Source organism: Salmo salar, chromosome 09 (genome assembly GCF_965601325.2).
Source record: "Salmo salar chromosome 09, fSalSal1, whole genome shotgun sequence".
NCBI classification, from domain to species: Eukaryota; Metazoa; Chordata; class Actinopteri; order Salmoniformes; family Salmonidae; genus Salmo; species Salmo salar.
In genome coordinates this window covers 113,852,806-113,916,891 of record NC_138299.1, presented here as the reverse complement: position 1 = coordinate 113,916,891, position 64,086 = coordinate 113,852,806, and the positions used below count along the sequence as shown (strand labels likewise).

The 64,086-nt window shown below is 41.8% G+C and overlaps 1 protein-coding gene across 1 annotated transcript; it reads right to left on the bottom strand.

Annotated features, from left to right (window-relative positions):
- Nucleotides 1-28,818: 28,818 nt before the first annotated feature.
- On the bottom strand, nucleotides 28,819-63,054 carry il1rap (interleukin 1 receptor accessory protein). The gene is given in 12 exon segments (NM_001123552.1): nucleotides 28,819-29,473; nucleotides 29,939-30,082; nucleotides 30,286-30,429; nucleotides 32,615-32,763; nucleotides 32,949-33,075; nucleotides 41,103-41,174; nucleotides 41,391-41,559; nucleotides 43,298-43,493; nucleotides 43,726-44,014; nucleotides 60,166-60,260; nucleotides 62,377-62,488; nucleotides 62,711-63,054. Coding segments are annotated over 11 exon segments (1,707 nt in total). The 5' UTR covers nucleotides 62,379-62,488; nucleotides 62,711-63,054; the 3' UTR covers nucleotides 28,819-29,153.
- Between the last annotated feature and the right edge of the window lie 1,032 nt (nucleotides 63,055-64,086).

The window sequence follows — 64,086 nt, the reverse complement described above, 5'->3', positions numbered from 1 at the left end:
TGTCAAAATAGCTAGCTGTGATGGCCGAGCTATGTACTCAGAATATTGCAAAATGTGCTTTCGCCGAAAAGCTATTTTAAAATCGGACATAGCCAGACTGCATAAAGGAGTTCTGCATCTATAATTCATAATTTAATTGTTATGCATTTTGTCAACGTTTATCAGTTAATTCACCGGAAGTTTTTGGTGGGTATGTTAGTTCTGAACAACACATGCTAATGTGAAAAGCTGGTTTTTGATATAAATATGTACTTGATTGAACAAAACATGCATGTATTGTATAACATAATGTCCTAGGAGTGTCATCTGATGAAGATCAAAGGTAAATGCTGCATTTAGATGTGGTTTTGGTTTATGTGACATATGCTTGCTTGGAAAATGGCTGTGTGATTATTTGTGTCCATGTACTCTCCTAACATAATCTAATGTTTTGCTTATGCTGTAAAGCCTTTTTGAAATCCGACAATGTAGTTAGATTAACGAGAGTCTTGTCTTTAAAATAGTTGATTGTTTGAGAAAATTGAACTGTAGTGTTTTAGTTGGTTTTGTATTTCGCGCCGTGCGATGCCATTGGCTAGGGGTTCCGCTGGCAGAACGGGGTTCCGCTGGCAGAACGTCTGTCCTCAACGGTTAATAAAAGACTGCACTATGCAAGTAACCATTTTGGGTACGTTCGTAAATTCAGTCTGGCCATCTAATACGATTTCAGAGTAGAGGGGACGGCAGCAGTGGGGTAGTCTATGGCGATACGGATATCACTGATATCTACATAGCACATTGATGTGAATCACACTGCTGCTCTCTCATTTAGCAATTTGCGCCTTACAGATTGTGGTTGTTGTGGATGGCTGTTCACAAATCTAAATGTGTATTTGAACCCAATGATGGTTGAATCCAAGAAAATTAAGCTGCCTATCAATCATTGTTTTCGAAACCAGTGGACAGCCAGTATAAAAAAATTAAAAAAATAAAAATAAAGCGCTCTTGCAACAGCTGCATAGTGCAGATCCCAGCCTATGGAATAAAAGTGGGGCTTTTATTGCTCATGACGCCTGCTGACTGAAGTGTTGTGGAATATAACTAAAAGCACGTTTTTAGTCAACATTTGGTTAGCTAGCTTCTTTGGGATAGGGGGCAGCATTGGGAAGTTGATGAAAAGCGTGCCCAGAGTAAACTGCCCGTTTCTCAGGCCCAGAAGAATATGCATATAATTCATAGATTTGGATAGAAAACTAAAGTTTCCAAAACTGTTAAAATAATGTCTGAGTATAACAGAACTCATATGGCAGGCAAAAACCTGAGAGAAATCTAGCCAGGAAGTGGGAAATCTGAGGTTTGTAGTTTTTTTAAGTGATCGTCTATCCAACATCCTGTGTCTATGGGGTCAGATTGCACTTCCTAAGGCTTCCACTAGATGTCAACAGTCTTCAGAAAGTTGTTTCAGGCTTCTATTGTGAAAGGGGAGAGAATAAGACCACTGACAGTAGGTGGCTCAGCTGAAAGCCTTTAGTTGTTTATCGCGGGCGAGCTCCGTTCCCTTGCTAATGACAATGGAATTGTCCGGTTGGAATATTTATGATAAAAACTTTAAAATGGTGTATAATACTTGTATGTGAGGAATTTTAATTATGAGATTTCTGTTTGAGTTTGGCGCCCTGCAATTTCACTGGCTGTTGGCGAGGTGGGACGCTAGCATCCCGAACGATCTCAGAGAGGCTAGCTAACCATGTCAGGGTCTGTAACTACCTTAGCTAGCCTAGTCTGACACTTCTTCTGGACTGTCTTGTACAATGTTTCACTTGTTATCTAACGTTAGGTAAGTTAGCCAGCTAAGTTACCATAACTAGATTTCACTTGTCCATCTGGGTTCATTTAAGCAAGCTATTTAGCTAGCGTTACTGTACTGGTTTGCAATGGTTTCTGACAGTGGCAGATTCAGTCGGACTTGTGAAGTTTAGGAGGATGAATGAAAATTTGCTTGCTATCGTTAGAGTTTCTTAAATTTGATGTAGCCAAGTTAGTTTAGCTAGCTAGCTATGTTTCTAACATGTCTTTACTTAAATGCAGAGGTCAATTAATACACAGCTTTGTAAAGATATGCTGAATGACTAGAACCTGGCCTCTGATTCCAAAGTTTGAATGTAAGTTAAACTGAGAAATTCCTTCTGACAGTGGGGACAGAGCTTTGGGGGAAAAAAGATTTGACCCCGTGTAAAACAGCATCTACATCTTCCACATTTTCATCAATAACCAATAGTACAACCTTAATGGAAACTTGAAAGACAGCTTCACCAGAGCCTCTTAGAACCATGCAGCCACTTTGGGACTAGATACATTACATGCACAGCCACCATAGATAGGCCTTAATTTTACCTTACATGTTGACCACACCGCTCGCTTTACGTGCTCGAGTGTTGCAAAATAAATGTACGTGTTATTCAATCATTTCATTGAAACTGCTCTCACGCGTCTGTGTAGCCAAATGCTAAAATAGAACTTGGTTATATTTGACGCTTGATGCATTACAAGGCTCTCTCATTTCCTCCGTGGTTTTTAGGAGCATAAAACAATGTGGGTGATTGAAAGACACCTTACAGTTGGTTGAGATATAAAGTCCACAGAAGAACTGCTACTGGAGGAGAGATTACTAGAAACTATTCATTTTCGCTTTTATCTGTGGATTAAATATCAGAGTAGAGAACACACGATTGTGTGTGACTCAAAATGGTTCAAAATTATACAAAGATCAATAAAAAAGGGCCTTGTGCATTTCAGGTAAAATAACAACCCAATGTTTATCTCCCAGGACAAATTATTTAGCAACAGCAAACTAGCTAGCTAAATGTCCATGAATCTTTCATGTGTTTCGATCTGTCCCCAAATTAATATAGTTGGTTCAGAGTTTGTTTTGATATTTCAACCTGCATGTCTGGATCGCATCTGATGTGGATGTACAAAATCAACATGCACACAATGGCGCACTTGTGTGCCCAGTCTTGACAGCATGTTACTTGCTTTATTGGTCATTTGCACAGATATTCTGTCACGGTGACCAACCTGACACACATCACAGGCCGGGAGCAGTTCATGGGCACTCAGGGGTAAAGTGCTTTGCTCAAGGGCACAGCAGCAGTAGGTAGTATACAGAGATATTGTAGCTGGTAACGGATCACTCCCTCTTCTGGCTGACGGATCACTCCCTGCAGATTTCCCCGGAGGCAGCTTGGGGTTCAAATATCGGCCTGCCTTTCTAACCTTGAAGCCACTGCCGCCCCCATTCATTTCTCTTTCCTCACTCCCTTGCCTTTGTTCAACCATTTGGCTGAGCGTTACAACCCTTCCCTCAAAGTATTTAATTTAGAAATGTGGGTGAAACTATCCCTTAAATCTCCCCCCTACCGTTTAGGCCTAGCGGTTAAGAGCGTTGGGCCAGTAACTGATAGGTCGCTTGTTTGAATCCCCGATCCGGCAAGGCGAGAAGAAAAAAACAAACAAAAAAAAAACACGTTCTGCCCTTGAGCAAAGCAGTTGACCCAACAACAACTGCTCCCCAGGTGCTGAAGATGTCGATAAGACAGCCCCCCACACATCTGATTCAGAGCAGTTGGGTTAAATTCAGAAGACACATTTCAGTTTAATGCATTCAGTTGTGCATCTGATTAGGTACCCCCTTTCCTTTTAACCCTCTTTTGCAGTGGAAGAGATGGACCAGGAAACGCTCTTGCTTTTGGTCGACTCGAATAAAGCCTGAAGTTAAACATAAAAGCCTTACGAGCAGAAGTGTTTTCTGTAAACGGCACCTTTTTTTTTTATACATGAGGGGAGGTCCTCATGTCCAATCAAATCATGATTGGACATGATTTGGAAAGGCACACACCTGGCTACAGTATATAAGGTCCCACAGTTGGCAGAGCAAAAACCAAACCATGAAGTCGAAGGATTTGTCTGTAGAGCTCCGAGACATGATTGTGTCGAGGCACATATCTGGGGAAAGGTACAACATTTCTGCAGATTGAAGGTCCCCAAGAACACGGTGGCCTCCATCATTCTTAAATGGAAGAAGTTTGGAACCACCAAGACTCTACCTAGAGCTGGCCGCCCGGCCAAACTGAGCAGTCGGGGAGAAGGGACTTGGTCAGGGACTTGGTCAGGGAGGTGACCAAGAACCCAGTGGTCACTCAGAGAGCTCCAAAATTCCTCTGTGGAAATGGGAGAACCTTCCAGAAGAACAACCGTCTCTGCCACTCCTCAGTAAAAGGCACATGACAGCCCGCTTGGAGTTTGCGAAAGGGCACCTTAAGACTCTCAAACCATGACAAACAAGATTCTCTGGTCTGATGAAACCAAAATTGAACTCTGGCCTAAATGCCAAGCGTCACATCCGGAGGAAACCTGGCACCATGCCTACGGTGAAGCATTGGGCTCCCGAGTGGCCCAGCGGTCTAGGGCATCACTATAGACCCTGGTTCGATTCCAGGCTGTGATTGGGAGTCCCATAGGGCAGCGCACAAATGTCCCAGCGTCGTCCAGGTTTGGCCAGTGTAGGCTATCATTGTAAATAAGAATGTGTTCTTAACGGACTTGCCTCGTTAAAAGGTTAAATAAAAATTAGAAATAAATGGTGGTGGCAGCATCATGCTGTGGGGATGTTTTTCTGCGACAGAGACTGGGAGACTAGTCAGGATGAGGCAAAGTACAGAAAAGATACTTGATAAAAACCCTGCTCCCAAGCACTCATGACCTCAGACTGGGACAAAGGTTCACCTTCCAACAGGACAACAACCCTAAGCACACAGCCAAGACAACACAGGAGTGGCTTCAGAACAAGTCTCGGAATGTCCTTGAGTGGCCCAGCAAGAGCCCGGACTTGAACCCAATCGAACATCTCTGGAGAGACCTGAAATTGTGTTCTGTTTTTTATTTGTAATACATTTAAATTGATTAACAGTTTTTGCTTTGTCATTGTGGGGTATTGTGTGTAGATTGAGGGGGGAAAAACAATTTAATGTTATAATATGGCTAACAAAATGTGGAAAAAGTCAAGGGGTCTGAATACTTTCCAAAGGCACTGTATACTTAAATGTTTCATGAGCTGAAATAAAAGATCCTAGAAATAGTACATATTTCTCAAGCTAATTTCTCAAATTTTGTAAACAAATTCGTTTACATCCCTGTTAGTGAGCAGTTCTCCTTTGCCAAAATAATCCATCCACCTGACAGGTGTGGCATATCAAGAAGCTGATTAAACAGCATGATCATTACACAGGTGCACATTGAAATGTCACTCTACAAGGTGCAGTTGTCACAAAAAACAATTCCACAGATATCTCAAGTTGAGAGAGCATGTAGTTGGCATGCTGACTGCAGGAATGTCCACCAGAACTGTTTCCAGAGAATTTAATGTGACTGACAAGGGCCCTAAAACATTATTGGATCATTAGGTACATTTTTTTTAAATATTACATTATTAACTCATTAATATAATATTTCATTCACAATGTACTAATAAAACCAACATTGCTTTTTCTTTTGTTTTTGACCAAAAGTTAAAATCCATTGAGCCTCTGTATTGCTAGTGTCACGGATGTCGTAGGAAGGAGCGGACCAAAGTGCAGCGTGTGTCGTTTCACATTTTATTTACACTGTGAAACTATGCAATACATAAATAAACTGAATGACAAACAAACCGTGACGCAGATGTGAAACATACACTGACTCAAAGATAATCTCCCACAAACCCAGGTGGGACAAACACCAACTTAAATATGACCTCCAATTAGAGACAATGACCAGCTGCCTCTAATTGGAGATCTCAAACAAAGCCCAACAGAAATACAAAAACTAGAACCCAACATAGAAATACAAAACTAAAATACAACATAGAAAAACGAAACTAGAAAACCACCGTCACACCCTGACCTACTCCACCATAGAAAACAACAACTTACTATGGTCAGGACGTGACAGCTAGCAGTGAATTGCGAGTGAGGAGTGCCGGTGGAGCATCATGTCTCAGCTTCCTAAAGAAAAACCTGGCTTCCAAAAATGTAAAGAAAGAAAAGAAAGACAGGAGAGAGAAAAGGGCGACAGTTATGTCACAATTTTTCACAAAGGAAGGTGGGTGTAGTCCGTGAGTGGTGGAAATTAACCTGTTAGCTTAGTCCACAGTGAAATAGGCTACTTTTGCTCCCCTAACATTAGTGACTGAATATCTTCAGAAAATTCAGAGTGTTTACATTTCACTCTTTTAGCCGACATTTAATCAATGCAGGCAAACGTTTATCAAGCTTTTCATACTAAATCAGTTGTCCCTGCCTGGTGCCAGGCCCAACAGATGCAGCTTCAGGATAAAGTCCCTTCTGTGTGCCGACCACTGATCATGAAGTATTCCAGAGATCATACACCTGAGTTTCAAAATGAAGACACCTGAACTGACACCTATGCTGCCCCCCTAACTTGTCCTCCTGAATGCAATTTGTAAGATGCAGCATTTCTTTACGTGTATTTTGCACACTGCCTGGGACTGTTGCCGGTGGCAAGAGAACTTTCAGTAAGCTAAAACTGATAACGATTTGAGGTCCACTATGTCCCAAGACAGGCTTTGCGGTCTTGCCATGCTGTCCATTGAAAGTCAGTTGGCTAGAAAGCTGGACTTAAGACTTGATCAGTGACTTTGCTAGCAAGAAGGCTCGGCGCTGGGCTCTGAGTAAGGCTGAGCAAGTGCCATAACTGTTAAATGGCATGGCTATTGGATCACTACACACATAATGCCCACAGGCTGAGAACAAGATATATCTCAAAGTAATGGCTGGATTGCCATACAATGTGCACAATCAAGACCAAGTGGAAGTGACCACTTGACCTTTCATCTAGCGCCACCATCATGCCTTTTCATATCCATTTTGTTTTCCATTTCCACTTTTACAGCTGCTAATTTTCTAGTTGGTATGTATACTTCGTTCAAAACTCTGCTGATTTTATTATTTTGTTTGTTATATTATTCTATAGTTGATCATGTTAATTTATTTTATTTGAAGAGGTTAATGTATATTTAGTTTTAAGTTTGTCACAGGCCGGCTCATAGCCTGTGGCAAAAATGAGGGGACATCAGCAACAGGTATAGGCCAATTCAAAAGGTTCTTTATTGTAAAACAAAACTATTAACTCTAAACAAAGAAAAAGGAATGAGGTGTGGAAATGTCATAATGTAAGGTGCATGTAAGGTGCATGGATAGATGCATGTGTGTGAACATGACTGAGTGGAAACTAAACCTACAAAGGAACAAACAAAACAGGATCATACCTGGAGAAAGAGGTTAGTGGAGCAGTTTTATACCCTGAGCCCAGGTGGCGCCAATCACTAATGACCCTCCTCTGCCTGCAGGAGGAACCGCCCCTGCACTGCAGAGCAGCCGTGACACCCCCTCCTTAAAATGAGGGTCCCACCCTCAATCCAAATTACGACCCAACACTCAAAACAATCCAAAACTCCCAAAAAAGAACAAAAAAAACAGATACCAGTCCCGGCTCCTAGTAGTAGCACCGTGTCCCCTAGCTGACTGTCCGTCCTCAAACTCAGCAGCCCTGGTACCTGGGGAGCAATTTAAGAGGAAATTGGTGCAGACAGCACGCAGGGGTCAGCAGAGAGAAAATACAAACTAGGCTAACGGAGCACGGGACAGAGCATCAGCAATAATATTATCCTTACCCCTAATGTGTCTAATATCAAGGTTGAATGGTTGCAAGAACAAAACCCAACGCATCAGGCGCTGGTTGGGATTTTGCAGGGACTTCAGAAAAGTGGGTTGTGGTCAGTGAACACAGTTAAACGGGTTAAACCAGAACCAACATAGACCTCGAAGTGCTGTAAAGCCCAAATGAGACCTAAAGCCTCCTTTTCAATTACAGAATAGTTCTGCTGACACTTATTACATTTCCAGGAAAAGAAACTGACTGGACACTCATTATCATTTTCCTGGAGAAACACAGCCCCAGCACCGATTTGACTGGCATCTACCTGCAATTTGAAAGGCTTCCCAAAATTTGGTGCTACCAACACAGGTGCCAAACACAAAAGAGCCTTAACTGCATCAAATGCCTCTTGACACTGGGTGGACCAAAAATTCAGCCTTGGCATTCAGATTGTCAGGGGGGACAGTACTACAGAAAAGTTTACAAAAAGCACGGTAGTACCCCGCCATTCCCAGGAAGCGCACCAGTTCTTTCTTTGTGGAGGGCTGTGGGAACTGCTTCACAGCCTGAACCTTGGCTTCCACAGGACAGACAACACCCTGACCAACAACCTTGCCTAGGTATGTGACTGTAGCTTTGGCAAACTCACACTTGGCCAAATTGATAATCAACCTGGCCCACACAAGTCTTTCGAACAGGGCTTGCACTCTACATACATGCTCCTCCCAAGAGTCTGAGTAGACGACCACATCGTCCAAGTACACGGCACACCCTTCCAGACCTGAGACCACCCGATTCATCAGCCTCTGGAAAGTGGCTGGAGCATTCCGCAACCCGAGAGGCATCACTCTATAAGAGAACAAACCAGGGAGAGTTAAAGGCAGCAATCTCACAAGCTCTTTTGGTAAGGGATACTTGCCAATATCCCTTTAAAAGATCAAATTTTCTAACATACTTTGCTGACCCAACTTGATCAATACAGTCCTCCATCCTAGGAAGAGGGTAAAGGTCTGCTTTAGTAACATTGTTCACTGATTATAGAAAAGTTCAAGGTCTGAAAGTGGAATCAGAATTTGACCAGAAGACAGGGTGAAGCCCAATTTGAATAACATGGCTCCGCAATACCATTGTCCAACATATGCTGCACCTCTGTTTCCAATTGCACTCTACTCCTGAGAAACGATAAAATCTGTTTAATAGGCTTAGCATCTCCGATGTCTATGTCATGCTCAATTAAATGGGTTTTCAATAGAGTGTCAGAAAACAGGGTAGCTTCTAATAAGAGCTACCAATTCATCACGTTTGTCAGAGTCGAAATGATCTACCAAAACCAAGGTTTTGCAAAGTCTGGGAGTTTTTCAACCAACCTTGTAAGACCTCATCCGAAACTCTAACTACCTCCTCTCCCCCCCTCCACAAAAGATACCCTTGCTGGGGGCACTGAAGGTTGCTTCGTAAAGATGTTTAGTTTTCCATCTGCCCACACCGTATTACCTGCCAAGTCATTGCCCAAAATCATGTGGACTCCCTCTACTGGCAACTGGGGTCTAACCCCAACATCTACATCACCCTCTACCAGACCACATTTTAGGGTAACTTCATGTAAAGGAGAAGAGAATGGAACTAAACCCATACCACGTACCATTACACATCTGCCAGTATCAGACTCCTTAGAGAACGGCAAAACAGATTCCAGCATAAAAGAATCTAGTGTCTCTTAAGATCTTGATCGAAACATTTTGGTTGCCATCTTTCAGGGACACTAAACCATCTGAAATAAAGGCTGAAAAAAAAAAAAACAGTGGGAAGACTGAGAATCAAACTCAACTAGTGGCTGAAAACTCACCCTGGTGGTCAGAGGCTGTAACAGAAGCTGCCATAACTGCAGATTTAACTTGACCTGACTTTTTTTATTTAAGTAGAATAAACAATCTTTCTTCCAATGTCCTTCAACTAAACAGTAGCGACAGGTATTAGCATTAACCGGTGCTTTAAGTCCTCCAGACCCAAACTTCTGCTGAGGCCTCGGGAAAGAAGCACCAGAAAATGTTGACCTACTATTCCTAGAAGTAAAGTTATTTTTATGGTACATGTCACCATTTGACTCAAAATGGCTTTTATGTGTTAGCCTGTACTCATCTGCAAGGACTGCTGCATCACTTGGAAACTTACCTTTACGTTCATTCATGTATGTAGCAACCTGGTTAGACAGAATTTTTGAACTGTTCTAACAATCAAATTAGACAGATCCTCAAAAGTACTAACTTCTGAAGCTGTACACCAACGATTAAATGCAGAAGTGAAATCATGAACAAACTCAGAATAGGTTTGTGAATCTAGCTTTTTCCTGTAACGAAAACGTTGACGATATGCCTCTGGCACAAGTTCGTAAACCTTCAGAACTGCTGATTTAACTTTAGAATACACTTTACTGTCAGCTACACTCAGTGCTACAAAAGCCTCACGTGCTTTACCTGTAAATACACATTGCAACAACATAGTCATGTCCAAATCTGACCAAGCTCTAGCTTCCGCAATACGCTCAAACAAAACAAAGTATGTGTCTGGATCTGACTCTTCAAATTTAGGAAACAAACAAAGATTGTGAAACAAACTGGTAATTCTTTTGGTCTATTAGAGCGATTGAGAAATGCTATCTCCAACTGCATTTGCAACAGCTCCCGCTGCTGCTCAAAAGTTAAATGAAGGACTAGACTGAACTTGTACCCTCACTACTAGCAGACTGACCCGAAAAAAACACCTATTTCCTTAAGACCCTGCTTTAATTTAGTTTTAACAGTCAATATTTTTTATCAACATCAATCTGATAATGTTCAGCAATTTCAATTAAATGCTCCTTAGTACACAACTCTAAGGCTACCTCTGAAGGAGCTTGAACAAGTCTTCCATTCTGAGTAGTTATTTTCCTCAACCAATACAACTATTATACAATGCAACTAAATGATAAAAAAAAAAAAAACACAACTCACCTGCAGTCCGTCTGGGTTCAAGGACAGGAGCGACACCCCACTATCCTCCAAAAACAACTAACTAACTAACTGGCCCTGGTCTTCGTGCAGTCACATGTGGTGGGGTTTTATGCACACAAAACCAGTGGAGTGGAAAAGACAACCAGAAACTGGCGGCCCCCCCATAACCACAGAGATGCTCCCGAGCCGATGTAGGGTAAAAGGGAAGCTCAACCCACGTTCACTGCCACCTAAAAAAAAACAAAAAACACCACGAGCCTCGTACTGACACTCGCTGATAAGCCTGAACAGGAGAGGACTCCCACTTGAACAAAAACCCAGAGTGAATTGTTAACCAAATTTAGCTACCAAGCTAACTGAACCAAAAGAACACATGACTCTCAATGCTCTCGCCAACAATATTGGCCCAACCAAAACATCCCCTCAAAAAAAAAAAAGTGGCAATAAAACAAGTCAAATAAGCCAAAATACAAATAAACAAAACGTATCAATAATAAAGCAAAGACAATGGACAAAACCTTAACCAACTATGACAAAATGTTAACTAAAATACTAAAGTACAATTAACTTTAACTTATGGATGAGCCCCCACTTGTCACAGGCAGGCTCATAGTCTGTGGCAAAAATGAGGGGACATCAACAACAGGTATAGGCCAATTCAAAAGGTTCTTTATTGTAAAACAAAACTAACTCTAAACAAAGAAAAAGGAATGAGGTGTGGAAATGTCATAATGTAAGGTGTATGGATGCGTGAATATGTGTGTGTGAACATGACTGAGTGGAAACTAAATAAACCTACAAAGGAACAAACAAAACAGGATCATACCTGGAGGAGCAGGGAGAGAGAAAGAGAGAGGTTAGTGGAGCAGTTTTATACCCTGAGCCCAGGTGGCTCCAATCACGCCAGCTCCAATCACTAATGACCCTCCTCTGCCTGCAGGAGGAACCGCCCCTGCACTGCAGAGGAGGAGCCGTGACAAGTTATTCATTAAGAGAATTAAGAGAATTTTCCATTCAAGGATTATACCATTAAACTTACATTTAGACTGTAAAAGATGGCCTTTAGCACTTTTCTTATAGAGGGTATCAGTCTTCCATCAAATAGTGAATTCCTCTGTATGCAGAATGTTGCATGCATGTCTGCACAGTGTTATATTTTCACAGCTCACTGTCAGTAAATATCGTACAGTGAATATTTGACGACAAGAGAGTTGCAAGCCTGCAAAGGTAGAGTTATTTAAACCTTTGATTGGGTTCTGGAGGTGTGTGGTTACAGTAATTGCGCAGGGTTGGTGTGGCCTGTGGTGGTGGGGCCCAATGTGATATCTTTTCATGGGGCCCAAAATCTCTGTCGGTGCCCCTACACAGACCAGATGTAACCACACCCACCCAGGACCTCCACATCTGGCTTCTTCACCTGCAGGATCATCTGAGACCAGCCACCAGGACAGCTGATGAAACTGAGGATTATTTCTGTCTGTATTATAGCCATTTTGTGGGGAAAAACGAATTCTGATTGGCTGGGCCTGGCTTCCCAGTGGCTGTGCCCATCCCCAGTCATGTGAATTCCATAGATTAGGGCCTAATGATTTATATGAACTGTAACTCAGTAAAATCAATGAAATTGTTGCATGTTGCGTTTATATTTTTGTTAAATATACATTGAGATTATTACAGATAAGAGTGATATTATTTGTATTTGTCAAACAGCAGCCAAGCATCAATCATCATGCCACCAGAATAAAACCATCAATATTTATTGGAATGGAGCAGCAAGCTCGTCACCTTGCACATTCACCATCCAGTGAAGTTCATCATAATTTATTACATATGTAGCCTAATAAACTGCATGCTTTCCCGAGTCGTTGAGGGACGACCACACAACATATCAATGCATGATTACAAGTTTACTTCAATATGATGGTTATTATATCAATATTTGTACATAAAGGAGTTTCCACTGCCATTTATCGCATAATACATATCCCACCATGTCGAACTAACAAATTGTCTGTATGCATTTATAAAATTGTACCGGCATTTCATGTTTCCACCAACCCGGTCGTGACTTTTTTCATGCGTCAGTTAATTAATCCGCATGAAATGGTTGGCTGAAAATGTGGCTAGTGTTGTGTAAATGAACCTATGAGCCCAAGCCCCAAATGAATGGAAGATCTTGGCATCAAACAGGGATTGGGTGTTGATTGATGTAAATGGATATATAATATAAAAAATGTATTGTGTGTGATTGCATTGTCAGTGTGCCTCCATGCTTTCATGCTTTTTTAATTTTATGCTCAATTATGGTTGAGTTCCTGCACCAGGCGGAGGTGACCGGACCCTGCCCACTTGTGTTTGCTCACAGGTGTTTAGAGTCATTAGTGGACCGGCATTGGAGCAAGGTATACTGCTTGATGCACAGGATGTCCTATTATGTGTTTATCAACTTTCCCACTGTGCCCCAGCATGGGAATTCCGTCAGACCACGGTGTATCATCTGCCAGGAACAGAATTTCCAGCAGTAAGACTGTTGCGAGCATGTCTTTTTTCCACTAACAATAGTGGTTAAATATCTGCTCTTGTTTGTAGTGTGTGAAGTGGCAGAAGGAAGCACAAGCCTCCGGCTGATGTGTTCCTGTGAATTAATAGATCAATGGATGGATGAGTCATGAGTGTCTCATTCCAATGCTAATATGCTCTTAAGGCACTATTTACAGCTCTGTTAAATTTACTTTTAGTTTGTTTTTTAATGCATTTGTGCCTGCTTTTTGCCTTTAGTTCAACTACTAGTTCAATTTATTTGAAATACAAATGTTACATTTTGGGGATTGTGAAAAGTACTTTATGAATGAAATACAGTAAGTAATGAGCATTAGTCCATGTCCTTTGGAGTGAACTTCAAATGTAATATTTTACACTTATTCTGTTTAACAATGTTTTAACTCGACCCAAATGTAGACCCTTATTGTATGGCAATAAGGCATGGTGTGTGTGTGTTTGTGCTGTCACCTAAGATTTCCCGAATTATGTAACTGAATGTGAATATCTATTGATTAGTTGTGGCACTGTGATAGACAGATCTGTGTTAATACCACAGACAGTGTCACATGCATGCATGTTTTGTTTTTCTCAGATTGTAATCTGGGTTGTTTTAACCCAGCAATATAGTCTAATTTACTCAACAGTTGGGCCAAGTACTCAAGCCAAGGTGCTAGGTTAGAAGCACAGCCCAAACCCGCTGTGTTGAATTAACCCAATGCTGTGTTTGTTTAATATTGACCCAGCTCTGTGTTGTAAAAATTACACAAATTGGGGTATTTTTAATAACAAAGCATTTTTGAAGAGAAAAAATTATGATTTTTGGAAAAATAATGATATTCAATATGTGACCCGATTCAGGAAACAAGGCATATGTCGCAAGTCACAACTTCACAGGAGATCTTTTTGAACATAAAAAAAGGTTTTGGGCAGAAATACCTTATCGAACATGAACTTTCATTTGCCTTAATATCAAATTTGAATGCTATCTGTAAATACAAATAAAATTGTTATATTACGAGCCTAGTTGGTTTAGCCACAGAAAAAGTCAGCAACCTTCCCACTAGCCATGATTGGCTGAGATAATGAGTGAGCTGGACATGCCGAGAGATGAGTTTGGATTGGGCTACCATACTGCACGCGTCTATCTATTGAAGCTGGTCAGTATGTTTAGGTAATCGTGTCGAATGTGTACAGTCGTGGTCAAAAGTTTTGAGAGTGACACAAATATTAATTTCCACAAAGTTTGCTGCTTCAGTGTCTTTAGATATTTTTGTCAGATGTTACTATGGAATACTGAAGTATAATTACAAGCATTTCATAAGTGTCAAAGGCTTTTATTGACAATTACATGAAGTTGATGCAAACAGTCAATATTTGCAGTGTTGACCCTTCTTTTTCAAGACCTCAGCAATCCGCCCTGGCATGCTGTCAATTAACTTCTGGGCCACATCCTGACTGATGGCAGCCCATTCTTGCATAATCAATGCTTGGAGTTTGTCAGAATTTGTGGGGTTTTGTTTGTCCACCATCCTCTTGAGGATTGACCACAAGTTCTCAATAGGATTAAGGTCTGGGGAGTTTCCTGGCAATGGACCCAAAATATCGATGTTCTGTTCCCCGACCCACTTAGTTATCACTTTTGCCTTATGGCAAGGTGCTCCATCATGCTGGAAAAGGCATTGTTCGTCACCAAACTGTTCCTGGATAGTTGGGAGAAGTTGCTCTCGGAGGATGTGTTGGTACCATTCTTTATTCATGGCTGTGTTCTTAAGCAAAATTGTGAGTGAGCCCACTCCCTTGGCTGAGAAGCAACCCTACCCAATAATGGTCTCAGGATGCTTTACTGTTGGCATGACACATGACTGATGGTAGCGCTCACCTTGTCTTCTCCGGATAAGCTTTTTTCCGGATGCCCCAAACAATCGGAAAGGGGATTCATCAGAGAAAATGACTTTACCTCAGTCCTCAGCAGTCCAATCCCTGTACCTTTTGCAGAATATCAGTCTATCCCTGATGTTTTTCCTGGAGAGAAGTGGCTTCTTTGCTGCCCTTCTTGACACCAGGCCATCCTCCAAAAGTCTTCGCCTCACTGTGCGTGCAGATGCACTCACACCTGCCTGCTGCCATTCCTGAGCAAGCTCTGTACTGGTGGTGTCCCGATCCTGCAGCTGAATCAACTTTAGGAGATGGTCCTGGCGCTTTCTGGACTTTCTTGGGCACCCTGAAGCCTTCTTCACAACAATTGAATCGCTCTCCTTGAAGTTCTTGATGATCCGATAAATGGTTGATTTAGGCGCAATCTTACTGGCAGCAATATCCTTGCCTGTGAAGCCCTTTTTGTGCAAAGCAATGATGACGGCACGTGTTTCCTTGCAGGTAACCATAGTTGACAGAGGAAGAACAATGATTCCAAGCAACATCCTCCTTTCGAAGCTTCCAGTCTGTTATTCAAACTCAATCAGCATGACAGAGTGATCTCCAGCCTTGTCCTCGCCAACACTCACACCTGTGTTAATGATAGAATCACTGACATGATGTCAGCTGGTCCTTTTGTGACAGGGCTGAAATGCAGTGGAAATGGTTTTTGGGGATTCAGTTCATTTGCATGGCAAAGAGGGACTTTGCGAATTAATTGCAATTCATCTGACCACTCTTCATAACATTCTGGAGTATATGCAAATTGCCATCATACAAACTGAGGCAGCAGACTTTGTGAAAATTAATATTTGTGTCATTCTCAAAACTTTTGGTCACGACTGTATACTTCTAAACCAATTTACTCCCACTCAATCTGAGTAGTGATTATGTAAATGTCTGCCTTGCTCATGCTCTAATTGGATCTAAGGTTGATCAAATCAATTTCCAGGTTTCTTGAAAAATGATAATTTTTCTCAACGAGACTTACCTGTTTAAATAATATGTGTAGTGACTAAAGAGGTACTGTCTCCTGCACTATTCAGGTGCAAGCTTAAACTATTCCCTTCAATGTGTGTGTAATTTGCCTCAATGGAAGGAAATTAGCACCTTCACAGAAAGCAGCCATTGAGAAAACAGACCCTCCTACCCAGCACGATATTCTCTCTCTCGCCCTCCCTTGCTCTACTCTCTTTTTCTGCACTTCAGCATTGTGAATGTGTTTCATAGCACTGTACAGTATGTCGTCATTGAACTTGCCTTAATCTGTGTTCCATATGGAAAAAGGGTACAGCTTTTGATAATAGAACCCTCATTCAATACAACACATTAATTTCATAAGGAAATACACTATAATGACATTGTGACAAGGTTATGGTTCCTGTAGAATTAATTCTATTGAGTTCTATTGAATTGCATATTCATTGAGACGGGAAATTGTTGTATGGCACATCCGAACACAGTCTTAAAAAACTTGCATTGATTAAGTTGTATGGATTTCTGAACCAAATTTGAGTACCATTTGTCATGGGCTCAAAGGACCACCAAAGAAGCAAAATGGACACTAGATAGAGTATATTATGATAATCTAGAAACACTCAGCACAGTGCAGTTTACTTGGACAGGTAGTTAGTATCTGTCAGTCAGTTCCAACAATCGCTAATCTTTTATGCTCCTCATTGTCCCAGAAGCCTGTCTGACTGGTTGCTAATCACCCACCCACCCACATACCCACCCACCCCCTTCCCCCAACAAAGTCACACACAGATAAACAGATGGGAGACAAACCAACCAAGGCCAGGGAATGGTGAACAGGTGACATCTTCAATAGGTCAGTGAAGAACCAAATGAGATACAGAACAGCCAATCAATCACAAACACTGGACTTCTATATTTAGTGTCAAATGTTTTTCATTACATACCCATAAAATTTCGTTTCCACATTTCTCCACTTAAGAAACCAAGTTGTCTCCTCTGCTATTCCAATCCGATGTGTCCTTGGCATTTCGCAAGTTGTAAGTCAAGTTTATTGCAGTTGCCCCTGTCTTCAGACAGTGTTCTACAGTGCACAGCCAAGCCTTATATTGTTCCTTTTATTGTCATCTACTGTAGATCGCACGCACAGTTGTCAGAGTTCTGTGGTTGGCTAGGGGAAGGATGTGGTTGTTCTGCTGGAGTTTCAGTACTCTTAGGGTCGAGTCCTACTTGGGTCTTTGTGCTGCTTGGATGAAGTTCTGGTTCGGTCTCTGTACTGATTTGATGAAGTCCTGGTTGGGCTTTTGTGCTGCTTGAATGAAGTCCTAGTTGGGTCTCTGTGCTGCTTGGATGAAGTCTTGGTTGGGTCTCAGGTCTGTTATTGTTTGCTATGGGTTGACGTGGAAGCTGGGTCTTCACAGCCGCCCTACCCAAGACGCCGCGGGGCTCTCTCACACACACTCTACAGTTCTTACCGTGGCCCGCCTTCGAAATCTCTCTGCTGCGCGCCTCCTGTATCCTCTGTATCCTCCACTTGCGCCCCCTGCCTCTGCCACCGCTGCCTGCAGCACTCTTGCCATCCCTCTGTCTCTGTGGCTCGGCGGCATCCTGCGGCTGGCGCTGCTGGCCCAAAGAAGTGGCCAGGTCGGAGTGGGACGAGGTGCTGTCGATGAGCCTCCTCCCCAGAGCCAGCGGTCTCACAGGCAGGGCCAGGCGCAGGCGCTTCCAGAAGAGAGAGGTGGACGGCTCCGACTGGCGTCCCCTCCAGGTGATGGTGGCGGTACTGCGGCGTAGCTGCTTGGCCTCAGTGCAAGAGGCCGGTAGTCTCGGGAGGGGGCTGTAAAGGATGGTGATGATGTGGGCATGGCTGGTGAGCTGGATGTAGAGGCCCAGGCGACACTCCAGCAGGCTGACACTCTTCTCTGTCAGGTAGGCTGGGCTCAGGACCACCAGGAGCCGGCGGCTTGACTGCATACACCTGAGGACAGCCTCCGACACATCTAGGGGAGAGAGACTCACCTTAGGAACCTACTAGGATGGCACAATGACATTATGGGCAACATTCAATAAAACCTCATTGCGGTATTTAAAGATACACTATGTGCGTTTAGTTGATGACTGTTTACATCAAATGTTGGATTGAATACGCAAATATAAACATTTCTTATCTCATTAAATCGCACAAATACTTAATTTTAAGGAAAAAAACATATATGATTTTGCTCGTGGATATGGGGAGGAGAGGTAGGCTCATTTAGAGACAATACTGTATATTCTGTCTATTTAAGGGACCCATTTTGGCAGAAGAGCACCCACAAATTCTGTTTTGCAAAAGCTGTTTTGCTAACACAGACTGTAATATGTTCTGGGATTCTTCCTATGGCATTGAGGAGTACACCACATCAGTCATTGGCTTCATCAATAAGTGCATCGATGACGTCGTCCCCACAGTGACCGTACGTACATACCCCAACCAAAAGCCATGGATTACAGGCAACATCCGCACTGAGCTAAAGGCTAGAGCTGCTGCTTTCAAGCTTATAAGAAATCCCGTTATGCCCTCCGATGAACCATCAAAGAGGCAAAGTGTCAATACAGGACTAAGATCGAATCGTATTACACCGGCTCTGACGCTCGTCGGATGTGGCAGAACTTGCAAATCATTACAGACTACAAAGGGAAGCACAGTCGAGAGCTGCCCAGGGACACGAGCCAACCAGATGAACGTAACTACTCATATGCTCGCTTATAGGCAAATAACACTGAAACATGCATGAGAGCACCAGCTGTTCCGGATGACTGTGTGATCACGCTCTCCGCAGCTGATGTGAGTAAGACCTTTAACCTCTCTAGGGTCGGCGGGACGAAATCGTCCCACCTACGTAACAGCCAGTGGAATCCTGTGGCGCGTTATTCAAATACCTTAGAAATGCTATTACTTCAATTTCTCAAACATATTACTATTTTACACCATTTTAAAGACAAGACTCTCGTTAATCTAACCACACTGTCCGATTTCAAAAAGGCTTTACAACGAAAGCAAAACATTAGTTTATGTCAGCAGAGTACCCAGCCAGAAATAATCAGACACCCATTTTTCAAGCTAGCATATAATGTCACATAAACCCAGAAGACAGCTAAATGCAGCACTAACCTTTGATGATCTTCATCAGATGACAACCCTGGGACATTATGTTATACAATACATGCATGTTTTGTTCAATCAAGTTCATATTTATATCAAAAACCAGCTTTTTACATTAGCATGTGACGTTCAGAACTAGCATACCCCCCGCAAACTTCCGTAGAATTTACTAAAAATGTATTAATTTACTCACGATAAACGTTCACAAAAAGCATAACAATTATTTTAAGAATTATAGATACAGACCTCCTCTATGCACTCGATATGTCCGATTTTAAAATAGCTTTTCGGTGAAAGCACATTTTGCAATATTCTCAGTAGATAGCCCGGCATCACAGGGCTAGCTATTTAGACACCCAGCAAGTTTAGCACTCACCAAAGTCCGATTTACTATAAGAAAAATGTTATTACCTTTGCTGTTCTTCGTCAGAATGCACTCCCAGGACTTCTACTTCAATAACAAATGTTGGTTTGGTTCAAAATAATCCATAGTTATATCCAAATAGCGGTGTTTTGTTTGTGCGTTCAAGACACTATCCGAATGGTAAAGAAGGGTGACGAGCACGACGCATTTCGTGACAAAAAATGTCTAAATATTCCATTACCGTACTTCAAAGCATGTCAACCGCTGTTTAAAATCAATTTTTATGCCATTTTTTCTCGTAAAAAAGCGATAATATTCCGACCGGGAATCTGCGTTTAGGTAAAAAGACGAAAGAAAATAAAGCATGGGGTCGACTCGTGCACACGCCTAAGCCCATTGTCCTCTGATCGGCCACTTGCCAAAGGCGATAATGTGTTTCAGCCTGGGGCTGCCTCGATATCATTCAGCTTTTTCCCGCCTTCTGAGAGCCTATGGGAGCCGTAGGAAGTGTCACGTTACAGCAAAGATCCTCAGTCTTCAATAAACAGAGACAAGAAGGTCAAGGAATGGTCAGAGAGGGCACTTCCTGTAAGGAATCTTCTCAGGTTTTTGCCTGCCATATGAGTTCTGTTGTACTCACAGACACCATTCAAACAGTTTTATAAACTTTAGGGTGTTTTCTATCCAAAGCCAATAATTATTTGCATATTCTAGTTTCTGGGCAGTAGTAATAACCAGATTAAATCGGGTATGTTTTTTATCCGGCCGTGTAAATACTGCCCTCTACCCCCAACAGGTTAAACAGGTCAACATTCACAAGGCCGCAGGGCCAGACGGATTACCAGGATGTGTACGCTAGCGTCCCACCTCGACAACAGCCAGTGAAATTGCAAAATTCAAAACGCCAAATTCAAAACAACAGAAATCTCATGAATAAAATTCCTCAAACATACAAGTGTTATACACAATTTTAAAGATACACTTCTTGTTAATCCAGCCACAGTGTCTGATTTCAAAAAGGCTTTACGGTGAACGCACACGATACAATTATGTTAGGTTTGCGCCTAGTCACAAAAAAACATACCGCCATTTTCCAGCCAAAGAGAGGAGTCACAAAAAGCAGAAATAGAGATAAAATTAATCACTAACCTTCGATGATCTTCATCAGATGGCACTCATAGGACTTCATGCTACACAATACATGTACAGTGAGGGAAAAAGGATTTGATATTGTACGTTTGCCCACTGACAAAGAAATGATCAGTCTATAATTTTAATGGTAGGTTTATTTGAACAGTGAGAGACAGAATAACAACAACAAAATCCAGAAAAACCCATGTCAAAAATGTTATAAATTGATTTGCATTTTAATGAGGGAAATAAGTATTTGACCCCTCTGCAAAACATGACTTAGTACTTGGTGGCAAAACTCTTGTTGGCAATCACAGAGGTCAGATGTTTCTTGTAGTTGGCCACCAGGTTTGCACACATCTCAGGAGGGATTTTGTCCCACTCCTCTTTGCAGATCTTCTCCAAGTCATTAACCTCTCTAGGGTAGGGGGCAGTTTTTTCACATCCGGATAAAAAACGTACCCGATTTAATCTGGTTATTACTACTACCCAGAAACTAGAATATGCATATAATTGTTTGATTTTGATAGAAAACACCCTAAAGTTTCTAAAACTGTTTGAATGGTGTCTGTGAGTTTAACAGAACTCATATGGCAGGCAAAAACCTGAGAAGATTCTGTACAGGAAGTGCCCTCTCTGACCATTTCTTGGCCTTCTACACTCTCTTTATTGAAAACTGAGGATCTCTGCTGTAACGTGACACTTCCTACGGCTCCCACAGGCACTCAGAGGGCGCCAGAACGTTGAATGATGACTTTGCAGCCCATGGGAGAACAATGAGATGGGTGCTCGCATGCACATGAAGAGGCCATTTTCAACTTTGAGTCTTTGAACGAAAACAGGGTTTCCCGGTCGGAATATTATCGCTTTTTTACGAGAAAAATCGCATGAAAATTGATTTTAAACAGCGTTTGACATGCTTTGAAGTACGGTAATGGAATATTTAGAATTTTTTTGTCACGATACGCGTCCGCGCATCACCCTTCGTCACCCTTCGGATAGTGTCTTGAACGCAAGAACAAAACAGAGGATATTTGAACATAACTATGGATTATTTTGAACCAAACCAACATTTGTGGATGAAGTAGAAGTCCTGGGAGTGCATTCTGATGAAGAACAGCAAAGGTAATCCAATTTTTCTTAAAGTAAATCTGAGTTTGATGAGGGCCAAACTTGGTGGGTTTCAAAATAGCTAGCCCGTGATGGCGAGCTATCTACTCAGAATATTGCAAAATGTGCTTTTGCCGAAAAGCTATTTTAAAATCGGACACCGCGATTGCATAAAGGAGTTCTGTATCTATAATTCTTAAAATAATTGTTATGTTTTTTGTGAACGTTTATCGTGAGTAATTTAGTAAATTCACTGGTTGTTTGCGGTGGGTATGCTAGTTCTGAACGTCACATGCTAATGTAAAAAGCTGGTTTTTGATATAAATATGAACTTGATTGAACAAAACATGCATGTATTGTATAACATAATGTCCTAGGAGTGTCATCTGATGAAGATCATCAAAGGTTAGTGCTGCATTTAGCTGTGGTTTTGGTTTTTGTGACATTATATGCTAGCTTAAAAAATGGGTGTCTGATTATTTCTGTTTTGCTTTCGTTGTAAAGCCTTTTTGAAATCGGACAGTGTGGTTAGATTAACGAGAGTCTTGTCTTTAAAATGGTGTAAAATAGTCATATGTTTGAGAAATTGAAGTAATAGCATTTCTAAGGTATTTGAATATCGCGCCACGGGATTCCACTGGCTGTTGAGTAGGTGGGACGATTTCGTCCCACATACACTAGAGAGGTTAAGGTTGAGGCTGACGTTTGGCAACTCGAACCTTCAGCTCCCACCACAGATTTTCTATGGGATTAAGGTCTGGAGACTGGCTAGGCCACTCCAGGACCTTAATTTGTGTCTTCTTGAGCCAATCCTTTGTTGCCTTGGCCGTGTGTTTTGGGTCATTGTCATGCTGGAATACCCATCCACGACCCATTTTCGATGCCCTGGCTGAGGGAAGGAGGTTCTCTCCCAAGATTTGACGGTACATGGCCCCGTCCATCGTCCCTTTGATGCGGTGAAGTTGTCCTGTCCAGAAATACACACCCAAAGCATAATGTTTCCACTTCCATGTTTGACGGTGGGGATGGTGTTCTTGGGGTCATAGGCAGCATTCCTCCACCTCCAAAGATGGCGAGTTGAGTTGATGCCAAAGAGCTCCATTTTGGTCTCATCTGACCACAACACTTTCACCCAGTTGTCCTCTGAATCATTCAGATGTTCATTGGCAAACTTCAGACGGGCATGTATATGTGCTTTCTTGAGCAGGGGGACCTTGCGGGCGCTGCAGGATTTCAGTCCTTCACGGCGTAGTGTGTTACCAATTGTTTTCTTGGTGACTATGGTCCCAGCTGCCTTGAGATCATTGACAAGATCCTCCCGTGTAGGTCTGGGCTGATTCCTCACCATTCTCATGATCATTGCAACTCCACAAGGTGAGATCTTGCATGGAGCCCCAGGCCGAGGGAGATTGACAGTTCTTTTGTGTTTCTTCCATTTGCGAATAATCGCACCAAATGTTGTCACCTTCTCACCAAGCTGCTTGGCGATGGTCTTGTAGCTCATTCCAGCCTTGTGTAGGCCTACAATCTTGTCCCTGACATCCTTGGAGAGGTCTTTGGTCTTGGCCATGGTGGAGAGTTTGGAATCTGATTGATTGATTGCTTCTGTGGACAGGTGTGTTTTATACAGGTAACAAACTGAGATTAGGAGCACTCCCTTTAAGAGTGTGCTCCTAATCTCAGCTCGTTACCTGGATTAAACACACCTGGGAGCCAGAAATATTTCTGATTGAGAGGGGGTCAAATACTTATTTCCCTCATTAAAATGCTAATCAATTTATAAAAATTTTGACATGCGTTTTTCTCGATTTTTTTGTTGTTATTCTGTCTCTCACTGTTCAAATGAACCTACCATTAAAATTATAGCCTGATCATTTCTTTGTCAGTGGGCAAACGTACAAAATCAGCAAGGGATCAAATACTTTTTTCCCTCACTGTATGTTTTGTTTGATAAATTTCATATTTATATCCAAATATCTCAGTTTACATTGGCGCGTTATGTTCAGTAATGTTTTGCCTACAAAACACCCGGTGATATTGCAGAGAGCCACATCAATTTACAGAAATACTCATCATAAACTTTGATGAAAGATTCAAGTGTTATGCATAGGATTATAGATAAACTGTCCTTAATGCAAACACTGTCAGATTTCAAAAAAGCTTCACGGCGAAAGCACACCTTGCGATAATCTGAGTATAATTATTGGCTTTGGATAGAAAACACCCTAAAGTTTCTAAAACTGTTTGAATGGTGTCTGTGAGTATAACAGAACTCAACAATTTACTAAATTACTCACGATAAACGTTCACAAAAAGCATAACAATTATTTTAAGAATTATAGATACAGAACTCCTCTATGCACTCGATATGTCCGATTTTAAAATAGCTTTTTGGTGAAAGCACATTTTGCAATATTCTAAGTACATAGCCCAGCCATCACGGGCTAGCTATTTAGACACCCGGCAAGTTTAGCCTTCACCAAATTCAGATTTACTATTATAAAAGTTTTATTACCTTTTGTTGTCTTCATCAGAATGCACTCCCAGGACTGCTAGTTCAATAACAAATGTTGGTTTGGTCCTAAAGAATCCATCGTTATATCCGAATAGCGGCGTTTTGTTCGTGCGTCCCAGACACTATCCGAAATGGTAAATCAGGGTCGCGCGCATGGCGCAATTCGTGACAAAAAATGTCAAAATATTCCATTACCGTACTTCGAAGCATGTCAACCGCTGTTTAAAATCAATTTTTATGCAATTTATCTCATAAAAAAGCGATAATATTCCGACCGGGAATCTCCTTTTCGGCAAACAGATGAAAAATCACAAAGACGGGGGCGGCCAGGGCACGCGCCTAAGCCCACAGTCCCTTGATCGGCCACTTGAGAAAGGCGATAATGTGTTTCAGCCTGGGGCTGGGATGACGACATTCAGGTTTTTCCCGGGCTCTGAGCGCCCATGGAAGACGTAGGAAGTGTCACGTTAGAGCAGAGATCCTTTGTAAAAGATAGAGATGGCAAAGAAGTTCAAGAAATGGTCAGACAGGCCACTTCGTGTAAAGGAATCTCTCAGGTGTTGACCTGCCATTTGAGTTCTGTTATACTCACAGACACCATTCAAACAGTTTTAGAAACTTTGGAGTGTTTTCTATCCAAAGCCAATAATTATATGCATATTCTAGTTACTGGACAGGAGTAGTAACCAGATTAAATCGGGTACGTTTTTTATCCAGCCGTGAAAATACTGCCCCCTAGCCATAACAGGTTAACACCCGGCAATTCTACAATCTAAGCTTGATGCCCTCAAACTCACACAAATTATCAATGAACCTACCAGGTACAACCCCAAATCCATAAACACGGGCACCCTCATTGATATCATCCTAACCAACCTGCCCTCCAAATACACCTCTGCTGTCTTCAACCAGGATCTCAGCGATCACTGCCTCATTGCCTTCGTCCGTAATGGGTCTGCGGTCAAACGACCACCCCTCATCCCTGTCAAACGCTCCCTAAAACACTTCAGAGAGCAGGCCTTTAATCGACATGGCCCGGGTATCCTGGAAGAATAATGACCTCATCCCGTTAGTAGAGGATGCCTGGCTATTCTTTAAAAGTGCTTTCCTCACCATCTTAAATAAGCATGCCCCATTCAAAAAATGTTGAACCAGGAACAGATATAGGCCTTGGATCACTCCAGACCTGACTGCACTTGACCAGCACAAAAACATCCTGTGGCGTACTGCATTAGCATCGAATAGCCTCCGTGATATGCAACTTTCAGGGAAGTTAGGAGCCAATATACACAGGCAGTTAGGAAACCAAAGGCTAGCTTTTTCAAACAGAAATGTGCATCCTGTAGCACAAACTCCTAAAAGTTCTGGTACACTAAAGTCCATGGAGAATAAGAGCACCTCCTCCCAGCTGCCCACTGCACTGAGGCTAGGAAACACTGTCACCACCGATAAATCCGTAATAATTGAGAATTTCAATAAGCAATTTTCTTCGGCTGGCCATGCTTTCCACCTGGCTACCCGTACACCGGCCAACAGCCCTGCGCCCCCCACAGCAACTTGCCCAAGCCTCCCCCATTTCTCCTTCTCCCAAATCCAGATAGCTGATGTTCTGAAAGAGCTGCAAAATCTGGACCCCTACAAATCAGCCAAGCGAGACAATCTGGACCCTCTGTTTCTAAAAGTATCCCCTGAAATTTTTGCAACCCCTTTTACTAGCCTGTTCAACCTCCCTTTCATATTGTCTGAGATCCCCAACGATTGGAAAGCTGCCGCGGTCATCCCCCTCTTCAAAGGCAGAGACACTCTAGACCCAAACTGCTACAGACCTATATCTATCCTACCTTGCCTTTCTATGGTCTTCGAAATCAAAGTTAACAAACAGATCACTGACCATTTCGAATCCCACCGTTCCTTCTCCGCAATGCAATCTGGTTTCCGAGCTGGTCATGGGTGCACCTCAGCCACGCTCAAGGTCCTAAACGATATCATAACCGCCATTGATAAGAGACATTACTGTGCAGTTGTATTCATCGACCTGGCCAAGGCTATCGACTCTGTCAATCACCACATTCTTATCGGCAGACTCAACAGCCTTGGTTTCTCTAATGACTGCCTCGCCTGGTTCAACAACTACGTCTCAGACAGAGTTCAGTGTGTCAAATTGGAGGGCCTGTTGTCCGGAACTCTGGCAGTCTCTATGGGGTGCCACAGGGTTCCATCCTCGGGCCGACTCTTTTCTCTGTATACATCAATGTTGTTGCTCTTGCTGCTGGTGATTCTCTGATCCACCTCTACGCAGACGACACCATTCTGTATACTTCTGGCCCTTCTTTGGACACTGTGTTAACTAACCTCCAGACGGGCTTCAATGCCATACAACTCTCCTTCCATGGCCTCCAACTGCTCTTAAATGCAAGCAAAACTAAATGCATGCTCTTCAACCGATCGCTACCCACACCTGCCCGCCCATCCAGCATCACTACTCTGGACGGTTCTGACTTAGAATATGTGAACTACAAATACCTAGGTGTCTGGTTAGACTGTAAACTCTCCTTCCCGACTCACATCAAACATCTCCAATCCAAAGCTAAATCTAGAATTGGCTTCCTATTTCGCAACAAAGCATCTTTCACTCATGCTGCCAAACATACCCTCGTAAAACTGACCATCCTACCGATCCTTGACTTCGGCGATATAATTTACAAAATAGCCTCCAATACCCTACTCAATAAATTGGATGCAGTGCCATCCGTTTTGTCACCAAAGCCCCATATACTACCCACCACTGCGACCTGTACGCGCTCGTTGGCTGGCCCTCGCTTCATACTCGTCGCCAAACCCACTGGCTCCAGGTCATCTACAAGACCCTGCTAGGTAAAGGTCCCCTTATCTCAGCTCGCTGGTCACCATAGCAACACCCACCTGTAGCACGTGCTCCAGCAGGTATACGTCTCTGGTCACCCCCAAAGCCAATTCCTCCTTCGGCCGCCTCTCCTTCCAGTTCTCTGCTGCCAATGACTGGAATGAACTACAACAATCTCTAAAACTGGAAACACTTATCTCCCTCACTAGCTTTAAGCACCAGCTGTCAGACCAGCTCACAGATTACTGCACCTGTACATAGCCCATCTATAATTTAGACCAAACAACTACCTCTTCCCCTACTGTATTTATTTTGCTCCTTTGCACCCCATTACTTCTATTTCTACTTTACACTTTCTTCCACTGCAAATCTACCATTCCAGTGTTTTACTTGCTTTATTGTATTTACCTCGGCACCATGGCCTTTTTTGCCTTTACCTCCCTTATCTCACCTCATTTGCTCACTTTGTATATAGACTTATTTTTCTACTATATTATTGACTTAGTTTGTTTTACGCCATGTGTAACTCTGTGTTGTTGTATGTGTCAAACTGCTTTGCTTTATCTTGGCCAGGTCACAATTGTTAATGAGAACTTGTTCTCAACTTGCCTACCTGGTTAAATAATAAATAAATAAATAAAAGGCACTACAGAGGATAGTGTGTACGGCCCAGTACATCACTTCCTGCCATCCAGGACCTCTATACCAGGCAGTGTCAGAAGGCCCTGAAAATCGTCAAAGACTCCAGCCACCCTAGTCATAGACCATTCTCTCTGCTTCCGCACGGCAAGTCTAGGTCCAAGAGGCTTCTTAACAACTTCTACCCCCAAGCAATAAGACTCCTGAACATCTAATCAAATGTCTACCCAGAGTATTTGCATTGCCCCCCCCCCCTTTTTTTACACACTGCTACTCTGTTATTATCTATGCATAGTCACTTTAATAACTCTACCTACATATACTTATTACCCCAATTACCTCGACTAACCGGTGCTTTTCACATTGACTCTGTACCAGTACCCACTGTATATAGTCTCGCTATTATTATTTTACTGCTGCTCTATAACTACTTATTACTATTATTTCTTATTCTTATTTGTATTTTTTAAACTGCATTGTTGGTTAGGGGCTTGTAAGTAAGCATTTCACTGTAAGGTCTACACCAGTTGTGTTTGGCGCATGTGACAAATACAATTCAGAGGCGATTTGATATTCTGCAAAGCCAGATTTTTTCCAATGGTCAAATAAAATTACAGAATAGTTTTGATGTACTATAAAGGAACGTAGTGTGAAAACGTACTAATCACTAACAAGTGGACTCCCCTCAAAACTGTGCACATTAATCATACTAATTTGTCATTGCTATGGCATGTTCGACTGAATTTCAGCCTGTATATTTTCCATGATCAAAAACAATGACAAATTCACATACTCATAGCCATCATAGATATCACCTTCCAGAAATATATTTCAACCAGCAACTCCAAACACAGTCATGTGAAAGATTATGCATAATATGACAAACATTAATGAAAATGTGATGAAATTAAATGACATGGATGAAATGGATACTGAGATATGAAAAAAATGCATTTATTCAGATAAACATTTACATATGAAAGTATACAAAATGAGACAATGTGAGACCCTTTCAAAAGAGCATTTAACAGAATGCAAAACAAATGGATGAATGGTTTCTCATTCACAAAAAGGAAACAAGACGACAGTGTAATAATGGATCAATGGTGTGTGTGTGTGTGTGTATGTGGGTGGGCGTGCGTGCGTGCGTCACATATATGCTATGCCATTCTGTATTCTAAGTGCGAGTTGTGTCTTCCACCATGTTATTATGCTCGCTGTGTGTCTATAGCTATATTCTGCAGTGGTAAAACGTTACTATCTTGGCTCTGTAGCTAGTCTTTAATCCTTCTGACAGGTAGCTCCACACGGAGTCGCTTCCAGAACCTAGAGGACAGATCGCTGGATTTGTCCCCTTGCCATCGGACCAATGCCAGGGCTACTCTCGCTCGCCTCAGCTCGCGCACCCAGCCGCCCCGCCTCAAGGGCTTATACTGGACCAGGATGACCCGCAGATGTCCACCCCATGCCATGCTGTCTAGCCCTGCCTTGAGCTCCAGCAGGGCCTGGGTCCCCTGGAGGCCGTATCCTGGGCTGAGCACCACCAGGACGCGGCGACTGCGGCCCACAAAGGTCAACGTCTCGTCAGTGATGGCTGGGAAGGGGATCACACCATTCTCACTCAGTAACACAGCGCTTCCGAGGGGGTCGGACTGAGCAAGGCGCTATGCAGATTCACTAATCTTGATCACATAATGAGTCATTTTGGATGCAAGATGATTTGTAGATCAGTGATTCAGCACAGCGCCTTCATTCAGGCCAATCCTCCGAATCTTCTAATGGTAATAGCATGTGTCATTGTTAGGGCCAGGGGAGGTTTGCTGACCATGTGACATGACCAGGGAAAACACCAGGCCCTGGTTGTAGGCTATTAGAGTTTTTCCTGGTCAGGTTGTGGTCAGGAAAATCTCTGGTCTGTAATCATCTCCCTAACAATTCCTACACATTTCTACCCACTGGTTCATTCTTACACACTGTTCCCCTTTCTCTCATACACTCCTTATCCCGCTGTTGGACTGTTCCATACTGATATCAGTGCCTGAAGATAGACCATACTCACTCCCTCCAGGAAGGCTGTCCCTGTCGAAGATGCAGACGGTATAGCCCAGCTCATTCTCCAGGACCCTGCGGAGTGTCAAGAGGACAAATTGCTCCTCCTCGCTATTCCTCGCGTACGAGATGTAGATGTCATACTCCTTGTCGTCTGAATGAGGGAGGAAGCAGAAACACAGTAAGAAGAAAAAAATGTATTTCAGAGATGTCATTATTAGCGTCAGGAGTTTCCTGACCACATTAGTTTTTCCAGATCAGGTTTAATACGTTGGAGCTAGGTCAAGTGGTCAGGAAAAACAAATGGCCCTAGTTGGTTATTCTTAGCAAGGTCTGTCTGTACAGTAGGTGTCCCACCTGTACAGCGTTCGTCGGTTCCAAACCAGGAGCGATAGAGCAGCAGCAGCTCCAGCCAGAAGATGTGGTAGACCACGAACAGCACCAGCATCAGGAACAGAGTCACGCCCAGGCCACAGCCCAGCTCCACGGATGGCAGGTACACTGAAAATTCATTAGAGAAATTGGGTGCCTCGGGCTGGACTAGTTGGTAACACCATCACCTGCAGCATATACTGTACCAATATTCAAGGCGACATTTTCACAGTGCAAAAGAATTGTGCAAAGTGCAAAAAATAGCATAAACCAAACATGTTATTTAACCTACTGTATATTTAGGCAGGTGATTCCCATTGAGGCCAATGTCACAGTATGATTTAACAAGAATTTTGTAAACTGAGCAATACATCTATAGTTTCCTCTTTATAAAGCACATTGTTGAAGAAAAAGTTACAAATGTAATCACACTGATTACAATGAGGTTTATTGTAATTTTAGCACTTTGCACAATTATTTTGCACTATAAAAATGTTGCCCTCAGTCTGTGGTAGCCTTAAATCAAATCCAAACCCTCCTACCTGTATGTCTCATCCTGCTCTCCCTCACTGTTACGCCTGCTTATCCCCCCAAAAAAATAATAAAATGGGAAAGGCCTGTGTGATATAGCCAACTCTTCTAGGCTACAGGATTGGTGTGACCTGCACTCACTGGAAATACTATTGATAATGATAATATACTGTACTTTTGTTTGTTCATTCTTTAGAGCCTAAGATGTTGGGGGAAAGGGGGGGTGCTATGCTGACATATGGAATTGTTTTAAGATGGTCATACTATGGATCATTTAGCTTGTTTGTTTTAATTCTTTTTTTTTACACATATTTAACCCCTTTTTTGAGTAGGCACAAAACTACCTTCATAATTCCATATTTTTGTTTTTACAGGTACTGGTTACCTTCAGACGAGTCCCATGACACAATCTCAGCTTTCCACAGTGCAGTCCCATTAATTTGTAGCCCAAACGGTTCAGACACTACCAAACAGAAGTTGGCAAATAGACGATGCCGACTACCAACTTCAGATATCTGTAGCTTAAACTGACGGATTTTACTGGGAATTGTTTTATTATGTAACTTAGATTGATGCACCGGTGCTAGGGAGTTAAGCACCTTTCACACGAGTCATTGCAGCCCAATGTGCTTCACAAGTTATTGCTTGAAATAATAAAACATAGTCGTACACTAAAGCATGTAGCATGTAAAAAATAAAACAAAAAACAGAGCAAGATATAAAACAATGGTATAAAAATAATACTAATAAAGGAAACAAAGAGAATTTATCAAATGTAAAAGCATTAAAACAGAATAAAAAGGCAAACTAGTTAGAAAACAAGATAAGAATATTGATTTTTTTAAGAATGTTACACTAAACAGTCCAAACCTCTGCTACTTACCCTCTGCAGAGATTAAGTTATTTTTAAATTCTATCATGGAAACGATCGGTGGTGGAAATTCAAATAATGAGGAGAGGCAAAGCCAATAATCAATCAACGTATTACTTTTATTAAAAACGTATTGTAATAAGGAGGCTGGTCGCACCACCCATGCAGGTGAAATGGAGTGAGAGCCCCCTGTACAAAAAGTACAAGAGCATTGATATAGTCAAACTACCCCATGCAAGCATCTGCAAAACACGTGGCCCTATGTATGTGTGTGTGAGGGGAGACAACTGGGTGAAAAGGTTGCCTCAGTGTGTCGCAACTCCAGACATACTTCCTCGAACAATAGCTCAACGGTTCCCCCAAGTTGGGCAAGCGTCTTTGACTATCGGCCCAGATGACGTATGGTCGTACTGGTCACACACACACACACAAAACATGAATCTTTCGCCCAGAAACAGGCTCCAAACAAAACAATAGATATATCATTGGTGTGCAGGATAAAACCTTTACTCTGTCTCCAGTTAACTTAAGAGGAACCAGTCAGTTTCTGTCAAGTCTTGGCAGAGTGCCCAGACATCATGGGGTCATTCTACACACACAGAACTGTTAGACCAGGCCTCTATCAAGGCACGCACACACACTTTTCTACCTATATGAGTTTGTTAAAGAAACTATCTCAAGCCCAATGCCTAGGCTTAAAGACGGCTATTTTAGTACAAAAGCATTAGTAAGGTTTAACAGAAAATGTCCTCACAGATCACACAACAGTCCACAAGATCAACCACAGAGCACTAGCTACACACCACTTTCCCATAGTGACTAATACAATATTCAGCACATTTCCACACAAATGATCAACAAATGTCATATTGTGTCATGCTATGCTCTGTGGTGTTTTAAATCATTCCTCACCCTCCTCTTCTAGCACTGCCCTGCGGGTGGCTACATCTCGGCCGTTGCGTCCGGAGCAGTTGTATTCTCTGGTCAGGTCCTCTGAGCTGAAGTCCTGGATGCGGAGCACATTCTCAACTGTCCAGTCCCCAAAATAATTCAACACCACCCTGTAGGATAGAGAGATGAGGGGAGGAGAGAGGAGATGAAGGGAAGGAAAAAATTGGACAGGGGTAACAGAAGAATGAGAGGATAGAAACAAACAAAATATCTGTATAAAAGAATAGAGAAGAATAGAAATGAGAAGATAAAGTAACAGAAGAGACAAGAAAAGACAGAAGAGGATGAGACTTACCTAGAAGTGAATGAGATGCGGGGATCAGCTAGCTGATCTACAGTCTTCCCATCGATGGTCCACCAGGTCTCCCTGGGTCCTTCCAGGTAGGGCAATGACACCCTGCATATGAGAGTCACCTCTGACCCTGCAACAGTCACCACGGCAATCAATTCTGCTGCATTACCACGGGAACAATGTCTACTGTGCTACTGTGTCACCATGACAATATCACCCAATCTCATCAACTCACAAAAAAATGCAAGTAACATTCTGTGAAATGGTATTGATTGTACTCGATTGCCAGTAATCAAATGAATGTGGAACTGTCACTTTAGTCTGCACCCTGTGATGGGAAATATTATTATTGGCACAACCAAAGAACAGCTAAACTGGTACAACACTCTACACTAACTGGTGCAACAAATATAACCTACAACAAAGCACTCTGGGAAATATGTTAAATGAGGCCCAGAAGTCACAATACTATGCACCCACAATTGGTCAATAGGTTGGAAATGTACTGTATTCTATGTGGTGATATTATTCTAACATCTGAAATACAGATATTCTTTCCTCACATATGACAATTTTCACACAATGCAGTGTAATATTTTGTCAAACGTTTACAGTGCATGTTGAGTTGTTAAGTTGAGCCTTGCTGTTAGAAAACAAATCAAAGTATCCGTCTTTCTGTTATCACATATGTATCTCCCCAAACGCACTCAATAATCATTGCCCATCTCAACTTTCAAATTAGTGACAGCCAACACATAAGATAAGTTTATCAAACTTAGTTATAGTAACTTCTAAGTTCTAAAACTGATCTCAAGTCAGTTATTAAAATGTTGGAGATGGAGAGGCCTCAACGTGAGATTCACCTCTGACCCTGCAACAGTCACCAAGGCTATCAATACTGCTGCATTACCATGGGAACAATGTCTACTGTACTAGATAGTCACCATGACAATATCACCGCTTCAGCCATAACTACAACGTTGTCACATTAAACATTTGAATAAAATTAAAAAGGGATAGCCAAAACTCTGATGTTGATGATTCCATGTGTCAATGTTGAGTATTATTTATTTTTTCTATTTATTGAGACAACTCTGTCACAACCATATGCTTAGTATTAATTCTAATTCGATGATCACAACAGCGAAAAGTGGGAAGTGATGGTCTGATCTTCAACTGAATTGTATGACTTGTTATGGGGAAAGAATTGAATCTGAGTTGAATAAGTTTAACTTCATTTATCATAATATTTTCTGAGTGTACAAATCATTAGGAGCACCTTCCTAATATTGAGAAGAACCCCCTTTTGCCCTCAGAACAGCCTAAATTTGTCAGGCCATTGACTCTACAAGGTGTTGAAAGCGTTCCACAGGGATGCTGGCCCATGTTGACTCCAATGCTTCCTACAGTTGTGTCAAGTGGGCTGGATGTCCTTTGGGTGGTGGACTGTTGAGCGTGAAAAACTGCACAGCATTGCAGTTCTTGACACAAACCGGTGCACCTGGCACCTTACCCCGTTCAAAGGGACTTAAATCTTTTGTCTTGCCCATTTACCCTCTGAATGGCACACATACACAATCCAATTTTTTCAAGGCTTAAAAATCTTTCTTTAACCTGTCTCCTCCCCATCTACACTGATTGAAGTGGATTCTCGCAACTGACACTGATAAGGGATCATAGCTGTCACCTGGATTCACCTGGTCAGTCTGTCGTGTGTGTGTGTGTGTGTGTGCGCGCGCGCGCGCGCTTGCACACACACACGTTCAAAAGTTTGGGGTCACTTAGAAATGGCCTTGTTTTTTAAAGAAAAGCACTTTTTTTGGTCAATTAAAATAACATCAAATTGATCAGAAATATAGTGTAGACATTGTTAATGTTGTAAATGACTATTGTAGCTGGAAAACACGTCTCAACGTCAACAGTGAAGCGGCGACTCCGGGATGCTGGCCTTCTAGGCAGAGTTCCTCTGTCCAGTGTCTGTTCTTTTGCCCATCTTAATCTTTTCTTTTATTGGCCAGTCTGAGATATGGCTTCATCTTTGCAACTCTGCCTAGAAGGCCGGCATCCCGGAGTCGCCTCTTCATTGTTGACGTTGAGACTGGTGTTTTGCAGGTACAATTGAATGAAGCTGCCAGTTGAGGACTTGTGAGGCGTCTGTTTCTCAAACTAGACACTCTAATGTACTTGTCCTCTTGCTCAGTTGTGCACCGGGGCCTCCCACTCCTCTTTCTATTCTGGTTAGAGCCAGTTTGCGCTGTTCTGTGAAGTAGGGAGTAGTACACAGCGTTGTATGAGATCTTCAGTTTCTTGGCAATTTCTCGCATGGCATAGCCTTCATTTCTCAGAACAAGAATAGACTGACGAGTTTCGGAAGAAAAGTCTTTGTTTCTGGCCATTTTGAGCCTGTAATCGAACCCACAAATGCTGATGCTCCAGATACTCAACTAGTCTAAAGAAGGCCAATTTATTGCTTCTTTAAATCAGCACAACAGTTTTAAGCTGTGCTAACATAATTGCAAAAGTGTTTTCTAATGATCAATTAGCCTTTTATTATGAAAAACTTGGATTAGCTAACAACGTACCATTGGAACACAGGAGCGATGGTTGAAGATAACGGGCCTCTGTAAGCCAATGTAGATATTCACTTACAAAAAATCTGCTCTTTCCACCTACAATAGTCATTTACAAGATTAACAATGTCTACACTATTTCTGATCAATTTGATGTCATTTTAAATTTGCTTTTCTTTCAAAAACAAGGACATTTCTAAGTGACCCCAAACTTTTGAACGGTAGTGTGTGTGTATATATATATATTTGTTTCAAAAACAAGGACATTTCTAAGTGACCCCAAACTTTTGAACGGTAGTGTGTGTGTGTATATATATATATATATATATACACACACACATATATATATATACATATACACACATATATACATATACACACATATACACACTACCGTTCAAAAGTGTATATATATATGGGGGGGGAAAAGTATTTGATCCCCTGCTGATTTTGTACGTTTGCCCACTTACAAAGAGATGATTAGTCTATAATTTTAATGGTAGGTTTATATGAAAAGTGAGAGAGAGAATAACAACAACAAAAATCCAGAAAAACGCATGTCAAAAATGTTATAAATTGATTTGCATTTTAAATGAGGGAAATAAGTATTTGACCCCTCTGCAAAACATGACTTAGTACTTGGTGGCAAAACCCTTGTTGGCAATCACAGAGGTCAGACGTTTCTTGTAGCTGGCCAGCAAGTTTGCACACATCACAGGAGGAATTTTGTCCCACTCCTCTTTGCAGATCTTCTCCAAGTCATTAAGGTTTCGAGGCTGACGTTTGGCAACTCGAAACTTCAGCTCCCTCCACAGATTTTCTATGGGATTAGGTCTGGAGACTGGCTTGGCCACTCCAGGACCTTAATGTGCTTCTTCTTGAGCCACTCCTTTGTTGCCTTGGCCGTGTGTTTTGGTCCTTGTCATGCTGGAATACCCATCCACGACCCATTTTCAATGCCCTGGCTGAGGGAAGGAGGTTCACACCCAAGATTTGACAGTACATGGCACCGTCAAATGATGCGGTGAAGTTGTCCTGTCCCCTTAGCAGAAAAACACCTCCAAAGCAAAATGTTTCCACCTCCATGTTTGACGGTGGAGATGGTGTTCTTGGGGTCATAGGCAGCATTCCTCCTCCTCCAAACATAGCGAGTTGAGTTGATGCCAAAGAGCTCCATTTTGGTCTCATCTGACCACAACACTTTCACCCAGTTGTCCTCTGAATCATTCAGATGTTCATTGGCAAACTTCAGACAGGCATGTATATGTATTCCTGAGCAGGGGGATCTTGCGGGCGCTGCAGGATTTCAGTCCTTCACGGCGTAGTGTGTTACCAATTGTTTTCTTGGTGACTATGGTCCCAGCTGCCTTGAGATCATTGACAAGATCCTCCCATGTAGTTCTGGGCTGGTTCCTCACCGTTCTTATGCTCATTCCAACTCCACGAGGTGAGATCTTGCAGGGAGCCCCAGGCCGAGGGATATTGACAGTTCTTTTGTGTTTCTTCCATTTGCGAATAATCGCACCAAATGTTGTCGCCTTCTCACCAAGCTGCTTGGCGATGGTCTTGTAGCCCATTCCAGCCTTGTGTAGGTCTACAATCTTGTCCCTGACATCCTTGGAGAGCTCTTTGGTCTTGGCCATGGTGGAGAGTTTGGAATCAAAGTGATTGATTGCTTCTGTGGACAGTTGTCTTTTATACAGGTAACAAGCTGTGGTTAGGAGCACACCCTTTAAGAGTGTGCTCCTAATCTCAGCTCGTTACCTGTATAAAAGACACCTGACCTGGGAGCCAGAAATCTTTCTGATTGAGAGGGGGTCAAATACTTATTTCCCTCATTAAAATGCAAATCAATATAACATTTTTGACATGCGTTTTTCTCGATATTTTTGTTGTTATTCTGTCTCTCACTGTTCAAATAAATAGACTGATCATTTCTTTGTCAGTGGGCAAACGTACAAAATCAGCAGGGGATCAAATACTTTTTTCCCCCCACTGTGTGTGTGTGTGTATATGTGTATATATATATATTTATTACACACTGCTCAAAAATAAAGGGAACACTTAAACAACACAATGTAACTCCAAGTCAATCACACTTCTGTGAAATCAAACTGTCCACTTAGGAAGCAACACTGATTTACAATACATTTCACATGCTTTTGTGCAAATGGAATAGACAACAGGTGGAAATTATAGGCAATTAGCAAGACACCCCCAATAAAGGAGTGGTTCTGCAGGTGGGGACCACAGACCACTTCTCAGTTCCTATGCTTCCTGGCTGATGTTTTGGTCACTTTTGAATGCTGGCGGTGCTTTCACTCTAGTGGTAGCATGAGACGGAGTCTACAACCCACACAAGTGGCTCAGGTAGTGCAGCTCATCCAAGATGGCACATCAATGCGAGCTGTGGCAAGAAGGTTTGCTGTGTCTGTCAGCGTAGTGTCCAGAGCATGGAGGCGCTACCAGGAGACAGGCAAGTACATCAGGAGACGTGGAGGAGGCCGTAGGAGGGCAACAACCCAGCAGCAGGACCGCTACCTCCGCCTTTGTGCAAGGAGGAGCAGGAGAAGCACTGCCAGAGCCCTGCAAAATGACCTCCAGCAGGCTACAAATGTGCATGTGTCTGCTCAAACGGTCAGAAACAGACTCCATGAGGGTGGTATGAGGGCCCGATGTCCACAGGTGGGGGTTGTGCTTACAGCCCAACACCGTGCAGGACGTTTGGCATTTGCCAGAGAACACCAAGATTGGCAAATTCGCCACTGGCGCCCTGTGCTCTTCACAGATGAAAGCAGGTTCACACTGAGCACGTGACAGACGTGACAGAGTCTGGAGACGCCGTGGAGAACGTTCTGCTGCCTGCAACATCCTCCAGCATGACCGGTTTGGCAGTGGGTCAGTCATGGTGTGGGGTGGCATTTCTTTGGGGGGCCGCATAGCCCTCCATGTGCTCGCCAGAGGTAGCCTGACTGCCATTAGGTACCGAGATGAGATCCTCAGACCCCTTGTGAGACCATATGCTGGTGCGGTTGGCCCTGGGTTCCTCCTAATGCAAGACAATGCTAGACCTCATGTGGCTGGAGGGTGTCAGCAGTTCCTGCAAGAGGAAGGCATTGATGCTATGGACTGGCCCGCCCGTTCCCCAGACCTGAATCCAATTGAGCACATCTGGGACATCATGTCTCGCTCCATCCACCAACGCCACGTTGCACCACAGACTGTCCAGGAGTTGGCGGATGCTTTAGTCCAGGTCTGGGAGGAGATCCCTCAGGAGACCATCCGCCACCTCATCTGGAGCATGCCCAGGCATTGTAGGGAGGTCATACAGGCACGTGGTCACACACACACTACTGAGCCTCATTTTGACTTGTTTTAAGGACATTACATCAAAGTTGGATCAGCCTGTAGTGTGGTTTTCCACTTTAATTTTGAGTGTGACTCCAAATCCAGACCTCCATGGGTTGATAAATTGGATTTCCATTGATTATTTTTGTGTGATTTTGTTGTCAGCACATTCAACTATGTAAAGAAAAAAGTATTTAATAAGATTATTTCTTTCATTCTGATCTAGGATGTGTTGGTTTTTTTTTCAAAAAAATAAAGGGAACACTTAAACTTTTTTCTTTACATAGTTGAATGTGCTGACAACAAAATAAAAATTATATATATATATATATATATATATATATATATATATATATATATATATATATATATATATATATATATATATATATATATATATATATATATATATATATATACATATACACACATACACACATACACACACACACACTTGAAGTCGGAATACCTTGACTTTCTTGTCCTTAAGCCATTTTGCCACAACTTTGGAAGTATGCTTGGGGTCATTGTTCATTTGGAAGACCCATATGTAACCAAGCTTTAACTTCCTGACTGATGTCTTGAGATGTTGCTTCAATATATCCACATAGTTTTCCTGCCTCATGATGCTATCTATTTTGTGAAGTGCACCAGTCCCTCCTTCAGAAAAGCACTCCCACAACATGATGCTGCCACCCCCGTGCTTCACAGTTGGGATGGTGTTCTTCGGCTTGCAAGACTCCCCCTTTATCCTCCAAACATAACGATGGTCATTATGGCCAAACAGTTCTATTTTTGTTTCATCAGACCAGAGGACATTTCTCCAAAAAGTACGATCTTTGTCCCCATGTGCAGTTGCAAACCGTAGTCTGGCTTTTATATGGCGGTTTTGGAGCAGTGGCTTCTTCCTTGCTGAGCGGCCTTTCAGGTTATGTCGATATAGGACTCATTTTACTGTGGAGAGAGATACTTTTGTACCCGTTTCCTCCAGCATCTTAAACAAGGTCCTTTGCTGTTGTTCTGGGATTGATTTGCACTTTTCGCACCAAAGTACGTTCATCTCTAGGAGACAGAATGCGTCTCCTTCCTGAGCGGTATGACGGCTGCGTAGTCTCATGGTGTTTATACTTGCGTACTATTGTTTGTACAGATGAACGTGGTACCTTCAGGCATTTGGAAATTGTTCCCAAGGATGAACCAGACTTGTGGTCTACAATTTTTTTTCAGAGGTGTTGGCTGATTTCTTTTGATTTTCTCATGATGTCAAGCAAAGAGGCACTGATTTTTAATGTAGGCCTTGAAATACATCCACAGGTACACCTCCAATTGACTCAAATTATGTAAGTTAGCCTATCAGAAGCTTCTAAAGCCATGACATCATTTTCTGGAATTTTCCAAGCTGTTTAAAGGCACAGTCAACTTACTGAATGTAAACTTCTGACCCACTGGAATTGTGATACAGTGAATTAAGTGAAATAATCTGTCTGTCAACAATTGTTGGAAAAATTACTTGTGTCATGCACAAAGTACATGTCCTAACCGACTTGTCAAAACTATAGTTTGTTAACGAGATATTTGTGGAGTGGTTTAAAAATGAGTTTTAATGACTCCAACCTAAGTGTATGCATACTTCCGACTTCAACTGTATATATATTGATGCCTAATTGGCATGTTGCTAACTGGTCTGCATAAACCAATATATATATATATATATATATATATATATGCTTTTCAGTATTTCTACATCTTTAGATTGTACACCATTTCTCTCACACATGCTTTGTCATCGTACTGCTGTCAATTCTCCTTTTATCTCTTTCTGTGTCAAGTTGTCTGGATGTCCTTTGGGTGTTGGGCCATTATTGATACACACGGGAAACCGTTGAGAGTGAAAAACCCGGCAGTATTGCAGTTCTTGACACAAACCGGTGCGCCTGGCACCTAGTACCATACCGCATTCAAAGGCACTTAAATCTTTTGTCTTGCTCATTCACCCTCTGAATGGCACACATACACAATCCAATTGTCTCAATGATTAAACATCTTTCTTTAACCTGTCTCCTCCCCTTCATCTACACTGATTGAAGTGACATCGATAAGGGATCATAGCCTTCACCTGGATTCACCTGCTCAGTCTATGTCATGGAAAGAGCAGTGTTCCTAATGTTTTGTACACTCTGTGTATATCTTGATCAATATATTGATATGCTGATGTATCTAATAATCTCTCTTTACCTACCTTGTTTGACAGGATAGAGTTGCTCCTTGGCAGGGTTGAGTATATTTGGCTGTTTGGGTAAACCACTGGAAGCTGAGAGAAACACAAAGCAGAAATTACGCTCAACTTATTGAAAGTTTGACATTATCATATTGCAATATCAGATATTTATCCATAAAACCTTAACTATAGGAAATATTCAAAAACATATCACTGAATTGCTTTCATGGTCTCAAACATTAACAAAAGGATGTACAGTGCAACGTTCATAGTTACAAAATATTCAGATAGTTGTGAAAAAGGCCTTACACACTGCGGTTACATTGACCACTCTGGTGAATTTGATGGCTCTTCCTTTGGTCTCATAAGTGACCACACAGTGGTACAGTCCTTGGTAGTGCTCCAACATTACATGGATGACCAGCTTGTCTCCTTTGAACACACGATCGATGTTGAAGTTCCCGAAGGCATTGCACTCCTGCTCAAGGTCAACACAAGAGGGGGAGGGGGGGGGGGGGGGGGGGGGGGGTAGAGCACAGTAGATCACAGGAGGTTGGTGGCACCTTAATTGGGGATGACGGGCTCGTGGTAGTGGCAGGAGTGGAATTAGTGAAATGGTATCAAACACATGATTTCCATGTGTTTATGCCATTCCATGTGCTCTGTTCTGGCCATTATTATGAGGCGTCCTCCCCTCAGCCGCCTCCACTGAAGTAGATCATCCTTAGTAGAAGAGAGGAACCAAAGAGGTCCATTGACCATTTGGTCATGAGGTGTATGTCCTGCCATGCTTTGTTAGAGGTTATATTTGTTAGACCCATTAGCGAGACCAACTCCTTGCCCTTGTGGTTAGAGTTTCCATCCTGCTTGGTACTCAGCATTAAGGAGATGGTTTGGGAGTAAGTCCCTGCGATAGACTGGCATCCTGTTGTATTGTAACGTGTTGTGTTCCACTTTTACAGTAATTTTATTGTCAACTATTTTATAGTTGATTACTCTACAGAATATTCCGTCATGTGTTTCTACACTGGGTACAAATTGACAATCAACATAAAACAAAGACAATACAATTGTTTATACAACGAGTGGGTCTAATCCTGGATGATGATTGGTTGAAACCGCATTCTAGATGGATTTAATACAACTGTGATGGCCAAAACATAAGATATGTTCAGAGAATTCAAAACTTAAAAGGTTGATTTTACTTAGAAGGTTTTAAACTTAACAAAAAACTGTGGCCAAAACATTGGAGAGTCCTCAAATTTTGTAATCAGTGATGAAACCAGTCAAACTTTATAAATCAGTCTTGAAATGGTAATTTACTATTCGGTATCTTAGCTGTAAAATTAACAACAAATGTTCAGCTAACAAATGCAGTAATTTGTTAGACCAGAATGCCTTGAGGTCTACAGTAACATATTGTAAACTGGTATAGCAGCACATTACTGTATGATTTACTGTAAAAAGAAAAATACAGCAATCTGTTACAGTGCTGATTTTCAGGTGTATGGTAATGTTTTTAAAATTCTATAACTGCCTTAATTTTGCTGGACCCCAGGAAGAGTAGCTGCTGCCTTGGCAGCAGGTAATGGGGATCCATAATAAATACAAATATGCGCATATTTTCATATCCCAAAATTTAGACTGCCAAACAGCAAACACCTACTTAGACCCAAACATCTCTTCAAAGGAAGCTACTACATATAGTCCAGTTTGTTACATTCTCTATGAAATTGGCTTTTAAATTATGTGTAATTCAAAATAGTGAGCTTTGAAATGTTGTATACATGTCCATTTTAAAGTGGTTAAAAATCATGACATTTCGTTGACACTAGTATGATAAACCAAAAATATATAAAAATCTCAATCTTGATGGAAATGTATGTAAACTTTTTGAAAATACTAATATTAATAGAACAAAATACTAACAACTCTCAAAACTGATAGGTAGATGGAATTGTGGTGCCTGGCCCAAATTATAACCAAAAACATGTTTATAACCTAGTATACAATCTGACAACAATGTTTTGAACCCTAGGGTATACTGATGATTGCAGTGCTTTTTAATAAGGAACCTATTTTTTTAAATTGTATCAAGTAATACACTTTCTTAGCTGCTATTTGTTTTATGTACAGCATCCAAGTGACAGTACTAGCCATTCTCCCATATGGTAAATTAAATTAATTGTACACAGACAGACCGAGGGTCACCTTACATGGTACCAGGTGACAGAGTGGCTAGTGTTAGGCAGCTTGATGTCCTCCAGGTCAGGGCAGGTTAGGGTCCTGCCCTCCTGTATGGGCGCGATGACTGGGGTGGGAGGTACAGCAGCCTTCACCTCACAGTTAGGGTCCTGGCCACTTGGCAACACCTCCAGACGCACGGCAATCTTGGCACACGATGTCCTGTTTCTGAGAGGGGAAAGTACACACACCATGTTAAAATCAGACAAACTTTGACTTTGTCATAAAAAATGTAAAAAAAGATATTGTAGGTCAGGAGGTTTTGGCTCAGGATATGATGCACCTTCTGACCATCTGACTGATAATGATGATGGGTTCAAAAGAATGACACATTTTTTTATACAAACATCTGCTCATAGACAGGTTTTCTTGGCACTACCGAGCCCAGTCTCCATCCTACCTCAGCATGCAGATGTACTGGCCCGCGTCCTGCATGGTGGTGGGCTGCAGCCAGAGCTTCTCCCTCTCCTTGCTGAGCCTCTGGTCGGGGTGGTGGAAGTCGATGGGCTGTTCCAGGTCCTGACCTGCAGCCACGTGGTACCACACAAGGTTGAGGCCTGCTGCCTGGACCGAGCTGTAGTTGTAGACAGTGGGATGGGAGAAGAGAGGGCACAAAAGCCAGCATGCCTCCCCCTCCATCACCCTCACGGCTCCATCGCCTGACTCGCCCCAGTCGTGGCACTGGATCACTGAGAGGGATAGAGGGATTACTCTAGACAGACAAAAACACACCTCTCTCTCTTGCTTACATTGTACCTCACTTCACATGTTGTATTTAGGAACATTGGGCTTGGAGAAGTGGGATAGGGAGAAGGAGTGAGATGTGGGGCACTCTGCTGATATTGGGGAGCCTCTACTACTGTAGTCCTCATCATATGTTTCTGTAAATGGGTGGAGGTAGGGGGCTATGCTGGGCTGCACGACAGTTTGACGGTAATTCCCCTGTCAGATTCACACAGAGTATAAATCTGACTATTAAAAGAACCCCTGCAAGTTTCTGTTTGCAGAGGTCTACACGCACCACACCGACACACATACACTTTCTTAAACAATACTAACGGGAGATGACATGCACCTGCAAGCTAAAATAAGCTTGTCCCACAAGAATAAACCAGTGATTTAGCTGATATTACATTGATATCAGACGCTCCAACAGATCCATGGAAGATGCCATTTTCATATTCACACGGCTGTAACACATCTGGACAAGAAGAACATCTATGTGAGAATGCTCTTCATTGACTACAGTTTAGCATTCAACACTATTGTTTCCTTCAAGTTTGACACCAAGTTCAGAGCCCTGGGTCTGGACCACACCCTCTGCAACTGGATCCTTGACATCATGAAGGGCAGACCACAGGCTGTGAGGATTGGCAACACCTCCTCCACACTGACACTTAACACAGAGATCCCCCAAGGTTGTGTCCTCAGCCCTCTGCTATACTTCCTTTTCACTCACAACTGTGTGTCTTTGCACGACACAAACTCCATCATCAAGTTTGCTGACGACACCACGGTTGTAGGCCTGATAACCAACAACGACAAGTCAGCCTATAGAGAGGAGGGAAGTGAAATGGTATTGTGGTGCCAGGACAACAACCTCTCCCTTAAGCCAGTAATTGTTAATTGAGGAGGATCCACATCAAATGGACTGCAGTAGAGAGCCAGCAGTTTTATGTTCCTTGGCGTCCACATCACCGAGGACTTGTCATGGACCAACAACACCACTCTTGTCAAGAGGGCACAACAGCGTCTCTACTTCCTAAGGCTGCTGAAGAAATTCAGAATGCCACCCCAGGTCCTCTCCAAAAACTACCGCTGCACCATCGAGAGTGTCCTGACCAGTTAGATCACAGTCTGGTAAAGGAATTGCTCTGTCCAGCATTCTCACATAGGTGTTCCTTTTGTCCAGGTGGGAAAGGGCAGTGTGGACTGCAATAGAGATTGCATCATCTGTGGATCTGTTGGGGTGGTATGCAAATTGGAGTGGGTCTAGGGTTTCTGGGAAAATGGTGTTGATGTGAGCCATGACCAGCCTTTCAAAGCACTTCATGGCTACAGGAGTGCTACGGGTCGGTAGTCATTTAGGCAGGTTACCTTAGTGTTCATGGGCACAGGGACAGGTTGAAAATGTCAGTGAAGACACTTGCCAGTTGGTCAGCACATGCTTGGAGTACACGTCCTGGTAATCTGTCTGGCCCTGCGGCCTTGTGAATGTTGACCTGTTTAAAGGTCTTACTCACATCAGCTACGGAGAGCGTTATCACACAGTCGTCCAGAACAGCTGATGCTGTCATGCATGCTTCAGTGTTGCTTGCCTTCGAAGCGAGCATAGAAGTTATTTAGCTCATCTGGTACGCTCGTGTAACTGGGCAGCTTGCGGCTGTGCTTCCCTTTAATCCACACCTTAACCTGTTGGGGCTAGGGGGCAGTATTTGCACGGCTGGATAAAAAAATGTACCCGATTTAATCTGGTTACTAATCCTACCCAGTAACTAGAATATGCATATACTTATTATATATGGATAGAAAACACTCTAAAGTTTCTAAAACTGTTTGAATGGTGTCTGTGAGTATAACAGAACTCATTTGGCAGGCAAAACTCTGAGACATTTTCTGACAGGAAGTGGATACCTGATGTGTTGTATTACCTTTAAACCTATGCCATTGAAAAACACAGGGGCTGAGGAACATTTTGGCACTTCCTATTGCTTCCACTAGATGTCACCAGCCTTTACAAAGTGTTTTGAGTCTTCTGGAGGGAGATCTGACCGAACAAGAGCCATGGAACGATGATGGCCCATTAGACACCTGGCGCGCGAGTTCATGTTGGGTACCCTCGTTCCAATACGTTATAAAAGAGAATGCATTCGTCCACCTTGAATATTATTCATGTTCTGGTTAAAAAAGGCCCTAATGATTTATGCTATACAACGTTTGACATGTTTGAACGAACGTAAATATATGTTTTCCCCTCGTTCATGAAGTGAAGTCCGGCGGGCTTAGATCATGTGCTAACAAGACGGAGATTTTTGGACATAAATGATGAGCTTTTTTGAACTACATTCGTTATGGACCTGTGATACCTGGAAGTGACATCTGATGAAGAGAATCAAAGGTAATGGATTATTTACATAGTATTTTCGATTTTAGATCTCCCCAACATGACGGCTAGTCTGTATCGCAACGCGTATTTTTCTGGGCGCAGTGCTCAGATTATTGCAAAGTGTGATTTCCCAGTAAGGTTATTTTTAAATCTGGCAAGTTGATTGCGTTCAAGAGATGTAAATCTATAATTCTTTAAATGACAATATAATATTTTACCAATGTTTTCTAATTTTAATTATTTAATTTGTGGTGCTGACTTGACTGCCGGTTATTGGAGGGAAATGATTTCCTCAACATCAATGCCATAGTAAAACGCTGTTTTTGGATATAAATATGAACTTGATAGAACTAAAAATGCATGCATTGTCTAACATAACCTCTCTAGGCTAGGCGGGACGAATTCGTCCCACCTACGTAACAGCCACTGCTATCCTGTGGCGCGATTTTCAAAACCTTAAAAATCCTATTACTTCAATTTCTCAAACATATGACTATTTTACAGCCATTTAAAGACAAGACTCTCGTTAATCTAACCACACTGTCCGATTTCAAAAAGGCTTTACAACGAAAGCAAAACATTAGATTATGTCAGCAGAGTACCAAGCCAGAAATAATCAGACACCCATTTTTCAAGCCAGCATATAATGTCACCAAAACCCAGAAGACAGCTAAATGCAGCACTCACCTTTGATGATCTTCATCAGATGACAACCCTAGGACATTATGTTATACAATACATGCATGTTTTGTTCAATCAAGTTCATATTTATATCAAAAACCAGCTTTTTACATTAGCATGTGACGTTCAGAACTAGCATACCCCCCGCAAACTTCCGGGGAATTCGCTAACAATTTAGCTAACACTCGATATGTCCGATTTTAAAATAGCTTTTTGGTGAAAGCACATTTTGCAATATTCTAAGTACATAGCCCAGGCATCACGGGCTCGCTATTTAGACACCCGGCAAGTTTAGCACTCACCATAATCATATTTACTATTATAAAAGTTTCATTACCTTTTGTTGTCTTCGTCAGAATACACACCCAGGACTGCTACTTCAATAACAAATGTTGGTTTGGTCCAAAATAATCCATCGTTATATCCGAATAGCGGCGTTTTGTTCGTGCGTTCCAGACACTATCCGAAATAGTAAAGAAGTGTCACGCGCATGGCGCAATTCCTGACAATAAAATTCTAAGTATTCCATTACCGTACTTCGAAGCATGTCAACCGCTGTTTAAAATCAATTTTTACGACATTTTTCTCGTAGAAAAGCGATAATATTCCGACAGGGAATCTCCTTTTCGGCAAACAGAGGAAAAAATCCCAAAGGCGGGGGCGGTCGGGGTCACGCGCATAAGCCAGTGTCTCTTGATCGGCCACTTGAGAAAGGCGATAATGTGTTTCAGCCTGGGGCTGGAATGACGACATTCTGTTTTTTCCTGGGCTCTGAGCGCCTATGGACGACGTGGGAAGTGTCACGTTAGAGCAGAGATCCTTAGTAAATGATAGAGATGGAAAAGAAGTTCAACAAATGGTCAGACAGGCCACTTCCTGTAAAGGAATCTCTCAGGTTTTGACCTGCCATTTGAGTTCTGTTATACTCACAGACACCATTCAAACAGTTTTAGAAAATTTAGGGTGTTTTCTATCCATATGTAATAAGTATATGCATATTCTCGTTACTGGGTAGGAGTGGTAACCAGATTAAATCGGGTATGTTTTTTATCCAGCCGTGTCAATACTGCCCCCTAGCCCTAACAGGATAATGTCCTAGGAGTGTCATCTGATGGAGATTGTAAAAGGTTAGTGCATCATTTTAGCTGGTTTTATGGTTTTGGTGACCCTGTCTTTGAATTGACAAAACATTACACACAACTCTTGTAAATGTACTGTCCTAACATACTCTAAATTTATGCTTTCGCCGTAAAACCTTTTTGAAATCGTAAAACGTGGTTAGATTAAGGAGATGTTTATCTTTCAAAGGGTGTAAAATAGTTGTATGTTTGTAAAATTTGAATTTTGACATTTATTTGGATTCAAATTTGCCGCTCTTGAAATGCACCTGCTGTTGATGGAGTGCACCACGGGTGGGACGCTTGCGTCCCACCTAGCCCATAGAGGTTAAAACACACACACACACACACACACACACACACACACACACAGTGACACTTATGTTGACCGTATTACTGCCACACCGGCGGTCACGAGTCATGATGGCAGTCAAATTCCGTGTGACCGTTTAGTCATGGTAATTAGGCTTCTCCAAGCTCTAATGCTGCTGATGGTTATTAGTTGTCTACCAAATGTGCTAACTACCTGGTACACAGCACTCTATTGTCCCTCTAATCACTCTGTGAGCAATGCAAATGTAATCAAAAATCTAATCAAACACTTCATGAGAGACCATGAGCTCATGTTGCGCAACATTTCTATAGGCTATGCAATTGTGTGAGAAAACAGAATTTTTATGGATTCTATTAGAAAGAGCAGGATCCCATCAGCTTTCTATAGGCTAGGCCTACTATTTATCAATTCTTATAATATTAAGCACATTGCTTCACTTTACAACAGGAGTATAGCCTACCTGGCTGGCATAAAAATGAACCACGGGAAAAGCGTCCTCCATTTGCTATTTAAGTGCATAGATGACACTTTTTTCCCATGCCCTTGTTCCAAGACAGGTGCATGATAATGGTCCATTCTAAATCAAAACTAATTTCACACATATATTACTTAGTATATGTGAAGACAATATTAAATTAAGAATAGTCTGATGGGTGACAATATTATCTATCACTTGTGGATTATGTATTATCACTTGTGAATGATGCCCAGCTTGTGCAGTAAGGCAAGGAACAGCGCAAGCCTTTTTTTTGCAACTTTTTCAAATCATAGTCACACACCTCATGTAGCCTAGCCCATAGGCCTATATGTTTTGATAAGGTTTGTATCACAACTAAAGTGGCCAAATAATTCCTGAAAATTAAGCAGATTAATCTGCTTTATAACTGGTGTAGAGCCTAAGAGGCATACATAGGCCGCACGTGAGTTTCACAATTGGGGAAGATCATTTTCACCATAAAAATGCACATTTTTAATAAGCATTACATGCATAATCGCATTTGTCTTCACTTTCGAGAACAGTGTTTTCCCGCTAATTGATTGTATTTTGGAACTATTTTTTTTTCTTGCACAGAAGGACAAGTTGACCAGTAGCATAGGTCAACTTTTGATCTATGGGGGATAGTCAACTCAGCAAAAAAAGAAACGTCCCTTTTTCGGGACCCTGTCTTTCAAAGATAATTCGTAAAACTCCAAATAACTTCACAGATCTTCATTGTAAAGGGTTTAAACACTGTTTCCCATGCTTGTTCAATGAACCATAAATAATTAATGAACATGCACCTGTGGAACGGTCGTTAAGACACTAACAGCTTACAGACGGTAGGCAATTAAGGTCACAGTTATGAAAACGTAGGACACTCAAGAGGCATTTCTACTGACTCTGATAAAGAAAAATGCCCAGGGTCCCTGCTCATCTGTGTGAACATGTCTTAGGCATGCTGCAAGGAGGCATGAGGACTGCAGATGTGGCCAAGGCAATAAATTGCAACGTTCGTACTATGAGACGCGTAAGACAGCGCTACAGGGAGACAGGATGGACAGCTGATCGTCCTCACAGTGGCAGAACACGTGTAACAACACCTGCACAGGATCAGTACATCCGAACATCACACCTGCGGGACAGGTACAGGATGGCAACAACAATTGCCTGAGTTACATCAGGAACGCACAATCCCTCCATCAGTGCTCAGACTGTCCGCAAAAGGCTGAGAGAGGCTGGACTGAGGGCTTGTAGGCCTGTTGTAAGGCAGGTGCTCACCAGACATCACCGGCAACAACGTCGCCTATGGGCACAAACCCACCATTGCTGGACCAGACAAGACTGGCAAAAAGTGCTCTTCACTGACGAGTCGCGGTTTGGTTTTACCAGGGGTGATGGTCGGATTCGCGTTTATCGTCGAAGGAATGAGCGTTACACCGAGGCCTCGACTTGGAGGTGGATGGTCCGTCATGGTCTGGGGCAGTGTGTCACAGCATCATCGGACTGAGCTTGTTGTCATTGCAGGCAATCTCAATGCTGCGTTACAGGGAAGACATCCTCCTCCCTCATGTGGTACCCTTCCTGCAGGCTCATCCTGACATGACCCTCCAGCATGACAATGCCACCAGCCATACTAATCGTACTGTGCGTGATTTCCTGCAAAACAGGAATGTCAATGTTTTGCCATGGCCAGTGAAGAGCCCGGATCTCAATCCCATTGAGAACGTCTAGGACCTGTTGGATCGGAGGGTGAGGGCTAGGGCCATTCCCCCCAGAAATGTCTGGCAACTTGCAGGTGCCTTGGTGGAAGAGTGGGGTAACATCTCACAGCAAGAACTGGCAAATCTGGTGTAGTCCATGAGGAGGAGATGCACTGCAGTACTTAATGCAGCTGGTGGCCACACCAGATACAGACTGTTACTTTTGATTTTGACCCCCCCCCCCTTTGTTCAGGGACACATTATTCAATTTCTGTTAGTCACATGTCTGAACTTGTTCAGTTTATGTCTCAGTTGTTGAATCTTATGTTCATACAAATATTTACACATGTTAAGTTTGCTGAAAATAAACGCAGTTGACAGTGAGAGGATGTTTCTTTTTTGCTGAGTTTAGATAGGCTAGTGCTTTTGCTGTTCGTTAGGCCTAGTCATCTTGTTGGCTGATGAAAAGTAGGCTATATGTGGACAGTTCTAACATCTTCAATATGCACCTCGGAATTCGTTAAGAGGGACGCACACAGTTGCTTCCCTGATGTGTCTGTCTTCATTCACTTGTAGCCTATTTCTTAGCTGAAATGCTAAGGGCATTGGCTACATCTTAGAGAGCCATGTGAGTGAGAGGTGCTTTGGAGCACGGCAGCTGGAAGAAGGGAATTATAATTATATTCAGCCCAACGGCACAACGGCCACTTTGGCAGCAAAATGGATGGATTTTTTTTAAGGGGGCATTATGGCCACACAAGGGGGATGCCACTGGGAAATTCGAGGCCTGGTGAGAATATTATCAAGTACTTGTCAAATTGTGAATGAGAGACTGATGAAGTGTGTGCAGCTTGACACTTTAAAATAATCATCATTAGAGTCCATCACTCAGCCTTAGAATGTATTAAAAATCAAATATATAGCTCAACGTTTGTTTCACAACTGAAGTTTAATAAATAACTATAAATTAAGCATATAGGAGGACCAGTTACTTTGTTAACCGCTTAACACAGAATAGCCACATGTGCGCATATCCTTAGCTTAATAAAATATTATGTTCAATTGTATTCTTCATACTGTGAAATAATAAAAATAATGTCATGGAATTCTAAGCAAATCTTGTCTGCTAAATTAACTAGTTTAGCCCACAGCCATATCAGGGCCTAACTTAAGGACAACTCAGAGTATGCTATTCTGTTATTCTGAAATAGACTAAATTTTCTTCATATTATGTTTTTTTTAGACCTGTCCAAAGTAAATAATGGATTTAGTGTGATGGTGTAGGCTATATTAAATTGATTTATTAGACTTTTTAAAATGTAGATATCCAAAGGTCTGCATCATTGGCTTGTGGAAGCCAGGAGATGCTAAACATGTTTATGTTAATTAATGGTCAATTACCGTGAGACCGGCAGTTATTTGCTTGACAATCACCAGCTGACAAAATCTCATGACTGCCACAGCCCTACACACACCCATACAGACATAGAAACATCCACACACCCCCAAACACAGACATTCATGCTAGAAACATATCACAACTGCTGCTACCAGACTCTTACTGTTATTGCTAAATACTGCACAATTTAAACTCTTGCCTACTAATCCCACCTTCCCCAAAACACATGTAAATATTGGACTATATCAATTGTGCCTTCCTGTATTATACTATTCTGCTGAGCTATTTACTTTACGTTTGTATTCTTATCTTTTATTTTTTCTTGTTGTTGTTGCATTGTCGAGAAGGAACCTGCAAGTTAGCATTTCATTGGACGTTGTACACTACAGGTCAAAAGTTTTAAAACACCTACTCATTCAAGGGTTTTTCTTTTTTTTTTACTATTTTCTACATTGTAGAATAATAGTGAAGACATAAAAACTATGAAATAACACATATGGAGTCATGTAGTAAACAAAAAAGTGTTAAACAAATCGAAATATATTTTCTATTTGAGATTCTTCAAATTGCCACCCTTTGCCTTATAGCTTTCCCTTTGCCTTATAGCTTTCCCTGTGGCTCAGTTGGTAGAGCATGGTGTTTGCAGCACCAGCATGGTGTGTGCAACGCCAGGGTTGTGGGTTCGATTCCCACAGGGGGCCAGTACAAAAAAATGCATGAAATGAAACGTAATGTAAGTCGCTCTGGATAAGAGTGTCTGCTAAATGACTAAAATGTAAATGTAATGACAGCTTTGCACACTCTTGGCATTTTCTCAACCAATTTCATGAGGTAGTCACCTGGAATGCATTTCAATTTCTTGTTAACCTGTTAGGGCTAGGGGGCAGTATTGACACGGCTGGATAAAAAACGTACCCGATTTAATCTGGTTACTACTCCTGCCCAGTAACTAGAATATGCATATAATTATTGGCTTTGGATAGAAAACACCCTAAAGTTTCTAAAACTGTTTGAATGGTGTCTGTGAGTATAACAGAACTCAAATGGCAGGTCAAAACCTGAGAAGATTCTGTACAGGAAGTACCCTGTCTGACCATTTCTTGAAGTTCTTTGCCATCTCTATCAATTACAAAGGATCTCTGCTATAACGTGACACTTCCTACGGCTCACATGGTCTCTCAGAAGGCGGCAAAAAGTTGAATCGTGGCTTTGCAGGCTCTGGCTGAAAAAAAGTAGCGCGTTTGGGTAGTGGCTGGTTACAGTACTGTGAGACTCAGGCTCGTGCCCGCGTCGACCGAAAGCTTTCTTTTCCTTTGTCTGTTTACCTAAAAGGATATTCCCGGTCGGAATATTATCGCTTTCTTTCTAGAAAAATGGCATAAAAATGGATTTTAAACAGCGGTTGACATACTTCGAAGTACGGTAATGGAATATTTAGATTTTTTTTGTCACGAATTGCGCCATGCTCGTAACCCTGATTTACCATTTCGGATAGTTTCTGGAACGCACGAACAAAACGCCGCTATTCGGATATAACGATGGATTATTTGGGACCAAACCAACATTTGTTATTGAAGTAGCAGTCCTGGGTGTGCATTCTGACGAAGACAACAATAGGTAATCAAACTTTTGTAATAGTAAATCTGAATTTGGTGAAGGCTAAACTTGCCGGGTGTCTAAATAGCTAGCCCGTGATGGCTGGGCTATGTACTTAGAATATTGCAAAATGTGCTTTCACCAAAAAGCTATTTTAAAATCGGACATATCGAGTGCATAGAGGAGTTCTGTATCTATAATTCTTAAAATAATTGTTATGTTTTTTTGTGAACGTTTATCGTGAGTAATTTAGTAAATTGTTAGTAAATTCCCCGGAAGTTTGCGGGGGTATGCTAGTTCTGAACGTCACATGCCAATGTAAAAAGCTGGTTTTTGATATAAATATGAACTTGATTGAACAAAACATGCATGTATTGTATAACATAATGTCCTAGGGTTGTCATCTGATGAAGATCATCAAAGGTTAGTGCTGCATTTAGCTGTGGTTTGGGTTTTTGTGACATTATATGCTAGCTTGAAAAATGGGTGTCTGATTATTTCTGGCTGGGTACTCTGCTGACATAATCTAATGTTTTGCTTTCGTTGTAAAGCCTTTTTGAAATCGGACAGTGTGGTTAGATTAACGAGAGTCTTGTCTTTAAATAGCTGTAAAATAGTCATATGTTTGAGAAATTGAAGTAATAGCATTTCTAAGGTATTTGAAAATCACGCCACTGGATTAGACTGGCTGTTGCGTAGGTGGGACGAATTCGTCCCGCCTAGCCCAGAGAGGTTAAACGTTAATTTGTGGAATTTCTTTCCTTCTTAATGCGTTTCAGCCAATCAGTTGTGTTGTGACAAGGTAGGGGGGTATACAGAAGATAGCCCTATTTGGTAAAATACTAAATCCATATCATGGCAAGAACAGCTCAAATAAGGAAAGAGAAATGACAGTCCATCATTACTTTAAGACATAAAGGTCAGTCAATACGGAAAATGTCAAGAACTTTTAAAGTTTCTTCAAGTGCAATCGCAAAAACCATCAAGCGCTATGATGAAACTGGCTCTCATGAGGACCGCCATAGGAATGGAAGACTCAGAGTTACCTCTGCTGCAAAGGATAAGTTCATTAGAATTACCAGCCTCAGAAATTTCAGGTCAAATAAATGCTTCAGAGTTCAAGTAACAGACACATCTCATCATCAACTGTTCAGAAGAGACTGAATCAGGCCTTCATGGTCGAATTGCTGCAAATAAACCACTATGGTGGATCTAGGCATGTAGGCAGTAACTTAGGCAGATGAGTGTATAGCGTGAGTGTATAGCGCGTATGTTATTGTGTGTGTGTATGCATGTGTCAATGTTTGTGTTGCTTCACAGTCCCCGCTGTTCCATAAGGTGTATTTTTATCTGTTTTTTTTTATAAATTTTACTGCTTGCATCAGTTCCCTGATGTGAAATAGAGTTCCACGTAGTCATGGCTCTATGTAGTACTGTGCGCCTCCCATAGTATTTTCTGGACTTGGGGACTGTGAAGAGACCTCTGATGGCACGTCTTGTGGGGTATGCATGGGTGTCCGAGCTGGGTGCTAGTACTTTAAACTTTTAAGCCAGCTCGGTACCTACAGCTTGTCAACACCTCGTACAAAAACAAGTAATGAGGAAGTCAATCTCTCTTCCACTTTGAGCCATGAGAGATTGACATGCATGTCATTAATGTTAGCTCTCCGTGTACTTCTAAGGGCCAGCTGTGCTGCCCTGTTCTGAGCCAACTGCAATTTTCCCAAGTCCCTCTTTTGGCACCTGACCACACGACTGAACAGTAGTCCAGTTGCGACAAAATCAGGGCCTGTAGGACCTGCCTTGTTGATAGTGTTGTTAAGAAGGCAGAGCAGCGCTTTATTATGGACAGACTTCTCCCCATCTTAGCTATTGTTGTATCAATATGTATTGACCATGACAGTTTACAATCCACGGTTACTCAAAGCAGTTTAGTCACCTCAACTTGCTTAATTTCCACATTATCTATTACAAGATGTAGTTGAGGTTTAGGGTTTAGTGAATGATTTGTCCCAAATACATTGCTTTTAGTTTTGCAAATATTTAGGACTAACTTATTCCTTGCTACCCATTCTGAAATGAACGTTTTGCAGTCATTTCCGTCGCTGTAGTAGCTGACGTGTATAGTGTTGAGTCATCCGCATACATAGACACACTGGCCTTGCTCAAAGCCGTCGTTAGTAAAGATTGAAAAAAGCAAGGGGCCTAAACAGCTACCCTGGGGAATTCCTGCTTCTACCTGGATTATACTTGAGAGGCTTCCATTAAAGAACACCCTCTGTGTTCTGTTAGACAAGTAACTCTTTATACACATTATAGCAGGGGGTGTAAAGCCATAACTCATATGTTTTTCCAGCAGCAGACTATGAGCGATAATGTCAAAAGCTGCACTGAAGTCTAACAAGACAGCCCCTATAATAATTTGATCATCAATTTCTCTCAGCCAATCATCAGTCATTTGTGTAAGTGCCGTGCTTGTTGAGTGTCCTTCACTATATGCATGCTGAAGGTCTTGTGAAATAGCATTGTATCTGGTCAAACACAATTTTTTCCAGAAGTTTACTAAGGGTTGGTAACAGGCTGATCGGTTGGCTATTTGAGCCAGTAAGGGGGGCTTTACTATTCTTGGGTAGCGGAAAGACTTTAGCTTCCCTCCAGGCCAGAGGGCACACACTTTCTAGTAGGCTTAAATTGAAGATGTGGCAAATAGGAGTGGCAATATCGTCCGTTATTATCCTCATAATTTTCCATCCAGATTGTCAGACCCCGGTGGCTTGTTATTGTTGATAGTATTTTTAAACAGCTTCTAAACAGCTTCTACCTCCAAGCCATGACTCCTGAACATCTGATCAAATGGCTACCCAGACTATTTGAATTGCCTCCCCCTCTCTTTTACACTGCTGCTACTCTCTGTTATTATCTATGCATAGTCACTTTAATAACTACATGTACATATTACCTCAACTAACCGGTGTCCCAGCATACTGACTCTGTACGGGGACCCAGTACAGAGCCTCGCTATTAGCCTCGCTATTGTTATTTTACTGCTGCTCTTTAATTATTTGTTAGTTTTATTTCTTTTTGGGGGGATATTTTTCTTAAAACACCTGTTGTAATTCGGCGCATGTGACAAATAAAATTTGATTTTTGATTTGATCTCTGTGAAATATGACTTCAGGTGTCACTGGTGTTGAATTTCCACCACAATATGTTAGAGAAAGATCACACTGAATGATTCAGAACATGAACAATCATTTGTCTTGGTAAATTGTATTTTATAACATAAGGAATTGAAAATTCATCACCAAAGAGCGTTTTCACCCACTTGTTTGCAGCAGCAGGCAGGTTACAACAAGCTAAAACCAACTGATGAAATCACTGGCGACCGATATACTTGCACATAATTTGTGCAGAAGTAGAGAGATGTGGGTTTATTTTTACTACTTTCTCACTGTCTATCGGAGTATGCGTCTGTGTTTGCCCCTGGTCCCCAGTGCCCCTGTTTCATACAGTAGCAAGTGAGTCATGCTACCAGAAGACAGGTCGCAGGAGACAATGTTCGCGAATGGATTTAAAATATTGATAAGTGGCAGTTGGGACATCGGGTGTCACGAAATGTTGACCCTGAGGACCTGCATATTCGCGCTTTAAATGGAGCTTTTTTCTCAATATAAGTACCTGGGTGTCTGAGTAGATGACAAGTTATCCTTCGTAACGCATATAAAAAATATGACTAAGAAGCTAAGATCCAAGATTGTTTTTTATATCGAAATAAATCATGTCTTAGTATTAAAAATAGGATAAAGATTGTTCAAGCAATGCTTCTCCCTGTTTTGGATTTTGGTGAAATTGTTTACATACATGCGGCAACCTCTGTTTTAAAACCCTTGGACGCAGTCTACCATTCCGCAATACGTTTAATCACAGGGGACCATTTTAGGACTGATCATTGTCGTTTGTATAAAAATGTGGGATAGACCTCTCTGTCTGTAAGAGAGCTACATTCTCTTTTATTTATTTACAAAGCAATCTTACAGAAACTCCCTCCATATGTAACTTCATTAATTAAGATAAGAATAATAAGTTACCAAACCTGTTCACATGAATGGATAACACTAGAGATCCCTTCAGTCTCCACAGATTTAGGAAAATCCATGTTTAGTTTTTTTGCCCCTAATTTGTGGAACAATACACAGAGTTCACTACAGCTAGATGTACTGGTGCCACTCATTATTGATTGAGGACCTGAATGTCATTGCTTTTATTCAATGTTTATTTTTGTTAATTGTGTGCTGAATTATATTGTTTTATACACGTATATATGTTTTAATATTCAGTTTTTATTGTAATGTGTACAAGGCTCTCTTGTAAAATAGATTTTTAATCTCAGTGTGACTCCCTGTTTAAATAAAGGTTAAATAAAATAAATTAAAACCATTTTTTTTTTTTTTTTAATTGTCAAAAATGATTATTTTGGCCAAAACACTTGCAAACTCAAGTGATCACTATCGAACACAACAGCGAGTGGACACTCAATAAAGGTCTTAGGGGCCAAGTGTTCGGTTTGGGATTCAGCCAGAGAATGTGGTCATTCAACCAGAAACATAACGGGCCTGTCAACCTATTCTCGAATTCCCAATGTCAAGTCAACCTCAAGCTAGTCCTGCATCGGGTTGGATACCCACGGTTCCCCCGGGGTGAATCAGCTGGCGGATGGAATGAAAACATTATTTCAATCCGTGAGTCAGCTCGCGGTTCAGAACAATTACATTGCAGGTCGGAAACATTTAAAATCAAGATAAGGCTACCAGCCAGACACGCATTTATAGTGTGTATAGGATGGTGTGACGTTCGTCGTAAGGAGTAGACCAAGGTGCAGCGTGTTGAGTGCTCATGATAAATATTTATTATTAACTCAGAACACTATACAAAAACAATGAAAGACGAACGTCACGTTCTGCAGGCTTCACTGAGCAATACAAAAACAAGATCCCAGAACCCCAGGCGGGAAAAACCCCTACTTAAGTATGATCTCCAATTAGAGACAACGAGGACCAGCTGCCTCTAATTGGAGATCATCCCAAACAAAACCAACATAGAAATACAAAACTAGAACATGAACATAGAAATACAAAAACATAGAAAAACACCCCGTCAAACCCTGACCTACTCTACCATAGAAAATAACATCTTACTATGGTCAGGACGTGACAAATGGGGAACTGTCCCTTATTTGTGTGGTGCTAAAACTTTTTAATTTGGCCACGCTCAGAGTTTATGTTCCTTCTCCCCATGTGAGAATATGACACGTTGCCAAGTTTAGTTTCCTGGATAGCCTAGCTCACGCGAAAATGGCTATCGTAGAACTAACCGGATAAATAAAAAGAAAAGGATATTGTGGTAAGGGAAACAGGTGCTGCGCGAGTGAAATCCCCAGTTTGGAAGGTCAACAAAGAGGAAGATGGATACATAGGTCTATCTGCTTGCACTTTGTGTAGGCTATTTGTTTTCCATAATTCGGTCAACTTTCAGTTAATTATTACATTAATTCGGGCATATGCAGGCCATAGAAAGTGTAAACCGGTGCAGGTAGTAATTTGAGTAGCCTACTAAATAAATGTAGCTTATTTTTGCAGCCTATATTTGATTCTGGGAATAGTTTGTTTAAGTTGTAGTGTGTTTAAGTTGTAATTAGGCCTAAACCTTTTTATTATCTAAACAATATTGAATGTAAAGATATTGTTTTGTTAGGTTGGCTATAGGCTTTCATTGGGTAAGAAGGCTAATTAAAAATCAGAATCACCATTATTCGCCAGGTACATTTGCACACTCACAATTGTACTTTGTGATAAAGGCAATTTTTGTGATTTGAGTGACGCATCACATTGTGAAAATAAAAATATATAGTTCTTAATTCATGGCATGGTTTCCTTTTATCAAATGTTGAATAGACATGAATTCATGCAGGGAAGGGGAATAGTAATAATAGCCTAATAGTATTAATTATAATAAAGCCTACTACTGTGAAGTCACAAATACAATTAATTAAAATGATGTCATATGGCAGGTAAAGGATCGGCTCTCGAAAACAATCCTATGCGAGTGGGTCGGGTTGCAGAGAAAAATCTGTCCTGATGGGTAGGGTTCCGAACTGATGTGGCCGGCATGAGGTGGGTGCGACTCCAAAAAACAGACCTGTGCAGGACTCTACCCCCTACACACATAGTTATGGGATAGTTTGGGAAGGGCTGGATAGGTGTAATAAATATGGTGTGAACTCCATTTAGCAAAGTGGAGCTATTCTTATATTCATATCCAATATTTTATCATCTACATGAATTGCCTACGGGGGGAACTAGGGGTCATATTCGGAGTGTAGCATAATACTGACCAATCAAAATCTCCTTGTCTGAACTATCCCTCACCTGAGTGGACACTGGATGGAGTGGTGGCTGGAGTAGCCCCGCCTACTCCCACCATGGCAACTGAGAGAGACAGGAGAGCTGTGATGAAGAGAGCCCTGAGGAGGGAGAGGGAAATCATTACCATATGTCTGCCTCGATCTCTACAATAACTCAGCTATTAATTATACAAATATTGATTTAGCACTCAGTCAGTTCTGTCAAACTTTGGAGGGGGTTGAGGGAAAGAGAAAAAATGATGGGACAGGGTCATAGTAAAGGCAGACGAGGGAGAGAGAGAGAGAAGAGTTGACGGGAAAGAGAGAGAGAGACATGGAAGGAGACAGAAAGAGACACAGAGATGCAGGGAAGGAGACTACATCAGGATTGTGAGAGAGAAAGGAAGAAATAAGTGGAGGGAAGGAGAGAGTAAAGAGAGAAGAGGCGGAAAGGAGAGAAGGGGGATATCAAATGATGGTGATCTGCCACGCATGAAAGGACTGAGATAGGTAATGACAGGTAGTGGCTCCCTGGAAGCACATATGGGTGCCTCCACATTGATCACCGCTTTTTACTGCAACAGCACAGAGGGAGATGAACAAGAGGCTGCCTTCTGCCCAAAGTCTCTGTGCCACACTATCACTGACTAAGGCACTAAAGAGAAATTGGCATGGCCTTGGCTTGGTCTGCCTATCCAGATACATTGGCACTGAACAGAGATGCTGAATTAAATACACACAGACACTTAGGGCGCAATTCAATCAAACCCACTTTGCAGTATTTAGAGCATAGCTCTTGATTCCCATGGTGACATAAAATCACAGATTTTTCTATACTCTTACAAAACAAAGTGCTATCTAGAACCTAAAAGTGTTCGTTGGCTGTCCCCATAGGAGAAACCTTTTTGGTTCCAGGAAGAACCCCTTTGGGTTCCATGTACAACTCTTTCCACAGAGGGTTCTACCTGAAACCAAAAAGGATTCTACCAGGAACCAAAAAGGGTTCTCCTCTGGGGACAGCCGAAGTACACTTTTGGAACAATTTTTTCTAAAAGTGTACTGTAAAATGTACAACAACAACCAGGTAGACTACCCACATACTGTATAGATACAGTTGTCAGAATAAAAAGTGTGCATGCATGAGCATTAGTTTGTAATTAAAGAAACTGTTGAGGTGGTTTTGATTGAATTCCAGACAGACACAGTGACACGTGGAAGAGGAATATTAGAAACACAGCGATGAAGATGAGGTCTCTATGACCATGGCACAAAACATGGTCAAATATAAACACAGATACACTGAATGTAACATAAAAAACCCCAAAAAGAACGTTAAACTCACACAGATGTGTAATCTGAAAACAGATGTTTATCTTATTACTAAATGACATATTGGTTTTCTTACCCTGTAAGCAGTCTATGGACAAGGTAAGGAAACCAATATATAGGCCTAATTGTGAAACTTGGGTGAACCATCTCTTTCAACTTTGAACTATCCCTTTAAACTCACTTCAGTTAATTCTCAAAAGCAACATATGCTGACTTGTGTAAAATAAAGTTAGGTTATTTCATTTGATGTACAATACCATTTTGGACGCAACAGCATTTTAATTTTAGGTTAACAGCAATTTAACTCAAAACCACTCTCTTCTGCTTGTGTCACAAATGACTGCTTTAGTATCCAATTTTCTGGAAACATTCCCAATGCTGCCTGAATTGGCATAGAATTTCTCATAATCATTCAACCATGGGATCGAAAGGGAGAAGTTTTCTAATGAGTCACGAAATTACTTAAAAGGGGACGTATTCTAGGCTAATTCAGGCAGCATACATTAATTGATTCTGCTTCCACAAAAGAGCACTCATTATGTGTTTGAAAGAAAATCTCATTATCCGCTATGATCGATATCACGCTCTTCTTGTGTCCTCTGGCAAACTCGGAAAACAACGAGACATACGCCAAAATGTTTAAGCAGGTCCGATCAGAATCTGATGGAGAAGAGGACGGTCTTTCTGTCAAAACTGACAAACTGTATGAAAATGCATAAATGAAAATAATTACAATAGATGTACAGAGATTTCTCTGCTTGCAGTGTATGGGAAAATCATTATTTCTTGAATTGTTTGGATTATAGGCTAAAAGTGGATAAAAAGCAAACTATAGGCTGCATGCAACTAGTACTGCAACAGTGCAAAATGCGTAATAAACGAATGAATAGGTTGAGGTGATACTTACATCTCCACAAGTCCACCGGTTCACTCTGTAGCGCTGAAGACGGCAACGGGAACGCGGACACCCCGGGCAGGGCAGAGTGGCTGTCGCAGGGTGAGGAGACAGTCGGCTGCAGCTGAGTCAGACAAACTTACGATCAGAGAGGAACGAGGGACACGGCGGCCGTGCCAGTACCGGGTTTGTTTTACAGTACCATTCACCACTGGACCATAAATCATATGACAAACGACAACCACACGGTCTTAGGAATCCTTCCAATCAAAGCAACACAGTCGAGCACCCTCGAGATACGGCTCAGTAGTAGGCTAGAGTATATTACACATAAAACGTAACCTACCTGTCCGTTTGACGAATGACTGCCAGCCGTCGTAAACTACTTAGAGGTTCTGCGATATGCAAATCTCAGTGAGCCCCCGTTCGATGTCCCAGGTGCCACTTGTAATTTACTTTAAATGACACTCCTCGCATTTTTGTTGCTGGATTTAGGAGTAGATAAAGCCACCAACAAAGTTAATATTTCAGTAAGCTATTGGATAACTCAATCAGACACCAATCTTTCTTATAGACTTCAACATAAACTGCGTTATCGGTTTACAGTTACAAGTGCTACGTGCCAAGTGCTACGACAACATATTTACATTTAAGGAAATAAATAATTCAATGATTTTAGATGTTTCATAGAGCTATGCTTATTGAAATGAGGAAGGAAGTGAATCTTGTACGATAAAGTTCAACTCCTCCCTCTACGGAAAACCCAAGTTGCGAAATCTCCAATATAGGCGTTTTTTCGTCGATTGAGCAGTGACTGCAGTCTATGGGTATTTCTCAATTTTAGTTGCCGTTTCAGCCTTGTATCAGCAGGTAGGGGTCAATCTGCTACGGTTTTCACAAAAATGTGATCACAATAGATGAGTCTAAGTTAATATATTGCATTTAATGGGGGGGAAGATCAGCCTCAAACTATTAATGCATAGAGAAATCTGTCATGGATAGGGATGGGTATTTTACCTTTTTTGACTGTACACGCATGATTAGAACAAGGGTGGCTGAAACTGGAAAAAATATGTGCACATTTATCTTTATGCCAACAGTGAGCAACAATGCCTAATTTATCATAACCATTACATATAACAAATCCTAATTGTTAAATTGCTTCATAAATATTCAGTCAATAAAAAAAACGTTTTTATTCCGTCCTTAATGAGATCCCAAAACAACAACTGATCTGACATAATTGTTCTTTAAGTACCCACGGACTATTCCAACTGTTTGGATTACAGAAATATTGTTTCATTATCCAATCTTGGATGTCACAGCACTACAAATTCTCTTTCTGTTGTAACAAATGGGATTTTTAACTTCCATTTCTGCAGAGTGGGAGAGAGGGAGTTTCTGCAGGTATTTATGACCGTCATAAAATGGCCAACTTCACCCCTCTCCTCTTCTGCGGGAGAGAGGGGGCGCTGTAGAGCAGGCCCACTCTAACGTGATCCTTCAGATCTTCACAGGAGAGTAATGACAGTCCCACTCTGGTGGATTTAACTTGGAAGGATCCTGCAAGTTGCAACCCACCATAAGAATGAACCTCGGATGTCCTGGTTTGTGGATCAGCGTAGCAGTACCCCCCCTGGTGGTTTACCCTGGTAGGCTTTCTTACAGCTGCAAACCACCACAAGAATGGCCAGGGGATGTCCTGGTTGGTGATCTCCGTAG